The sequence below is a fragment of the Ovis canadensis genome, chromosome 15 (genome assembly GCF_042477335.2).
Source record: "Ovis canadensis isolate MfBH-ARS-UI-01 breed Bighorn chromosome 15, ARS-UI_OviCan_v2, whole genome shotgun sequence".
In the NCBI taxonomy this organism is placed as follows: domain Eukaryota; kingdom Metazoa; phylum Chordata; class Mammalia; order Artiodactyla; family Bovidae; genus Ovis; species Ovis canadensis.
In genome coordinates, this window is record NC_091259.1 from 85918061 (window position 1) to 85990149 (window position 72089).

The window sequence follows — 72089 nt, forward strand, 5'->3', positions numbered from 1 at the left end:
TCTTCAAGAAACTTAGAGATACCAAGGGAACATCTCATGCAAAGATGGGTTCGATAAAGGACAGAAATGGTATGGACTTAACAGAAGCAGAAGATATTAAAAGGAGGTGGCAAGAATACAGAGAAGAAATGTACAAAAAAGATCTTCACGACCTGGATAATCACGATGGTGTGATCACTCATCTAGAGCCAGACATCCTGGAATGTGAAGTCAAGTGAGCCTTAGAAAGCATCACTATGAACAAAGCTAGTGGAATTGATGAAATTCCAGTGGAGTTATTTCAAATCCTGAAAGATGATGCTGTGAAAGTGTTGCACTCAATACGACAGCAAATTTGGAAAACTCAGCAGTGGCCACAGGACTGGAAAAGTCAGTTTTCATTCCAATTCCAAAGAAAGGCAATGCCAAAGAATGCTCAAACTACCACACAATTGCACTCATCTCACATGCTAGTAAAGTAATGCTCAAAATTCTCCAAGCCAGGCTTCAGCAATATGTGAACTGTGAACTCCCTGACGTTCAAGCTGGTTTTAGAAAAGGTAGAGGAACCAGAGATCAAATTGACAACATCCGCTGGATCATGGAAAAAGCAAGAGAGTTCCAGAAAAACATCTATTTCTGCTTTATTGACTATGCGAAAGGCTTTGACTGTGTGGATCACAATAAACTGTGGAAAATTTTGAGAGAGATAGGAATACTAGACCACCGAACCTGACTCTTGAGAAATCTGTATGCAGGTCATGAAGCAACAGTTAGAACTGGACATGGAACAACAGACTGGTTCCAAATAGTAAAAGGAGTACGTCAAGACTGTATATTGTCACCCTGCTTATTTAACTTCTATGCAGAGTACATCATGAGAAATGCTGGACTGGAAGAAACACAAGCTGGAATCAAGATTGCTGGAAGAATTATCAATCACCTCAGATATGCAGATGACACCACCCTTATGGCAGAAAGTGAAGAGGAGCTAAAAAGCCTCTTGATGAAAGTGAAAGAGGAGAGTGAAAAAGTTGGCTTAAAGCTCAACATTCAGAAAACGAAGATCATGGCATCTGGTCCCTTCAGTTCATGGGAAACAGATGGGGAAACAGTAGAAACAGTGTTAGACTTTATTTTTGGGGGCTCCAAAATCACTGCAGATGGTGACTGCAGCCATGAAATTAAAAGACGCTTACTCCTTGGAAGAAAGTTATGACCAATCTAGACAGTATATTCAAAAGCAGAGACATTACTTTGCCGACTAAGGTCCGTCTAGTCTAGGCTATGGGTTTTCTGTGGTCATGTATGGATGTGAGAGTTGGTCTGTGAAGAAGGCTGAGCGCTGAAGAATTGATGCTTTTGAACTGTGGTGTTGGAGAAGACTCTTGAGAGTCCTTGGACCGCAAGAAGATCCAACCAGTCCATTCTGAAGAAGATCAACCCTGGGATTTCTTTGGAAGGAATAATGCTAAATCTGAAGCTCCAGTACTTTGGCCACCTCATGCGAAGAGTTGACTCATTGGAAAAGACTCTGATGCTCAGAGGGATTGGGGGCAGGAGGAGAAGGGGACGACCCCGGATGAGATGGCTGGATGGAATCACGGACTCGATGGATGTGAATCTGAGAGCACTCCGGGAGATGGTGATGGACAGGGAGGTCTGGTGCACTGTGATTCATGGGGTCGCAAAGAGTCGGACATGACTGAGGGACTGAATTGAACTGAACTGAAGGCAATAATACAAAACAAAAATACAATATTGTACAAATAGGAATATTTTCTCTTCAGGATCTTAACATTTTTCATACAGAGTATATAATTTATTTAATGATAGATTATATTAGGCAGATATTTATTTTGCAAACTCTACAGTTACAGCTAAAAGTTAATAAGGAGCATTGGATTTAAAAAAATGGTTCAGTTCAGTTCAGTTGCTCAGTCATGTCTGACCCTTTGCAACCCCATGGACTGCAGCATGTCAGGCTTACTTGTCCAACACCAACTCCCATAGCTTACTCAGACTCATGTCCCAGTGATACGTGAGGTGACCAATTTATTGGAATTCAGCTTTAGCACCAGTCTTTCCAATGAATATTCAGGGTTGATTTCTTTCAGGATTAACCAGTTTGACCTCCTTGAAGTATAGGGGACCCTCAAAAGTTTTCTCCAACACCACAGTTTGAAAGCATCAATTCGTTGGTGCTCAGCCTTCTTTATTTTCTAACTCTCATACCCATACTTGACTACTGGAAAAACCATAGCTTTGTCAGCAAACTGATGTCTCTGATTTTTAATACATTCTCTAGGTTAGTCATAGCTTTTCTTCCAAGGGACAAACACCTTTTAATTTCATGGCTGCTCACCACTCACATCGACTTTGGTGCCCAAGAAAATATAATAGAGCTTGGTGACTATAGTTAAATAAATTTGTATATTTGAAAGTTGCTAAGAGAAATTTTAAAAAATTCACATCACAAGAAAAAAAATGCATAAATTTGGGTGGTGGTGGATATTAACTAGACATTGTGATGATTATTTAAAATATATTTATGTTGAACAGCAGAAGTTAATATAATGCTATAAGTCAAGTATACCTCAAATAATCACTTTGAATTTTAAAGGTCTTGCTTTGGGTTATGCAGATTATGCCTCAATACTATTGCTAATTTAAGCATCAAAGCCTAATGGAAATAATAATAACATTGTGTTGTTAGGCTCAAATATATCTATAAAACAAATTAATATGCATAAATATGTTCCATAAATGCTTATCCCATTATGTGTCATGCTAAGTCTTCAGTCTAAAGGTATACATGTTGCAGCATGCTATAATACCCCTTTTTCTGGTGACCAAAAGTGAGGACTGTGGCAGAGTCTGGCTTTATGCTCTTCAAATACATCTGTTTTATTGACATACAGTGAACTTCATTCCCTAACCTTCTCAGAACTACATTGGATCAGGTGATTAGTTTCTACAATGGCATATGGGTAGAAGTGATGTGTTTATTATGCATGGAGGCTCTGAATAGTGTATTTGTTTCCTTCTGTTCTGTCTGTCTTGGCGTCTCAGGTTTCTGCGTGCTGAAGATCCAGTAGGAAACTACAGAGCAGAAGTAGGAACAGCGGGACTCCTAGATGGAAACAACCAGGGTTTCTTCATCACTGACTGCAAACGTGTGCTGTAATATGATTGCAAGATGTTTCTTTATTTTGTTACACTGATATATTTGAGATATTGTCTCAAACTGTAGATTTGTTTTCAGGTGATGGTGATATTAAATTGAACAGAGAAATATTCATGTCACTATCCTAATGATAGAATTAGGGATTAGATCAGTTTACTCACATGGGTGACGGACATTCGATTTGTTCCATTCTGTAAGTAAAACTTAGTTGAAACACATCATGAGTGCAATTCTCATTTGTAAATAAGCATGACATTAAATGACATGGATAATCAATGGAACAAAATAGAAAGCCCAGAGATAAATCCACACACATATGGACACCTTATCTTTGACAAAGGAGGCAAGAATATACAATGGAGTAAAGACAATCTCTTTAACAAGTGGTGCTGGGAAAACTGGTCAACCACTTGTAAAAGAATGAAACTAGATCACTTTCTAACACCGCACACAAAAATAAACTCAAAATGGATTAAAGATCTAAATGTAAGATCAGAAACTATAAAACTCCTAGAGGAGAACATAGGCAAAACACTCTCAGACATAAATCACAGCAGGATCCTCTAGGATCCACCTCCCAGAATGCTGGAAATAAAAGCAAAAATAAACAAATGGGATCTAATTAAAATTAAAAGCTTCTGCACAACAAAGGAAAATATAAGCAAGGTGAAAAGACAGCCATCTGAATGGGAGAAAATAATAGCAAATGAAGCAACTGACAAACAACTAATCTCAAAAATATACAAGCAACTTATGCAGCTCAATTCCAGAAAAATAAACGACCCAATCAAAAAATGGGCCAAAGAACTAAATAGACATTTCTCCAAAGAAGACATACGGATGGCTAACAAACACATGAAAAGATGCTCAACATCACTCATTATTAGAGAAATGCAAATCAAAACCGCAATGAGGTACCACTTCACACCAGTCAGAATGGCTGCGATCCAAAAATCTGCAAGCAATAAATGCTGGAGAGGGTGTGGAGAAAAGGGAACCCTCCTACACTGTTGGTGGGAATGCAAACTAGTACAGCCACTATGGAGAACAGTGTGGAGATTCCTTAAAAAATTGCAAATAGAACTACCTTATGACCCAGCAATCCCACTTCTGGGCATACACACCGAGGAAACCAGAATTGAAAGAGACACATGTACCCCAATGTTCATTGCAGCACTGTTTATAATAGCCAGGACATGGAAACAACCTAGATGTCCATCAGCAGATGAATGGATAAGAAAGCTGTGGTACATATACACAATGGAGTATTACTCAGCCGTTAAAAAGAATTCATTTGAATCAGTTCTGATGAGATGGATGAAACTGGAGCCGATTATACAGAGTGAAGTAAGCCAGAAAGAAAAACACCAATACAGTATACTAACACATATATATGGAATTTAGGAAGATGGCAATGACGACCCTGTATGCAAGACAGGGAAAGAGACACAGATGTGTATAACGGACTTTTGGACTCAGAGGGAGAGGGAGAGGGTGGGATGATTTGGGAGAATGACATTCTAACATGTATACTATCATGTGAATTGAATCGCCAGTCTATGTCTGACGCAGGATGCAGCATGCTTGGGGCTGGTGCATGGGGATGACCCAGAAAGATGTTCTGGGGAGGGAGGTGGGAGGGGGGTTCATGTTTGGGAATGCATGTAAGAATTAAAGATTTTAAAATTTAAAAAATAAAAAACTAAAAATTAAAAAAAAAAATAATAAATGACATGGATACCATGTCAATCCTAAAAAACAGTACCTAGACCCACCCAATTTATTAGGAACATGCTGTAACAAAGATAAGCAAATTTAAAATACAAAAAATGATGCAGTTTTAGAAACACTGATAGTGTTTTCAAATTGTCAAAGAATCTCTAAACAGAAAGAAAAAAATGCGCTTATAAGCGGAAGTGGATATTGGCCTTGTAACCTCATTCCTGACAATTTTACCTACATACCTGCCTGGAAGCAGCTGAAATAGAAAAAACATTTTGACAGGAAAGGTTTCTTTTTGTTTTTCTGTCTTAAATAATTGTGTTTAAATGTTTATTTTTTTTAATTTAATAATTGGAGGGTAATTGCTTTACAGGATTGTGTTGGTGCTGCCGTACAACAAAGTAAATCAGTCATAAGCCTACATGTATCCCGTCTGTCTAGCCTCCCTCCCCCTCCCCACCCCCTGCAGGTTGTCACAGAGCATCAGGCTGAGCTCCCTGTGATTTATATATGTAGCAACTTCCCACTAGCTATCTGTTTTACATGTGGCAGTTTATGTCTCAATGTTAATCTCTCAGTTCGCCCCACCCTCTCCTTCCCTCGCTGTCTCCACAGGTCTGTTCTCCCTGTCTGCATCTATATTCCTGCCTTGCAAATAGGTTTTTCTGTATCAGTTTTCTCGAGCACATGTGTGTGTGTGTGTGTGTGTGTGTGTGTGTGTTAATATATGATATTTGTCTTTCTCTTTCTGACTTACTTCACTCTGCATAACAGGCTCTAGGCTATTTTTAAGGTGCCTTTCATTTTGAATCTGCTAGATACCTATGCTGATGACCGACTAGCTATCCTAACATGAATAAACCTACCTAGATTTTTGTCAGCAGATACAAAGTACTTTAATTTCACCAAAGTTAATCTAGGAACAGAGTGTTCCACTTCTGAAAAGGGATCTAACCTTCCCTGCAATGGATTGGAAGGAACAAACACACCACATTTGTGTATTAGTAAGTGACACATTTTTCTAAAGATGTGAAAGATGAGATCTGGATGAATTATGGGAATAAAATTAATGAAGGCAAATTTACAGCCATTACTAATGGTCTGAAATGCAATAAATTGAAAGTTTTAAATTAAGTGTCATTTCTCTGCTAAGTTTCTACCCCCACGGGGGGAACCTTTAAGCCAAGAAGAAGCTGCAGAAGACAAGTCATATACAGAAAAAGTAGTTTTAAAACATAAACCCAGATGATCAGCAAACAGGAGCAGTCTTCTAGAAATTAAACTGATACTCAAGAGAAAATATCCCCCAGGGTGAGCATGACTACTTCCTATTTCAGAGCAGCTGATCTTTGAAGACTACTCCAGAATGACAATGACTTCCTGACTCTAAAGATTTATCAAAGTTTACAGGGTAAAAACATCTATATTCTCATAGATAACTTCATGTAAATCCATGAGGTAAGATGATAGATGGTTTTATTTAAAATAGTTCTGAATTTGAGGTTTAAGATACAAAGGATAAAACAGAAAAATATGAAATTCTGAGACCTTTATCTGAAAATTAGTTAATATATTAACCAATGAATTTCTTAATTTTTTAATGATAAAATAAAAGTAGATATAAGTGAAATAACAATAATAATAATATTTATAATAAAATTTTCACTTAAGATAATTTTGAAACTTAATTCTAGTGGAAATAGAGAAATATGAGAGAATATTTGTTGACTCAGTTTTATTTATCAAACTATTAATGCAAAAAAACAATAGTTTGTGGGGCTGGAAGATGGGAACAGATATAGTAGATTTAATGAAATATGAAAACACACTTAGGGAACAAACATTAATGAACTGTTATGAGAATTGTCAAAGTGTTGAGTGCCTGATATGTGATTACATGAACCACAAATGAAGCAAGATAATGGGCCTGTGTGTGTGTGTGTGTGTGTGTGTGTGTTAGTCCCATTCATATGCTTTTGCTACTTGAATTCCTAAAGTAAATAATCATAGGGTTTAAGAGAAAGTTACATTTATTTGATAAAATTACAATGGAATTATATAGGACATATTTTATGCACTTGTAAGATAAGTAGATGACAATGGATCAGAGAATCACATATGTTAAGAAGAAACTATATTAAAATATCATGAAAATGAAAGTCACTCAGTCGTGTCCAACTCTTTGTGACCCCATGGCCTATACAGTCCATAGAATTCTTCAGGCTAGAATACTGGAGTGGGTAGCCTTTCCCTTCTCCAGGTGATCTTCCCAACCTGGGGATCAAACCCAGGTCTCCCACTTTGCAGGCAGATTCTTTACCAGCTGAGTCACAAGAGAAGCCCTGGAATACTGGAGTGGGCAGCTTATCCCTTCTCCAGTGGATCTTCCTGACCCGGGAATCAAACCAGGGTCTCCCGCATTGCAAGTAGATTCTTTACCAACTGAGCTAATGGGGAACCCCAAATATCATGAGGAATGGGTCATATTTATGGACTGAGTTAAAGATTAATTGATATTTGCAATGCAATGTACAATGGGTGTTAACAGGGAACGTTATTGGACCCCATGATGTAACTAATGCTTTCCATGTGTAGCATAACTGATGGATGAGGTACACAGAAGAGAACAATACAGTTACACATATTTGTTCCCCCAGTAACAAGGGATACGTTTAAGAAAGTCAGCTCTCGTTGAAGTAGAAATGGGAAGGCTTAAAATGTTTTGAGTAAGAATTAGGCAAATTTTTAAGTGAAAATCTTTGAATTGAAAGGAGATGGAATAAGTCAATAGGTACAGAAAAAGATATTGATGAACCCAAAGGAAAACAATTTCAAGCCTGTGTCATATATAATTTCACCCTTAAAACGGGTAAAATAATTTAATACTATTGCTGCACAATAAGCTCTAAATAAAAATGAGTATATCTTATTGTTTCTAGTATCATTACTGCTGCTGCCCAGTCACTTCTGTCATGTCTGACTCTTTGTAATCCCATGGGCCATAGTCGACCAGGCTTCTCTGTCCATGGAATTCTCTAGGCAAGAATATTGGAGTGGGTTGCCATGCCCTCCTCCAAGGGATCTTCCTTACCCATGGATCAAGCCCATATATCCTGTATCCCCTGTATGCCAAGCAAATTCTTTTACTGCTGAAATACCAGGGAAACCCTCTGGTATCACTACATCCAAGTATAAAAGATGAGGATTTTATTTCTCTAATTGATTTTAACTGCACATCAGTTCATTGCTGAGGTTTCAAATCTCATTTCTTAGAAACTGAGGAAGGCAAAGGCAGCAGTAATTGAAGGGATTATGTAAATAAGTTCATGAAACTAATTCAGTTAACAGAAGGGAAATGTTGGTCAAAAGCATTAATGAATTAACCATCTTGAATTTACCATATCTACAGATGGAGCACAAATTAAGAACAGAAAAATCAAACATCACTACAATGATGGAATATATCCTCTTGGGGTTTTCTGATATTCCCAATTTCCAGTGGATTCTTTTTGGGATATTTTTAGTCCTCTACCTGACCATCCTGTTGTGCAATAGTGTCATTGTACTGATAACAAGAATTGACCCTACTCTCCAGACCCCCATGTACTTTTTCCTCAACCACTTTTCCATTTTAGAAATCTGTTATGTAACTGTCACTATCCCAAGAATGCTCACGGACCTCCTGAACCAGAAAGGACACATTTCTTTCATTGCCTGTGCTACACAAATGTGTTTGGTCCTTCTGTTTGGAGGTTTAGAGTGTCTCCTCCTGGCCGTGATGGCCTACGACCGCTCCGTGGCCATTTGTAACCCTCTTCACTATTGTCTAATCATGAGCCCCCAGGTCTGTGTCCAGAGGGTCACTGCCTCCTGGGTCAGTGGAGTTCCTGTTGTAATTGGGCAAACACGGCAGGTTTTCTCTCTGCCCTTTTGTGGGTCTACCACAATTAATCATTTTTTCTGTGACCTCCGCCCAGTGTTCAAGCTTGCTTGTGGGGACACATTTGTGAACGAGATAGCAGTCTATGTAGTTGCAGTTGTGTTCATCGTGGTCCCATTTCTGTTGATTGTTGTCTCCTGTGGCAAAATCATCTCCAACGTTCTGCAATCGCGATCTGCCAGAGGGAGGGCTAAAGCCTTCTCCACTTGCTCCTCTCACCTCACAGTGGTGGTCTTATTCTACGGCACAGCCTCTACCACCTATTTACAGCCCAAACCAAATCAATCTGAAGAAACTGGGAAGCTGGTCTCGCTTTTCTACACAGTTTTGATCCCAACGTTGAATCCCAAAGATGTCACCGTAGCACTGAGAAAACTGCTAAGTAAGTTATCAACTTGACTCGAAGGCTGGAAATTATGGAAGCAATTTGTTTCTGTTCCTCATGTAAATACATCAGAAAATGTCATCTAGTATTACTTATATCTTCCTATGAAGAAGTGAAGTCTCTCAGTCATGTCCAACTCTTTGTGACCCCGTGGACTGTAGCCCACCAAGCTCCTCTCTGTCCATGGGATTCTCCAGGCAAGAGTACTGGAGAGGGTTGCCATTTACTTCTCCAGGGGATCATCCTGACCCAGGGATTGAACCCAGGTCTCCCGCATTGCAGGTAGATGCTTTAACCTCTGAGCTGATAGTTAATATCATCTCTGCCATCTCACATTATGTGAAAGGACCTTAGTGTCAAAGAGTTAAGGGTTTCTGGGTTATCAAAGTATGCATTATCTCCATGGCAATGATCTATTCTGAAGACCTATCTTTCCTTTCACTAGGAAAGGGTGAGTTGAGAGATTTCCTGAGCAATAAAATGATAGTTAACTGCTATATAACTAATGATCAGGGTCATGCCCTGTAAGAAATTTGCTTGAAACTTCCCATTCCTTCAGAAATATTCCCTGTCCTTTTCTGTACTTAGGATTGGATTTAGACGATGAGCAAACAACAACCACAACCAAGTTGGTGGGAGTAGCAGAATCTTAGTATTTTCTGGCATTTTTTCCCTTCTTTCTCTGTTTCGCAACTGTCCATATCCCTTTCAGAGTACAAACCCTGAAAGGATCCTTTGTTACCTCAATGCTGACTCTTCTCTGGTGACTCCATTTCCTCCTGCTGGTAGCTTCATGTTTTGCTTTTGTGGTGTCTCCTTAGTATTAGGAATATTGGGAATTTAAACTATAAACGGCATTGGGTTAAATGTTGATCCCTGTAAATATGTGTCAGATTATAACCTGCAAACCTGAACTTATTAGGAAAATAAAAGCCTTTGCAGATGTAATTCAGTTAAAGACTTTCAAATAAGATTATCTTAATTTAAGGGAAGGGCACTATGTCCTATGATCAGTGTTCTTAGTTTTTATAAGCGGGGAAGAGAGATTAAGTGAAGACTAGAGGTGCAGCGACACTTAGAAGAATATCACGTGAAGATGGAGGAAGCAGCCGGGAGCGGCACATGACAAAGCCAGGAAGCAAAGGAGGTCGGGGACCACCGGAAGCTGGAAGGAGGACTGTCCCTTCAGAGGAGTGACTGTCCCTTCAGAGCCTGTGGAGGGAAACCTTGCCAGCGCTGTGATTTGGGACACTGGCTTTTAAAGATGTGAGAAAGTCAACTTTTGTTACTTAAACCACCCAATTTGTGATAATTTGTTCAATAGATCTGCAAACGATCTGTGTGCAAGTGCACTGTGGAAGCAGTCATTTTAATAAGGTGTTTTTATTCTAATCATCTGGAATGAATTCTGTATCACTTAAGAACAGTGATTTTTTTTAATGTAGGATTATTTTTAACTTTAAAAACTATATCAATGAAACCTCATAAAAATATTTGCCCAAGAATGATGGCTACCTGTGCTTTTCCAAGATGTTTGTTAAAAGCTTTTTCAGTACTGCAAAAGAGAACACTAGCAAAGCAAAAGGAAGCTGATCTCATTTGGAACACAGGAGACACGGGTGCCCGTTCTGATGTGATGCTGCAGTCTCTCACGACAATGTTTTAGAGCCACACCAGTGAGAAAATCCCAAGCTTTTCAAGCATGTAAGTACATGAATACATGTATAAAACATAACTCTATTTTTGTAAAACAAAGGGAGATAGCATCCATGTATTCATATAACATTTCACATGGGCATCTTTGTAGTAGGTGTGTATACATGTCAGCAGTATCTGGATGTGTATTAGAAGAGAGAATGGGCTTCTTCACAGTGAAGGGAGTTCAGATAATGTCTGACTTATATATTTATACTTATGGAGTATGGTTTTATTACAAAGAGAATAATGTGCACGTCACAAAAATCATAAATTTTATTCAGAAAAAAAATACATATGGAAGAAAATCACTGCATATCTGCTTTTCTTATTGCCTCCTAACATTTTACAGAATATTTAGTATCTAACAGGGTAACTTTAATATCAGCCAAATAATCTTTGATATTTGAAATAAATAACACATTTTTTGTGAACTAAACAGAATCAGAATATACAATATTTGATCATTTCTTTTAAAAAAAGGACTAAGATAACTAATAGTTACACATAGAGATAAATTTAAGATTATGAAATGGTTATATATGTACATAGGCACTTTTTAATATGGATAATATATTTTTTATATTGTATAATGTATATATTTCAATATTCATTGGAAGGACTGAGCTTCAGCTGAAGCTGAAGTTCCAATACTTTGGCCACCTGATTCAAACAACCAACTCATTAGAAAAGACCCTGATGTTTGGAAAGATTGCAGGTAGAAGGAGAAGAGGGCATCAGAAGATGAGATGGCTGGATGGCATCATGGATTCTGTGGACATAAACTCAGGCGAACTCCAGAAGATGGTGAGAGACAGGGCGGCCTGGAGTAATGCAGTCCATGGGATGTGAAGAGCTGGACACAGCTGGAAGACTGAGCAACCACAACAAATACATATTTAGATAAAGCTTGAGATCAACCCCAGATTTCTTTGGAAGAAATGATGCTAAAGCTGAAGCTCCAGTACTTTGGCCACCTCATGTGAAGAGTTGACTCACTGGAAAAGACTGTGATGCTGGGAGGGACTGGGGGCAGGAGGAGAAGGGGACGACCGAGGATGAAATGGCTGGATGGCATCACCGACTCGATGGACGGGAGTCTGAGTGAACTCTGGGAGCTGGTGATGGACAGGGAGGCCTGGTGTGCTGCGATTCACGGGGTCGCAAACAGTCAGACACGACTGAGCAACTGAACTGAACTGAACTGATGCAAAAGTAGAAAAATGACTGATTTCACGCTCTGCACAGAGAGAACAGGAAACACACACACAACCCAGAAGTGTATCTCACTTCAGCGATAGCATTAGTCCTCTGTGGATTTTTCTGTATTCCCAGTGTCTGAATGTTTCTTTTTGTGACATTTTCTTTTTTATGTGATTATCCTGGTGAGAAGCAACATCAATATTCCCATAATCAGAGTTGACCAGGCTCTCAAATTCCCATGTGTATTTTCCTCAGTTAACTTTTCCTTCCTGGAAATCTGTTATGTATCTGTCTCTCTTTCTAGAATATCCATAAACCTTCAATCAGAATGTATATATATATATATATATATATATATATATATATGCATATATACCGCATGCACTACAAAGTTATCTTTTATTTCTGTTCCTGGCCACATAGAATGCTTGGTCTTGACAGTTATGACCCGTGACTGCCATGTGGCCAACTGTAACTTTCACAACTTCCTCTAGTTATAAACCAGGAGCTCTGGATTCCACTAGTGACTCTTGCTCTTGAATCAGTGGTGTTGCCGTCAGGATAAGGCAGACTTGCCAGCTTTTCCCTCTGTCCTGTTTTGGATCGCCCTACGAGCTGGGCTGTGGCGATGCGTTTCTGAATGAGGTGTCACTGCCTATGGTTGTGCCATTAGGATACTGTTGGTCATGATCCCTCTTCAGCTGATACCTGGTTCCTACAGCAAAATCACTTCTCCATCCCATGTTTGCCATCAGCAATGGAATGAGCCAACGTTTTCTCCACCTGTTCACCTCACAACATACGTGTGTGCTAAGTTGCTTCGGTATTGTCTGACTCTCTGCAACTTTGTAGACCATAGCCCACCAGGCTCCTCTGTCCATGGGATTCTCCAGGCAAGAACCCTGGAATGGGTTGCTGTGCCCTTCTCCCAGGGATCTTCCCTACGCAGGGGTCGAACCTGCGTCTCTTATGTCTCCTGCCTTGGCAGGTAGGTTCTTTACCATTGGCGCCACCTGGGAAGCCCCATAGTTGTGCCTTTATTTTGTAAACCCAGAACCATTACATATTCATGACATGATTCCAAATATTTTTACAGGAAAGATCTTTCCTCTCTTCTTTCTAAACCATGTTACCCTGATGTTTAATCCCATTATATATACTCTGAGGAATAAGGCTGTCATGGTAGCCTTGAGAAAATGACTGCCTTAATGTTTAAAGTCTTAGCCACTGCTTTGAGCTAGTGATCTTTTCCCCCACTTAGTTCTGCTGTTGTCTTAATCAGACATTATATGGAATTTTGCTTCCTGCATTAGTATAAATTGATTGTCCTCGTGATCCTGCCATTTTATGCTTGACTTTGTGATATCAGGATTATCTCCCTAGTGTTTGTATTTATAAGAAATAAATTTTTTTCCTGATCTCACATTTAATGGACTAGTCTCTGTCAGGAAAAATTCACTGCTTATTTGATTTGTTGTTGTTCAGTCGGTAATTCATGTCCGACTCTTTGTGTCTTCATGGACCATATAGCATGTCAGGCTCCTCAGTCCTCCACTATGTCTTGGAATTTGCTCAGATTCATGTCCACTGAGTCAGCGACACTATTAATATCCAACCATCTCATCCTCTGCTGTCTCCTTCTCCTTTTTGCCTTCATCTTTACTAACATCAGGGTCTTTTACATTGAGTTGGCTCTGTGCATCAGGTGGCAAAAGTACAAGAACAATATAGTATATTTTATCTCGCAGTTGGCCTCCCAATATTTTTATCCAAAATTCATAATGTATATCCTAGGTTTTCTCCCTCTATATTGTTATAATTTACTTAAAACCAAAAGATTTCAGCTAGCAAAGATTACTGCATATGGAAAGCTTTAGAGAATACTTGTTGATTGACTATAGAACATGGGCACACTTAAATAAGCAAAAGTTCATACAGCAGAAAATGTGGAAAAGAAAGCTGTGGTACATATACACAATGGAGTATTACTCAGCCGTTAAAAAGAATTCATTTGAATCAGTTCTGATGAGATGGATGAAACTGGAGCTGATTATACAGAGTGAAGTAAGCCAGAAATAAAAACACCAATAAAGTATATTAACACATATATATGGAATTTAGAAAGATGGCAATGACGACGCTGTATGCAAGACAGCAAAAAAGACGCAGATGTGTATAACGGACTTTTGGACTCAGAGGGAGAGGGAGAGGGTGGGATGATTTGGGAGAATGGCATTCTAACATGTATACTATCATGTAAGAATCGAATTGCCAGTCTATGTCTGACGCAGGATACAGCATGCTTGGGGCTGGTGCATGGGGATGACCCAGAGAGGTGTTCTGGGGAGGGAGGTGGGAGGGGGGTTCATGTTTGGGAACGCATGTAAGAATTAAAGATTTTAAAATTAAAAAAAATAAAAATAAAAAAATTATATGAATTAAATATATATATATAGGTACAAAAAAGAGAGCTTGACCCACACTTCACAAAGTTTATTTTAAAATATAATCTCAGATAATTTGTAAACATAAGTAAAAATGCATAACAAGTCTTTTTCAAGATAATGTTTATTAACTTCATGATGTTGGTGCAAGAAAAGTGATTTTGACAAAATTATTAGTCATAATGTAAACATTAATTGGTTGAATTTCCTGGACTAAGTAATGCTGCTTGGGGAGGGAGGATGGAGGAGGGTTCAGGATGGGAAACACATGTATCCCTGTGGTGGATTCATGTTGCTGTATGGCAAAACCAATACAATCTTATAAAGTAATTAGCCTCCAATTAAAATAAATAAATTTATATTTAAAAAAATAAGAAATGCTGCTATTCAGAGTAAAATTTTTTAATATAAAATGTTTAAATACACTATCGTTAAAGTGAAAGTGAAGTCGCTCAGTCATGTCCTACTCTTTGCGACCCGTGGACTCTAGCCCACCAAGCTCCCACCAAGCTCCTCTGTCCATGAGATTCTCCAGGCAAGAACACTGGAGTGGGTTGCCATTTCCTTCTCCAGGGGATCTTCCCGACCCAGGGATCGAACCCAGGTCTCCCACATTGCAGGCAGATGCTTTAACCTCTGCACCACCAGGGAAGCCCTTAAATACAAGAATACAGTCTCTCAGAAAACCTCCTATCGAGACACAGAACTTCAGATCCAAGTACTAACATCAAAGATTTCAAGGGAGGAAAGGAAGCCAGGTTGAAAGAAGGGGGCAAGTGGGGTGGCCTTACAGAGGTCTCCAGCCACCTACAGATACTCAGGCATTATGGTACTTTTCCCTGGGCCTCCAGGGAAGGGAGGACTGGAACTCAGCCCTACCAGAAGTCAAACCAGACCAGAACCAGAATTTGAGTTCTCTGCCAAGAGGAGGTGATCATTCTCCGATTCTCAGCTCAGGATGAGGGCCCTTTGACCAGATTCCTGCGTCCAGGACCAGGGGACTAGAAAAACTGGGAAGGATAGGAAGGGTTAAGAAGAAGAAAGAGAGAGGGAATGGGAGAGAGGTCAATAAAGTCTCTTGTTCCTTACCGGTCGGGGCACTCTGGCCAGTTGTCCGCATCAGGAGGAGACCAGGGACAAAAGGGTCCCAGTTGCAGCCCCTGGGCCGGGTCTATTGACAGGCAAGCTGGCCCCTGAGTACCCCAAGAGGTCAGGATGTCAGTCTCAGCAAAGAAGAGTCCCTCCTGAGTCGCCATTTGTTGCAGGAAGGCGGACCCCTTCCAGGGCCCAAAACTGGGCTCTTGTCTAACACTCGGAAATGAATTGTCCGAGGAGCCACATGTGCTGACAAAGCAAGAGATTTGATTGGGAAAGCAGGCTGTGGGCATCCGGGTGGAGAGCAGTAGGGTAAGGAAACCCAGGAGAACTGCTCTTATCATTAAAGGAGTGCTCTAAATCAAAGGCATAGAAAATTCAGGAGAAAAATTGACAACAGACTTAAAGATGCATTTCAAAAGAGAATAATCTAAATGCCCAGAAAAATAAGCAAATAACTCATTAGTAACTGGTAAATGCAAATTAAAACCAGATTAAAACCAAATGAAATCTATGACACATTCATTACAAGGATGAAATAAAACAAACAAAAAGACTCACTCTATCACATATGTAAAGGGTGTGGAGGAATGAAAGCTCTCCCCTGATGCTGCTGTATGAATTGTACACTATATTAGCACACAGCTTGCCTTCATCAAGAAAATCTTACCCTTAGCCATGTTCCAGAGGAAATGTGTGCACACGTGTGCCAAGGGACATATCTGAGAATGTTCATTTCCCATCATTCATAATGTCAAATTTTTGTCAAACTAGAATTGTATGTAATTATGATAATTTCACACAGAGGAAAACCAAGAAGTTATAGAAATGAATAAAATGTAATTACATGCAACATGTATTAAGCATATTTTTAAGCAAACCAAATCATAATCAAACTGTACATATCCCTTTTGTTAAGCTAAAAAGCCATATTTAGAACACCATGTATCATATGTATATACATAATTCCCTCTATTTCTTAAATTTTACTTAATGAGCACATTCTATCATGGAAAAAAGCATAATACTCTTTCTTATTTTCGGCTATGCTTCTATTTTTTTCTGAGACTAATTCAAAAAAATGAATTAGCTTTTATCATAAAAAAGTAGTAATCAAGCACCAAAAATATGTTTCAAGACTGATGATGCCACTGAATTGCTTTGAAAAATAAATCAACATCTTTATAAAAGGACATACTTAAAGCCAAGTTTAATTTTCCAATCTCTAAAACAACAACACCGAAAAATAACTTTCATTTGTGGTTAAGAGGCACTGGGTCACAACAAGCCAGTCTAGTTTCAAGCACTAGAAATTTTTGATAAATAATTGAATATATTTTGAAGGTCTCATATAACCATGGGAGAAAAAAGAATAGATGACAATATCAAAATCAAGGCTCATTAAATCATAAAATATTCACACATTTTCAAGCCACAAATTTGTTGCAGTGTTACTACATATCTTAGTATGTGCGCATGCTTACTGATTAATTCAAAGGGTGAGCAGAATTGTGATATTAGTTGATTGGATATTCCTCTCCACACATACACAGTGCATAGGAAAATGTCTCAGATTTTTTAATACCTTATCATTGTTCAGATTACAATTTTTTTCTTTTTTTACAAATGGAGCTGTTGTCTGTATGTTGAAAGAATAATTTTCTTCTGTGAATTGGTAGTTCATCTGTTTTACTCATTTTTTTAGTTTATACTTTGGACTTTTCCTCTGTATTAAAGAAGGAGCCAAGATCACTTTATTTGAAATCAGTTGTAGCAAGCTTTTCTGTTATATTAATTATATTTGATATTTAATGGAGCTTGCTTCTTTTTAGCATCTAGAATCATCTATTTTTACACAGTGTGTGTGTGTGTGTGTGTGTGTCCTGCATTCTAAATTTTAATGAGTTAAACTTTCCTTACTCCAAAATTATAAAACCCATTTCTTAGAATACTTCAATCATTTCACTCTAAAATGTATCATTTGGAGTTTATTCTCCTGTGGGATAGTTATCAAAAATACATATACTGGTTTTTTTTTTCTTTCTTTTTCTTTCTTCCCCTCTATGGGTGCCCAGTTGTCTGAATGACAGTTATTTTAAAAGTCCATTCCTTACCAATTTGGTAGGCTATTTTTAGTCAATGGCAACTTTTCATGTATATTTGAGCCTTTTCTGGAATTTCTATTCTATTCCAGCAGAAGGCTTCTTTATTTATGCATGATACTGCACTGAGCTGTGCTCAGTTGCTCAGCTGTGTTGGACTCTTTGTGACCCCATGGACGATAGCCCTCCGGGCTCCCCTGACCTCTCCTCACTGGGTAGGCAGATTCTTCGCCACTGAGCCATCCTGGAAGCCCATGCATAATACTGCACTCTGCTGATCAACAGATAACTCCTTTCCAGCACTTGCTATTTCTTGGATGAGTCCCGGCAGGAGCTCAGGCCTGGCTGGCCTCTCCCTTTCTGTCCTTTATCACATCTGGTCCCCATGTAAAGCCTGCCCCACCACCCACTACTCATGATCTTTGCCACAAGGCTCCTGATACTTTTTAATTAACTTTCCAAATCACTCCCACTGTCACATTATTCTATGTGCTCCCTCTCTTGTAAATATTTTCTCTTCCTAATCATAGACCTTGAGAAATCACTATTTACTAGGGAACAATATCCAATTTGGGGGGGTCATGAGAAACTGACTGTAAGCCAAGATTTTTAAACAATCTTTATGTTGGAGAAATTTCTCCACATTTGAAACGTATAACTCACAAAATTTTTGCTTAGCATCTTTCCCATAATCTCAGCTGGACTTATTCCAGATTGTCTTTTTATTGTAACTAGAGGCTGAAAGTATTCACATCTTGAAGATGTAAAATAAATTTGGGGAAAATTGGTGGTAGGCTGCAAAAGAGAGGAAGAATTTTCTCCTACAACAATTAACCTTGGGTTAAATTTTTAAATTTTGATGTATGTTTAATACATTCATCAGCTAAATCTCAGGTTGCTTAAGAAGTCAATAACACACTAATTTTGCACATAAAAATATTTGCCATCAGAATATGTATTAAAACTACTAACCAGATCTGTCCTCTAACTGGGAACCAAGGAATATATCATACAGAGGCTCTGCATAATGCATTCATAACAGTTAAGGTAAGAATTGGACCCGTGTCTATTTGATCGACCCAAATAATATTTGTGTGTGTGTGTGTGTGTGTGTTTGTGTGTATGTGTGTGTGTTCAGCTGTATCTGACTCTGTAGCCCACCAGACTCCTCTGTCCATGTAATTCTCCAGGCAAGGATTCTAGAGTGGGTTGCTATTTCCTACTCCACGTGAGTTTCATGAGCCAGGGATCAAACCTGTGTCTCTTGTATCTCCTGCATTGGCCTCTTTGCATTGGCCTCTTGTATCTCTTGCATTGACAGGCCAATTGTTTACTAACCCTACTGCCTGGGAAGCCCACAAATAATAATACTTAGCACCCTGTTCACATCTGAGAAATAAAATGCACTGTGTCCTCTACTCCCTAGAGAAGCTGAAGAAAAAAATATTCTGAGTAGAGTGAGAGCTTTCTGGGGAAAATTTTTTTTTAAAAATACAACAAATCAGAGAATTCAAAAAGTGATGATTTTAATTAGAAATTTAAATGTCCCAGGTGGCAGTGATCCCTTGGGTAGAGATAACTACTTTTATTTAAGAGTACTTTATCTTTAGAAAGAACAGAATATTTAAAGGCCAGTTGAATACTTTGATGAAACAAGTAATTCCACTTCCAGTAAATATTTTCTCTAGTGAGGAAAATCAGCAATATTTCAAGTAAGAAAGGTAAATATGAAAATGATAGTAAGGCTTACTTCTTATTTTAAATTTAAAATGGATCATGTACACAGGTTTTTAATGTGTAAATTATTAATTTTACACATGGTAGCAAATGTTTTTGTTCATTAAAGCAACTTCTATATATTTCTTATTCTATTAAATACAATTTACAATCAAATAATTATAATAAATAATGGTATTAAGTCACTTCGAAATGCCAAAAAATGTAATAGCTTAAGTCTAGGTATAGATATTATTAAAGAAAACTTCATTTGAACCCACATATTGTAACAAAAAAGGTTACATATGTCTATTCAGTTTGATATTATAATAAGAGATTTAAAATAAAGTAATACATAAAGTTTTAACCATTGGAAGTCAAAGAACAATTATTTTGAAAAAAATTATAGAATTCAGAACTTATAAAATAATAAAGATAGCTTTAGTTTCAACAGTGTTTTAAAATTATTTTCAAGGATTGAGTTACCAATTTTTATCAAATATACAAACATCCTTGAAGTATATCTTGTTTTACTCCTGAGAAATTCAAACTCAAATCTTACCTATTTCATGTTATACAAGATTTCATCACCAAAATGTCACATCTGTACAATTAGAAATTATATTTTATAGAGCACTGGAAATAAGTTTATGCAGGTAATGAGTGAAATGCTAAATGCTTTTGTTCATAAAAATGATAAAGATTGCAATTCTATTCTTTTGTGTATTAATTTTTCCTCTCTTTTAAGTTGACAATTTTAAATTAAAAGTGTCTCTTCCTTCACTCAATTTCAGAATCAAATTATAAACAATATATTAAGTAAACAAGCATTTTCTAAGATCTATATTGCTTCTAAGCAGGAAAACTAGAGCTACTTTCCTAGTTCTCAGTCCTTAGATCCTAGATCATGAAACAGTGGGAAAGAAAAGCGGTGTATGAAAGGAATGAGCCAAATTGCTACACTACGTGCTACAAAGTCATGTGTGCTCTGCTTATTAGATCTACAGAGTGGAGGTGATAATATTAAATTACTGGCAGAAAATCCATGGAGAATTCACATCTAAAAGTCTGGGGTTTTTATAACACTGTGATGATTGCTTTAATATCTTATTTCATTCCCACATTAACTGTGTGATGCCAAGCCAAGGTAAATTAGAGAGCAGTTTTCCATACTGTTAAAGCAGAGAGTGAAATTTAGAAGAATAAAATTTAGCTTTTAATAAAAACAATAATAGCTAGCTTTCAAATAGACTTTCTATGAATGCCAAAACAACTTCAAGTTGCTTTATTGTATCCAATGAATTAATTCATGTAGCAATCCTAACTGTTGGCACAACTGTTAACTCAGTTTTGCAACCAAGTGAACTACGGCACAGGAAGTTTAAGCAATCCGCATTGTCACCCAGCTGGCAGGTGAAGCCATAACTCAATTGCAGACCATCTTGTCAGGACTGTATTTTTTGTCCATGACACTATATTTAGATTATGCTTGCAGGGAAAAACTTGAAACATAAAGGGTTGGGAAATGAGAAGCAGGGCTGGGACTCATGTTGAGTCAAGTGATGCCTGGAGTGTAATATTTAAGGAGGCAGTGATTTTAACAATGGTGCAATGCAGAATCAGTCCTGAAACTGAGTGTGTGCTCTTAGATTCTGTACTAGAGGAGTCTGATTCCTTGTTTAGGTAAGACCGTACCCTACTCTGATGAAAGGAAAAAGTGGGAAAAAGTAATCATCAATGAGTAACTCAATAACTCTACCAAAAACAGTTTTTCTAAGGAGTGTGGTACAACCCTGGCAACTAAAGATCTAAGAACATTATACCATATTAATAATTATAATTATAGGACCATGACTTATACATATTAAAAGTGGTGGGTAATTTTATCAATAACATCATATTTAATTATTTCAAATAAGAAAGCAAACAGAAAATTTAAACAATTACTTAATATAACAGATGATAAATAATGGAGTTAGGATTCAGACTTAAGTATGATTTAAAAAATAGGCACTGATTTGCAATCACAAAATCAATGTGCAAATGAGCAATGTATCCATCATTGCTAAATCTCAATATGCTAGCTCAAGAAAAGTGAGTTTAGAAACTGTTATCTGAATTATTATTATTATTGTTATTTGAGGAACAACAAAGATATCAGAGATACACACAGAACATGGGGTAAAGCATAACAAAAATTACCTTACACAGCTAGTGAACACATTCCAGGTGACCCCTCTTTTCCCAAAGTGATCCTCTTAATTGCTTCTCTCTATGTCTATTCCCACACAACTTTTCCAGAATAAAACCCTCTGATAGCCCCCACATATCATCTTACTGAAATATATGTATTTTATTCCCCTATGCACAATACAATAAAATATTCTCTCATATTTTTTGTAAACTGTCTAAAAATGTGAATTGTATATAAGAACAAGTATGATCAAGATCCTCAAGTGATGGGAGGGAAATAAAGAGTTGAAATATGTAGCTGAAAATATATAAGCAAGATAATTTCTGTTATATTAATAGTTCTACTGAAGTATGTAAAGTCATAGAGAAATACAATAAAATTGTCAAAAAATGTAAATATTTGAGGGAATTCCCTAGCAGTCCAATGATTAGGACTCTGTACTTTCACTGCTGTGAGTCTGAGGTTCAATCTCTGGTTGGGGTATTAAGATCCCACAAACTGTGAAACATGGCCGCAAAATAATGTAAGTATTTCAGACTGAGATCACATCGCAACACTGTGGGTCTATCTTCAATAACTATCAGTTTGTCCAGTGTCTGTGCTGATCAGGGCATTTGGGCTTCCCTGGTGGCTCAGATGATAAAGAATCCTCCTGCAATGTGGGAGACCTGGGTTTGATCCCTAGGTTGGGAGGATCCTCTGGAGAAGGGAATGACAACCCACTCCGGTATTCTTGCCTAGGAAATCTCATGGACAGAGGAGTTTGATGGGCTACAATCCATGGGATCAGAGAGTCAGACACGACTGAACAACTAACCCTCTTAAATTTTTTGACTTTGGACTGTATTCGGAAAGAATGCCTTAAAAGATATTTCAACGGAGAGTGTACGGTGATAACACATGGATTATAAACTGAGAAAGGGGAAAGAAGAAATAATACAATTCTTAAATTAGAAACAATTGCACTGATCATGAAAATCAACCTGGATATCCTGATACAATTTATAAAACAGGCACTGATCCCTGATGGTAAAAATAAAAAACAGGTAATACATTTACCCTTTCTCACAGATGGAACACCAAGAAAAAGGACCAGAAGGTAATCTCACTAAACTGATGGAGTTTGTTCTCCTGGACTTTGCTGATGTTCCTCATCTCCAGGGGTTTTTATTTGGACTGTTCTTACTCATCTATATAATTATCTTGATGGGCAATGGCATCATATTTCTGATAACAAAACTAGACTCTGGTCTCCAGACCCCCATGTATTTTTTCCTTGGCAATTTTTCCCTTTTGGAAATCTGCTATGTGTCTGTTACACTCCCCAGAATGCTCACGAGTCTTTGGACACAAAGAAGAAAGATTTCTCTAGTTGCTTGTGCCACACAAATGTGCTTCATTCTTATACTTGGGGCCACTGAGTGCTTCCTTCTGGCCGTGATGGCCTATGATCGCTATGTGGCCATCTGTAGCCCTCTGCACTATCCTCTAGTCATGAACTACAAGGTGTGTATCCAGCTAGTGGCTGGCTCCTGGATCAGTGGAATCCCAGTCCAAATAGGCCAGACAGGCCAGATTTTCTCTCTGCCCTTCTGTGGTTCTAACCTCATCAATCACTTCTTCTGTGACATCCCTCCCATACTCAAGCTGGCCTGTGGGGACACTTCTCTGAATGAAATGTTGGTCTTCACAGTTGCTGCGCTGTTTGTTTTGGCTCCATGTCTGTTGATACTTGTCTCTTATGGCAAAATCATCTCCACAATCCTTAAGTTGCCATCAGCCACAAGTCGGGGCAAAGCCTTTTCCACCTGCTCCTCTCATCTTATGGTTGCGGCATTGTTCTTCGGATCAGGCCTTGTCACATATTTAAGACCCAAGACCCAAGGCTCAGCAGGAACTGACAAAGTGCTTTCTCTCTTCTACACGATTGTGACGCCTGTGTTTAACCCCATGATATACAGTCTAAGGAACAAGGATGTCATGATGGCACTGAGAAAATGGCCATGCAAATACCTTAGTTCCTTGAAAAAGTGACCTGTATTTCAGAACTTGATTTCTTATATATGTGTTATAAATTTTCAATAGATATCTATCTTAAACTCAATTTATCTGTCTATAAAGTGGTAGTTATTACCAAAATAAAAATTACTTGTGACACAGAAACCTTTCTGTCTCCAGTTATACAGTTGTGTATGGGTCAACAAATAGCAAATCATTTGCTTGGGAATTCTCTAACCTTATTGTGAAATGTTCTCTTGTAGTAAGAACTTTAGACAAGAATTGCTACAATAGGCCCAGTTGTAATACAGACTCAGTTATATCACTTATTGGAAAGCATAGTATTCAGTTCCATAGAGTTGTTACACAAATTTTTTAAACCAAGTTAGTAATGGGCATTAATTAAAATATCACGTATAGTTTGGCCTAGCAGCTATTCTACAGAGAAATAATGTCTTCGAGTGAAAAGTACCTCTCTTTTGGAATGTAGTTTAATAAATGATGTTTTACAATGATATTAGCAATTATTAGGCATCATTTATGTGTATATCAGCTTAAATTCATAATGTGATTTGTTGAGTGGGTAAAACAAAATATATTATTGAAATCTTTACATTGAATAATGAGCTTGGAAAAAGTGATGGGAATATTCATAAGTCATGGGTTTTTAATATATTTTCCTAGAGATTATAATGGAGATAGGAAAGTTAGGGGAAAAGGGAAAGGATTTAAATTTTTATAAAAGTAAGTATCTACTATAAAAGCACAAGTATTGTACACATTAAACCTTGCAAATATACACATGTTAGAAACTGTCAATACTAAAGTAATCATCGTTGTTAATTATGGAAATCACAGAGTAAATCATTCTATTTTTCCCTTTGTTTTATTGAAATTCTGCACTGTATTACATGCTGCTGCTGCTGCTGCTGCTGCTGCTAAGTCACTTCAGTCATGTTCGACTCTGTGCGACCCCATAGAAGGCAGCCCACTAGGCTCCTCAGTCTCTGGGATTCTCCAGGCAAGAACACTGGAGTGAGTTGCCATTTCCTTCCCCAATGCATGAAAGTGAAAAGTGAAAGTGAAGTCGCTCAGTCATGTCGACTCTTAGCGACCCCGTGGACTGCAGCCTACCAGGCTCCTCCATCCATGGGATTTACAATAAGCTTGTGCTATTCAGGTAATCAAAATAACAAACAATATATTTGCATTCATTCTGGACAAGGAAAATCACAATTATTAGTTGTGTGTGCTATTTCTGTATTTACATATTTTTCAAACTTCCATGTATATGTAATAGTCCTTTATACAGACAAGCAACAGATCACAGAAATATGACCTGTCACCATTACTCAAAGTTAAAAAATATGATGAAGCTTGAATCATTGCTTTTAAAGTTTATTCTCATAAAAATAAATGTCAGTTTTGTCACACTTATATGGAGCTGGCTATTTCCAGATGGACAGGGAGGTGCAGTACCACATTCTCCTTGGGAGAAAACAACTAGATGACGTGTGACCAATTCTGATAATAAAGTGAAGAAGGAAAAACCAACTGTTATTGAGAACCAAGCAAACAATGAATCACCAAGATTCTCAGATAATTACAGCCGTCATAACCTAGTAAAATCTAATGGAAACAATTGAATCCAGGGGAGGTTAAAAGAAAGAGAACTATAATAACAGCAACAACAAAATTCCAGGAAAATTCCTAGGCAGAATTTGGATAAATCCTGAAACTATCATATGTTGAAAAGATTGAGACAGAAATTAAGAAATCCTCTCTTTTTTCTCTCCCTCCTGCCTAATTAAAAAAAAAAATTTTTTTGGAGAGAAGAGATAACTAATGGAGGGGCAACATTTAAAAATATTGATATATTGAGCAGATATGACTGGATCTCTCTCCTTTGTAGAGAAAGGGCAATAAGAGTGATATCTTGGGGCATTTGACTTGTTTGGGTAGATACTGAAGTTTCACAAGCTAAAAATGTCAGTGGACAGCTTCAAAAATTATCTTCACTTTGGCTTGGCAACTAACAAACCATATCTAAACTAGTTACCACATTCAGTGGTAATAAGTTGCCAAAAATCTGTATCTTTATCACTTGTTTTTCAAACAAAATGAATGTGTGCAAATACCACCAGTGCTTTGTAAATTATAAATATCTTTATCAGCACAATAATCTTTCATTACTACTTTGCATCGTACTATTCCCAGAACAAGTCACTTATAATTCTGAGAAACTAAGCACACACAATTTTATTATTTAGAAACACTAAAACAGATACTCATTTATGTAAGTATGCATGCTTGTCTGTGTGTGTCTGTGTGTGTACCTTAGGAGAATATTGCTCTTGTGGACTGAAGTCAACTGACAAGGAAGAGTGGGAAGGTCAATAATATGTGCAAAGTCTTTCCGAGATTAATAGCCTGATTCGGGGAAAGTGAAAAGTGAATATGCCTCATTGTGCATCTGGATTGTATTAATAGCTTGGATTCTCTGCTGGAAAAGAATATTCAGGAAACAATGGAAAACATCTTCTCTTTCTTTCCTTCTTTTAAAGGTATCTGTGTATTTATATTTATATAGGTATCATATGTATAATTGCTCCTTGGAATACTGTTTTGCTATATGTAACCTTTATATCGATAAACTATTTCTTTAGCTGTGACATGAAAGCATGTAAGCTTAGTTCACTATCATATAATTAGTACAGAGAACATATATGGAAATAGAATAATAGAATGCGAAGATAAAGAGAAGTGAACATATGGTCTAAGGGAAAAGTTGGAAAAAAATATAAATTATGAAACAAACTTCTAGAGAGATGTTGAAATTTCAAAAAGGAAGATGATTGAGCTTTACCATAATAAGCTTTACACACAAAAGATATACATATTTATGTCTGTGCATTTATATTTTGTGTTTAAAGCATTTAGATAGATGATAGATACACAGATAAAAAGAGCTTGTGTATGTGCATGCAATAACACAGATGCAAAGGTTTCTAGGTGGATTCATTGAACTAATTATAGTCATCATGCTTAAGTTTGTCATATACGGCCTTCCCCAGTGGCTGACTGAAGAATCTGACTGAACTGCAGGAGCTGCAGGAGACGTGGGTTGATCCCTGGATTGGGAAGATATCTTGGAGAAGGGCATGGCAACCCATTCCAGTATTCTTGCCAGGAAAATCCCACAGATAGAGGGGCCTGGCTATGTACAGTACATAGGGTGGCACAACCAGACACAACTGAAGTGACTTAGCATGCACACACAAGATTGTTATTTATTTATTTATATATTTTTGTTGTTGTTGTTGTTGTTGCTATTCAGTCGCTCAGTTGTGCCCGACTTTTTGTGAGTCTACAGACTGCAGCACGCCAGGTTTCCCTGTCTTTCACCGTCTCCTGGAGCTTGTTCAAACTCATGTCCATAGAATCGGTGATGCCATCCAACCATCTCATCCTCTGTCGTACCCTTGTCGCCCTGCCTTCAATCTTTCCCAGCATCGGCTCTTCGCATCAGGTGGCCAAAGTATTGGAGCTTTAGCTTCAGCATCAGTCCCTCCAATGAATATTCAGGACTGATTTCCTTTAGGATTGACTGGTTTGATCTTCTTGCAGTCCAAGGGACTCTCAAGAGTCTTCTCCAACACCCCAGTTTAAAAGCATCAATTCTTTGGCACTCAGCCTTCCTTATAAAATGTGTCTTTGAGGGTCATTATTCTGTGACAGCCAACATACTTGACAAAACAGAGAATCAATTAATAACTGCCTCATATATTGGATTTCCATACTGAAAGTATATGTAAACATTAGCAAACCACTGAATATTTAGAAGAAATGGAGTAGCCATCATAGTCAACAAAAGAGTCCGAAATCCAGTACTTGGATGCAATCTCAAAAATGACAGAATGATCTCTGTTCATTTCCAAGGCAAACCATTCAATATCATGGTAATCCAAGTCTATGCCCTGAACAATAATGCCGAAGAAGCTGAATTTGAACGGTTCTAAGAAGAACTACAAGACCTTCTAGAACTAACACCCAAAAAAGATGCCCTTTTCATTATGCAGGACTGGAATGCAAAAGTAGGAAGTCAAGAAACACCTGGAGTAACAGGCAAATTTGGCCTTGGAGTACAGAATGAAGCAAGGCAAAGGCTAATAGAGTTTTGCCAAGAGAATGCACTGGTCATAGCCAACACCCTCTTCCAACAACACAGGAGAAAACTCTACATATGGACATCACCAGATGGTCAACACTGAAATCAGATTGATTATATTCTTTGCAGCCAAAGATGGAGAAGCTCTATACAGTCAGCAAAAACAAGACTGGGAGATGACTGTGGCTCAGATCATGAGCTCCTTATTGCCAAATTCAGACTTAAACTGAAGAAAGTAGGGAAAACCACTAGACCATTCAGGTATGACCTAAATCAAATCCCTTATGACTATACAGTGGAAGTGAGAAATAGATTTAAGGGACTAGATCTGACAGAGTGCCTGATGAACTACGGATGGAGGTTCGTGACATTGTACAGGAGACAGGAATCAAGACCATCCCCAAGAAAAAGAAATGCAAAAAAGCAAAATGGCTGTCTGGGGAGACCTTACAAATAGCTGTGAAAAGAAGAGAAGTGAAAAGCAAAGGAGAAATGGAAAGATATACCCATTTGAATGCAGAATTCCAAAGAATAGCAAGGAGAGATAAGAATGGGGAACACGTGTACACCCATGTCAGATTCATGCTGATGTATGGCAAAACCAACACAATACTGTAAAGTAATTAGCCTCCAATTAAAATAAATTTAAATTAAAACTAAAGGAAGACTTCCTCAGTGATCAATGCAAAGAAATAGAGGAAAACAATAGAATGGGAAAGACTAGAGATCTCTTCAAGAAAATTAGAGATATATTTTCTTAAAAATATATTTAATATTAATGAAGAATACACTTCACTACACTTTCACAGGTCTTATTAGTAATAGGTTTTGTTTCTTTAGGGAACTGGAAAAATAAGAGGACATGAAATCCTGTTTATACATAAGGAAACAAATTCAAAAAGTGAAATAATGGTACTTCAGATTGAATCATTCCCACAGATGAGATATGAAGAGATGGAAGCAGAAGACAGCACATGCACAGTCATACAATTTGTTCTCCTGGGGTCTTCTGACCTTCCAAACCTCCAAGGGTTACCCCTTGGAGTGTTCTCCATAATTTACATCACTATTTTAGCTGGAAATAGTCTCTTAATAATAACTTGGCTTGACCCAGTTCTGCAGAAACCCATGTATTTTTTTCTTGGCAAATTTTTCCTCCCTGGAAATGTGTTACATGTCTGTCCCCCTTCCTAGGATTCTGGTGAACCTTTGGACTCAGGACAGAAGCATTTCTATGCTGGCCTGTCTGCCCAAATGTGCTTCTTCCTTAGCCTCAGAACCACTGAGTGCCTCCTCCTGGCGGTGATGGCCTATGACCGCTGTGTGGCCATCTGTGACCCTCTGCACTATCCCCTGGTCATGACCCCAAAGACGTGCCTCCAGCTGGCTGTGGGCTCCTGGGTCAGTGGAATCCCAGTGCAGATAGGGCAAACGTGCTGGATTTTCACTCTGCATTTCTGTCGTTCGAGCCAGATTAACCACTTCTGTGACGCACCCCGCATTGTGAAGCTGGCCTGCGGAGACACTTTTGCACACGAGCTGTCAGTCTAGGCAGTGGTTCTGCTGGTTGCTATGGTGCCTTTCATGTTAATACTTGCCTCTTGCAGTAGCATCATCTGCACTATTCTGAGGCTGCCAACAGCCACAAGAGCCAAAGCCTTCTCCACACGCTCTTATCACTTGTTTGTTGTGCTTTCTTCTGTCTGTGCCACTACCTGCTTAAGGCCCAAATCCAGTCACTCTGCAGGAACTGACCGACGCTCTCCTTGTTCTACACCATAGTGACTCCGGTGTTATAAATAAATATATGTGACTTTAATGTGAAGAAAATGTTAGCAGTTTCAGAATTACACAAAGCTTTCACAGTTGCATCTACATTAGTGTGCATTGCCTCATCCTCTATATTTTTAGCCTTCTCTAAGTGGTGTAATTTTTAAACCCTTGAACTGATATTCATCAGGAAAATGAGCATCTGTCAATAGAATCATTAACAGGTATCCTCCCAATTCCATTCAGATGTTGCAGTAGTAAAAAATCTGCCTGCCAAAGCAGGAGACGCAAGAGACATGAGTTCGATCCCTGGGTTAGGAAGTTCCCCTGGAATAGGAAAGAGCAACTCACTCCAGTCTTCTTGCTTATAGAATTCCATGAACAGAGGAGCTTAGAAGGCTACAGTCTAGAGTGTCACAAAGAGTCAGATACAGCTGAGCACACACACGCACATGAGCACAATCAGCAACTCATTTGGAGAATACGTCCGCTGGCAATTCTTTCGACAATTATGCTCTGTTGTTGTTTTAGTTATAATTGTACACACGTATAAGGCGATGATAGCTCCTGTTTTGAAGCTAGTTATGCTTCACTTCTCAGTCCATTTGCTTCCTTTACCATCTAGGTAGTAAATATGATCTACTCAGTTTAGTTACTTATGCATTTTATCATAGTGTCTATATGTATACATTCCTTCTAATTAAATGTTTAGTATGTTTATTCACTTTTATGTATAGTCTGTAATGTAATCTAAGACGATGATTATAATAGAGATGACAAAGATGACAATCTAGATGGAGAAAGTAGTAGTTTTGTTTTTGAAATTTAAGAAAGCAGGAATCACAGCACCATGGAAATAGTGATGTCCCCTAAGTTCACATTTCATGTGTAAAATAAGTGATTCAATTATACAAATACATGTACCTTTTCTGTTTCAGACAATTCCCCATTTACATTGTTGCATAACATTGAGCAGCACTCCCTCTGCAACAGGCAGGTCCTTCTTGGACACCCATTTGAAATACCGCAGTGTGCACATCTCACTTTTTTTTTTTCAGATTCTGCAAGTAAATGATATAATATGATATTTCTCTTTCTATGTCTGACCACACTCAGTATGACAATATCTAGGTCCATCCATGTTCTTGCAAATGGAATCATTTCACTCTTTTTAACAGCTGAATAATAAACTGGGGAAAATTCTGAAAGAGATGGGAATACCAGACCACCTAACCTGCCTCTTGAGAACTCTGTATGCAGGTCAGGAAGCAACAGTTAGGACTGGACATGGAACCACAGACTGGTTCCAAATAGGAAAAGGAGTACGTCAAGGCTGTATATTGTCACCCTGCTTTTTTAACTTATATGCAGAGTTCATCATGAGAAACGCTGGGCTGGAAGAAACACAAGCTGGAATCAAGATTGCCAGGAGAAATATCAATAACCTCAGATATGCAGATGACACCACCCTTATGGCAGAAAGTGAAGAGGAACTCAAAGGCCTCTTGATGAAAGTGAAAGAGGAGAGTGAAAAAGTCGGCTTAAAGCTCAGCACTCAGAAGAAACGAAGATCATGGCATCTGGTCTCATCACTTCATGGCAAATAGATGGGGAAACAGTGGAAACAGTGTCAGACTTTATTTTTCTGGGCTCTGAAATCACTGCAGATGTTGATTGCAGCCGTGAAATTAAAAGATGCTTACTCCTTGGAAGAAAAGTTATGAGCAACCTAGATAGCATATTCAAAAGCAGAGACATTACTTTGCCAACAAAGGTCCATCTCGTCAAAGCTATGGTTTTTCCTGTGGTCATGTATGGATGTGAGAGTTGGACTGTGAAGAAAGCTGAACACCGAAGAATTGATGCTTTTGAACTGTGGTGTTGGAGAAGACTCTTGAGAGTCCCTTGGACTGCAAGGAGATCCAACCAGTCCATTCTGAAGGAGATCAGTCCTGGGATTTCTTTGGAAGGAATGATGCTAAAGGTGAAGCTCCAGTACTTTGGCCACCTCATGCAAAGAGTTGACTCATTGGAAAAGACTCTGATGCTGGGAGGAACGAGGGGCAGGAAGAGAAGGGGATGACAGAGGATGAGATGGCTGGGTGGCATCACGGACTCGATGGATGTGAGTTTGAGTGAACTCCAGGAGTTGGTGATGGACAGGGAGGCCTGGTGTGCTGCAATTCATGGAGTCGCAAAGAGTAGGACATGACTGAGCCACTGAACTGAACTGATGGTTAATTTTTTCATTCAAATATTATTTCTATTGCATTAAGATTTATTGTATATTTACTGAGAGACCTTTGACTATTTAGATCCCTTATATTATATGATACACATTACCTTTTCTATATTAATGAGTATAAGCTAGAGCTAATAGCAAGCATTAATTAACTGCACAGTCAAGTAACTCATAAGAAGCCTCAAAATGACTCTGAAATAAAAATTTAGGACTATAAATCCAGCGGAGGCAAGACTATCAAAAGAGAAAAGGCAGTCTCTTCAATAAGTGGTGCTGGGAAAAGTGTACAGCCCATGTAAATGAACAAAAGTAGAATATTCTCTAACACTGTACACAAAAATAAATGCAAAGTGGATTAAAGACATAAATATAAGGTGAGGTAATACCAAACTCTTAGAGGAAAACATAGGCATAACAGTCTTTGACATTCATTGCAGCAGTATTTTTTATTTGTATCCACCTCCTAAGGCAACAGAAATAAAAACAAAAATAAACCAATGGACCTAATTAAACTAAAACAACAGCAAAAACTTCTGTACAACAAAGGATACCATAAACACAATGACAGAACAACCCATAGAATGGGAGACAATATTTGTAAACGATGTGAGCAACTAGGCATTAATTCCAAAATGTATAAACAGCTCATGTAGTTCAGTATACAAAACAAACAACCCAAACAAAAACTTCCACAGAAGATTTGAATAGACATTTCTCCAAACAAAACATATAGGTGGCCAAGAGGCACAAGAAAAGATTCTCAACATATGAATCATTAAAGAAAAGCAAACTAAAACCACAAAGGGATATTATTTCACACTGGTTAAAATGGCCATCATCAAAAAGCCTACAAACAATAAATGCTGGAGGTGTGTCAGTTCAGTTCAGTTCATTTCATTCGGTCAGTCATGTCTGACTCTTTGTGACCCCATGGACTACAGCACGCCAGGCATCCCTGTCTATCCCCAATTCCCGGAGCTTTCTCAAACTCATGTCCATTGAGTCTGTGATGCCATCCAACCATCTTATCCTCTGTTGTCCCCTTCTCCTCCTGCCCGCAATCCCTCCCAGCATCAGGGTCTTGTCAAATGAGTTGGCTCTTCGCATCAGGTGGCCAAAGTATTGGAGTTTCAGCTTCAACATCGTCCTTCCAATGAATATTCAGGACTCATTTCCTTTAGGATGGACTGGTTGGATATCCTTGCAGTCTAAGGGACTCTCAAGATTGTTCTCTAATACCATAGTTCAAAAGCATAAATTCTTCAGTGCTCAGCTTTCTTTCTAGTCCAACTCTAAATCCATACATGACTATTGGAAAAACCATAGCCTTGCCTAGATGGACCTTTGCTGGCAAAGTAATGTCTCTGCTTTTCAATATGCTATCAAGGTTGCTCATAACTTTTCTTCCAAGGAGTAAGCGTCTTTTAATTTCACAGCTGCAGTCACCATCTGCAGTGATTTTGGAGCCTAAAAAAATAAAGTTTGCCACTGTTTCCACTGTATCCCCATCTATTTCCCATGAAGTGATGGGACCGGATACCATGATCTTTGTTTCCTGAATGTTGAGCTTTAAGCCAACTTTTTCACTCTCCTCTTTCACTTTCCTCAACAAGCTTTTTAGTTCTTCTTCCCTTTCTGCCATAAGTGTGGTGTCATCTACATATCTGAGGTTATTGTTATTTTTCCCGTCAATCTTGATTCCAACTTATGCTTCATCCAGCCTAGCATTTTGCATGATGTATTCTGCATTTAAGTTAATTAAGCAGGGTGACAATATACAGCCTTGGCGTGCTCTTTTCCTATTTGTAACCCGTCTGTTGTTCCATGTCCAGTTCTAACTGTTGCTTCCTGACCCGCATACAGATCTCTCAAGAGGCAGGTCAGGAGAGGGTGTGGAGAATAGAAAAACCTCCTACACTGTTGGGGGGAATGTACATTGGCACAGCCACTATGGGGAACAATACGAAGGCCCTTTAAAAACTTGAAAATGGAGCTAGCACATGACCCAACCATCCCAAGCCAGGGCATATATTCTGAGAAAACTGTAGTTTGAAAAGATATGTGTACCCCAATGTTCACTGAAGGGCTGTTTACAATAGCCAAGACATAGAAGTAACCTAAATGTCTGTTAACAGATGAATGGATAAAGAAGATGCAGTACATATTTATAATGAAGGATTTGTTGTTGTTAAGTCACTTAGTCGTGTCCAACCCTTTGTGACCCCATGGACTGGCCTCCCTATCCTTCATCATCTCCCAGAGCTTGCTCAAACTCATGTCCAGTGGGACGCCATCCAACCATCTCATCCTCTGTCATCCCCTTCTCATCCTGCATTCAACCTTTCCTGGCATCAGGGTCTTTTCTAAAAAGTTAGTTCTTTGCATCAGGTGACCAAAGTATTGGAGTTTCAACTTCAGCATCAGCCCTTTCAATGAATATTCAGGACTGATTTCCTTTAGGATTGACTGCTTTGCTCTCATTGCAGTCCAAGAAACTTCATACTCAAAGTTTGCTCTAACATCTTCGTATCTGGTATAATTGGGCTACTTCCAAAGATACCAGGACTATGACTCATTGGAAAATGAGTGTCCAATTACTATGATTGTCATTGGAAAAGACCCTGATGCTGGGAATGACTGAAAGCCAGAGGAGAAGGGGATGACAGAGAATGAGATGGTTGGATGGCATCACCAAATCAGTTCAATTCAGTTCAGATGCTTAGTCATGTCCAACTCTTTGCAAACCCATGGACTGTAGGATGCCAGGCTTCCCTGCCCATCACAAACTCCCAGAGCTTATTCAAACTCATGTCCATTGAGTAGATGATGTCATCTGGTCCCATCACTTCATGGCAAATAGATGGAGAATCAATGGAAACAGTGACATACTTTATTTTCTTGGGCACCAAAGTCACTGACTCAATGGACATGAGTTTGAGCAAGCTCCCAGAGTTGGTGATGGACAGGGAAGTCTGGCATGCTGCAGTCCATGGGGTAGCATAGAGTCAGACATGACTGAGCCACTGAACTGACTGACTGAAACAGTTCCATTACTGTCTAGAAGGGAGAATTTGGGGGGATGTAATATTGAGACTCAATGGATGTGAGTCTGAGTGAACTCCAGGAGTTGGTGATGGACAGGGAGGCCTGGCGTGCTGCGATTCATGAGGTCCCAAAGAGCCGGACATGACTGAGCGACTGAACTGAACTGAATATTGAGACTTCTGTCTCATATAATGAATGTGGATAGTAGCAAATAAATAACTATTTTCTTAAGTCATATATGCTTCCATTTCCTTTTGTAAAATATAAGAGTGCTTGTTTTGAAACTGATGTTTTATTTAGTGGTCAAAATTAATGTACCAATATGTTAACACAATGTCTTCCATGCAATAAATGTGATATCCATGAAAAAAAAATGAACTCTGTTTATTCAGAAAAATCATTTGTGTAAAAATTTTTAAATGAGTCATCTTTGCATATATGAGCTTTATCAGCAGAAAATTCTGAACACAGTTACATTCTTACTTTTTGTTCCTCAGCCTCCACTTTAATAGACAGAAATATTAGTACTATAGTTAGTAGTAAATAAATATTTAGATAGTATTACTTTTCAAATTATTGCACTAAAAATTTTAGGAAATAAATAAAAAAAAGAATTATTTATTTTATTCCTGAAGTCTTAAATGTAATATAAATATTCTTGTATACATGAAATGCAATTAAGAAAGAAAAGAAGGCTGAGCGCCGAAGAATTGATGCTTTTGAACTGTGGTGTTGGAGAAGACTCTTGAGGGTCCCTTGGACTGCAAGGAGTTCCAACCAGTCCATTCTGTAAGAGATCAACCCTGGTATTTCTTTGGAAGGAATGATGCTAAAGCTGAAGCTCCAGTATTTTGGCCACCTCATGCGAAGGGTTGACTCATTGGTAAAGACTCTGATGCTGGGAGGGATTGGGGGCAGGAGAAGAAGGGGACGACCGAGGATGACATGGCTGGATGGCATCATGGACTCGACGGACGTGAGTCTGAGTGAACTCCGGGAGATGGTGATGGACAGGGAGACCTGGCGTGCTGCGATTCATGGGGTTGCAAAGAGTCGGACACGACTGAGCGACTGAACTGAACTGAACTGAACTGAAGAAAGAAAAAAGTACATTATTTAGGAAATGTGAGGAAGTCATAAAGTCAATGAAATGCCTGTAAGAAATGCGGTAGGATGAGAATAAGACAATGCGTGGTGATGAAAGCTGTCTTGAAAGTCAGCATTGTTACTAATGTTATTGCATCATTATTCATAATAGATAAAAAGTAGAAAAAACCTGATAGTCATTTAACTGAAGAGTGGATCTAGAAAGTGTACTGTATCTTTAAGATGAAATATTATTGTCCCAAAATGAGGAACCAAAATACTGATAAGCAGAGCAACATGGATGCAACTCGAAAACATTATCTTCAAGGAAAGAAGCCTGATAAGAAAATAAAATAAACCAATGAACAAAGCATATTAGAAAAGGAAAAAAAAAAGGTATCACATGATTCTGTTTGTATGAGAAGAGATCTCTAGTCTTTCCCATTCTGTTGTTTTCCTCTATTTCTTTGCACTGATTGCTGAAGAAGGCTTTCTTATCTCTTCTTGCTATTCTTTGGAACCCTGCATTCAGATGCTTATATCTTTCCTTTTCTCCTTTGCTTTTCACCTCTCTTCTTTTCACAGCTATTTGAAAGGCCTCCCCAGACAGCCATTTTGCTTTTTTGCATTTCTTCCACTGTAAGGAGTTCATGATCTGAGCCACAGTCAGCTCCTGGTCTTGTTTTTGTTGACTGTATAGAGCTTCTCCTTATTGCCAAATTCAGATTTAAATTGAAGAAAGTAGGGAAAACCGCTAGACCATTCAGGTATGACCTAAATCAAATCCCTTATGAATATACAGTGGAAGTGAGAAATAGATTTAAGGGTCTAGATCTGATAGATAGAGTGCCTGATGAACTATGGAATGAGGTTCGTGACATTGTACAGGAGACAGGGCTCAAGACCATCCCCATGGAAAAGAAATCAGGTTTTTTCTACTTTTAATAATAATAATTAAATTAATTAAATAAAAATAATTAAATTAATATTAATAGTGTCGCTGACTCAATGGACATGAATCTGAGCAAATTCCAAGACATAGTGGAGGACTGAGGAGCCTGACATGCTATATGGTCCATGAAGTCACAAAGAGTCGGACATGAATTACCAACTGAACAACAACAAATCAAATAAGCAGTGAATTTTTCCTGACAGAGACTAGTCCTTTAAATATGAGATCAGCAAAAAAATTTATTTCTTATAAATACAAACACTAGGGAGATAATCCTGATATCAGAAAGTCAAGCATAAAATGGCAGGATCACGAGGACAATCAATTTATACTAATGCAGGAAGCAAAATTCCATATAATGTCTGATTAAGACAACAGCAGAACTAAGTAGGGGAGAAGATCACTAGCTCAAAGCAGTGGCTAAGACTTTAAACATTAAGGCAGTCATTTTCTCAAGGCTGCTGTGACAGCCTTATTCCTGAGTATATATAATGGGATTAAACATCAGGGTAACATGGTTTAGAAAGAAGAGAGGAAAAACCTTTCCTGTAAAAATATTTGGAATCATGTCATGAATATGTAACGGTTCTGGGTTCACAAATAAAGGCACAACTATGGGGCTTCCCAGGTGGCGCTAATGGTAAAGAACCTACCTGCCAAGGCAGGAGACATAAGAGACTCAGGTTCGACCCCTGCGTAGGGAAGATCCCCGGGAGAAGGGCACAGCAACCCATTCCAGGGTTCTTGCCTGGAGTATCCCATGGACAGAGGAGCCTGGTGGGCTACGGTCTACAAAGTTGCAGACAGTCAGACAATACCAAAGCAACTTAGCACACACGTATGTTGTGAGGTGAACAGGTGGAGAAAACGTTGGCTCATTCCGTTGCTGATGGCAAACATGGGATGGAGAAGTGATTTTATTGTAGGAGCCAGGTATCAGCTGAAGAGGGATCATGACCAACAGTATCCTAATGGCACAACCATAGAGAGTGACACCTCATTCAGAAAGGCATCGCCACAGCCCAGCTGGTAGGGCGATCCAAAACAGGACAGAGGGAAAAGCTGGCAAGTCTGCCTTATCCTGACGGCAACACCACTGATTCAAGAGCCAAGAGTCACTAGTGGAATCCAGAGCTCCTGGTTTATAACTAGAGGAAGTTGTGAAAGTTATAGTTGGCCACATGGCAGTCACGGGTCATAACTGTCAAGACCAAGCATTCTATGTGGCCAGGAACAGAAATAAAAGATAACTTTGTAGTGCATGCTGTATATATGCATATACATATACATTCTGATTGAAGGTTTATGGATATTCTAGAAAGAGAGACATACATAACAGATTTCCAGGAAGGAAAAGTTAACTGAGGAAAATACACATGGGAATTTGAGAGCCTGGTCAACTCTGATTATGGGAATATTGATGTTGCTTCTCACCAGGATAATCACATAAAAAAGAAAATGTCACAAAAAGAAACATTCAGACACTGGGAATACAGAAAAATCCACAGACGACTAATGCTATCGCTGAAGTGAGATACACTTCTGGGTTGTGTGTGTGTTTCCTGTTCTCTCTGTGCAGAGCGTGAAATCAGTCATTTTTCTACTTTTGCATCAGTTCAGTTCAGTTCAGTTGCTCAGTCGTGTCTGACTCTTTGCGACCCCATGAATCGCAGCACGCCAGGCCTCCCTGTCCATCACCAGCTCCCGGAGTTCACTCAGACTCACGTCCATCGAGTCGGTGATGCCATCCAGCCATTTCATCCTCGGTCGTCCCCTTCTCCTCCTGCCCCCAATCCCTCCCAGCATCAGAGTCTTTTCCAGCGGGTCAACTCTTCACATGAGGTGGCCAAAGTACTGGAGCTTCAGCTTTAGCATCATTCCTTCCAAAGAAATCCTGGGGTTGATCTCAAGCTTTATCTAAATATGTATTTGTTGTGGTTGCTCAGTCTTCCAGCTGTGTCCAGCTCTTCACATCCCTGTGGACTGCATCACTCCAGGCCACCCTGTCTCTCACCATCTTCTGGAGTTCGCCTAAGTTTATGTCCACTGAATCCATGATGCCATCCAGCCATCTCATCTTCTGATGCCCTCTTCTCCTTCTACTTGCAATCTTTCCAAACATCAGGGTCTTTTCTAATGAGTTGGTTGTTTGAATCAGGTGGCCAAAGTATTGGAACTTCAGCTTCAGCTGAAGCTCAGTCCTTCCAATGAATATTGAAATATATACATTTATATAATATAAAAAATATATTATACATATTAAAAAGTGCCTATGTACATATATATCCATTTCATAATCTTAAATTTATCTCTATTTGTAACTATTAGTTATCTTAGTCCTTTTTTTAAAAGAAATGATCAAATATTGTATATTCTGATTCTGTTTAGTTCACAAAAAATGTGTTATTTATTTCAAATATCAAAGATTATTTGGCTGATATTAAAGTTACCCTGTTAGATACTAAATATTCTGTAAAATGTTAGGAGGCAATAAGAAAAGCAGATATGCAGTGATTTACTTCCATATGCATTTTTTTCTGAATAAAATTTATGATTTTTGTGATGTGCACATTATTCTCTTTGTAATAAAACCATACTCCAAAAAGTATAAATATATAAGTCAGACATTATCTGAATTCCCTTCACTGTGAAGAAGCCCATTCTCTCTTCTAATACACATCCAGATACTGCTGACATGTATACACACCTACTACAAAGATGCCCATGTGAAATGTTATATGAATACATGGATGCTATCTCCCTTTGTTTTACAAAAATAGAGTTATGTTTTATACATGTATTCATGTACTTACATGCTTGAAAAGCTTGGGATAAACATTGTCTTGAGAGACTGCAGCATCACATCGGGACGGGCGCCTGTGTCTACTGTGTTCCAAGTGAGATCAGCTTCCTTTTGCTTTGCTAGTGTTCTCTTTTGCAGTACTGAAAAAGCTTTTAACAAACATCTTGGAAAAGCACAGGTAGCCATCATTCTTGGGCAAATATTGTTAGGAGGTTTCATTGATATAGTTTTTAAAGTTAAAAGTAATCCTACTTAAAAAAAAATCACTGTTCTTAAGTGATACAGAATTCATTCCAGATGATTAGAACAAAAACACCTTAATAAAATGACTGCTTCCACAGTGCACTTGCACACAGATCGTTTGCAGATCTATTGAACAAATTATCACAAATTGGGTGGTTTAAGTAACAAAAGTTGACTTTCTCACATCTTTAAGAGCCAGTGTCCCAAATCACAGCGCTGGCAAGGTTTCCCTCCACAGGCTCTGAAGGGACAGTCACTCCTCTGAAGGGACAGTCCTCCTTCCAGCTTCCGGTGGTCCCCGACCTCCTTTGCTTCCTGGCTTTGTCATGTGCCGCTCCCGGCTGCTTCCTCCATCTTCACGTGATATTCTTCTAGGTGTTGCTGCATCTCTAGTCTTCACTTAATCTTTCTTCCCTGCTTATAAAAACTAAGAACACTGATCATAGGATATAGTGTCCTTCCCTTAAATTAAGATAATCTTATTTGAAAGTCTTTAACTGAATTACATCTGCAAAGGCTTTTATTTTCCTAATAAGTTCAGGTTTGCAGGTTATAATCTGACACATATTTACAGGGATCAACATTCAACCCAATGCCATTTATAGTTTAAATTCCCAATATTCCTAATACTAAGGAGACACCACAAAAGCAAAACATGAAGCTACCAGCAGGAGGAAATGGGGTCACCAGAGAAGAGTCAGCATTGAGGCAACAAAGGATCCTTTCAGGGTTTGTACTCTGAAAGGGATATGGCCAGTTGCAAAACAGAGAAAGAAGGGAAAAAATGCCAGAAAATACTAAGATTCCGCTACTCCCACCAACTTGGTTGTGGTTGTTGTTTGCTCATCGTCTAAATCCAATCCTAAGTACAGAAAAGGACAGGGAATATTTCTGAAGGAATGGGAAGTTTCAAGCAAATTTCTTACAGGGCATGACCCTGATCATTAGTTATATAGCAGTTAACTATCATTTTATTGCTCAGGAAATCTCTCAACTCACCCTTTCCTAGTGAAAGGAAAGATAGGTCTTCAGAATAGATCATTGCCATGGAGATAATGCATACTTTGATAGCCCAGAAACCCTTAACTCTTTGACACTAAGGTCCTTTCACATAATGTGAGATGGCAGCGATGATATTAACTATCAGCTCAGAGGTTAAAGCATCTACCTGCAATGCGGGAGACCTGGGTTCAATCCCTGGGTCAGGATGATCCCCTGGAGAAGTAAATGGCAACCCTCTCCAGTACTCTTGCCTGGAGAATCCCATGGACAGAGAGGAGCTTGGTGGGCTACAGTCCACGGGGTCACAAAGAGTTGGACATGACTGAGAGACTTCACTTCTTCATAGGAAGATATAAGTAATACTAGATGACATTTTCTGATGTATTTACATGAGGAACAGAAACAAATTGCTTCCATAATTTCCAGCCTTCGAGTCAAGTTGATAACTTACTTAGCAGTTTTCTCAGTGCTACGGTGACATCTTTGGGATTCAACGCTGGGATCAAAACTGTGTAGAAAAGCGAGACCAGCTTCCCAGTTTCTTCAGATTGATTTGGTTTGGGCTGTAAATAGGTGGTAGAGGCTGTGCCGTAGAATAAGACCACCACTGTGAGGTGAGACGAGCAAGTGGAGAAGGCCTTAGCCCTCCCTCTGGCAGATCGCGATTGCAGAATGTTGGAGATGATTTGCCACAGGAGACAACAATCAACAGAAATGGGACCATGATGAACACAACTGCAACTACATAGACTGCTATCTCGTTCACAAATGTGTCCCCACAAGCAAGCTTGAACACTGGGGGGAGGTCACAGAAAAATGATTAATTGTGGTAGACCCACAAAAGGGCAGAGAGAAAACCTGCCGTGTTTGCCCAATTACAACAGGAACTCCACTGACCCAGGAGGCAGTGACCCTCTGGACACAGACCTGGGGGCTCATGATCAGACAACAGTGAAGAGGGTTACAAATGGCCACGTAGCGGTCCTAGGCCATCACGGCCAGGAGGAGACACTCTAAACCTCCAAACAGAAGGACCAAACACATTTGTGTAGCACAGGCAATGAAAGAAATGTGTCCTTTCTGGTTCAGGAGGTCCGTGAGCATTCTTGGGATAGTGACAGTTACATAACATTTCTAAAATGGAAAAGTGGTTGAGGAAAAAGTACATGGGGGTCTGGAGAGTAGGGTCAATTCTTGTTATCAGTACAATGACACTATTGCACAACAGGATGGTCAGGTAGAGGACTAAAAATATCCCAAAAAGAATCCACTGGAAATTGGGACTATCAGAAAACCCCAAGAGGATAAATTCCATCATTGTAGTGATGTTTGATTTTTCTGTTCTTAATTTGTGCTCCATCTGTAGATATGGTAAATTCAAGATGGTTAATTCATTAATGCTTTTGACCAACATTTCCCTTCTGTTAACTGAATTAGTTTCATGAACTTATTTACATAATCCCTTCAATTACTGCTGCCTTTGCCTTACTCAGTTTCTAAGAAATGAGATTTGAAACCTCAGCAATGAACTGATGTGCAGTTAAAATCAATTAGAGAAATAAAATCTTCATCTTTTATACTTGGATGTAGTGATACCAGAGGGCTTCCCTGGTATTTCAGCAGTAAAAGAATTTGCCTGAAATACAGGGGATACAGGAGATATGGGCTTGATCCATGGGTAAGGAAGATCCCTTGGAGGAGGGCATGGCAACCCACTCCAACATTCTTGCCTAGAGAATTCCATGGACAGAGAAGCCTGGTCGACTATGGCCCATGGGATTACAAAGAGTCAGACATGACGGAAGTGACTGGGCAGCAGCAGTAATGATACCAGAAACAATAAGATATACTCATTTTTATTTAGAGCTTATTGTGCAGCAATAGTATTAAATTATTTCACCCCTTTTAAGGGTGAAATTATATATGACACAGGCTTGAAATTGTTTTCCTTTGGGTTCATCAATATCTTTTTCTGTACCTATTGACTTATTCCATCTCCTTTCAATTCAAAGATTTTCACTTAAAAATTTGCCTAATTCTTACTCAAAACATTTTAAGCCTTCCCATTTCTACTTCAACGAGAGCTGACTTTCTTAAACGTATCCCTTGTTACTGGGGGAACAAATATGTGTAACTGTATTGTTCTCTTCTGTGTACCTCATCCATCAGTTATGCTACACATGGAAAGCATTAGTTACATCATGGGGTCCAATAACGTTCCCTGTTAACACCCATTGTACATTGCATTGCAAATATCAATTAATCTTTAACTCAGTCCATAAATATGACCCATTCCTCATGATATTTGGGGTTCCCCATTAGCTCAGTTGGTAAAGAATCTACTTGCAATGCAGGAGACCCTGGTTTGATTCCCGGGTCAGGAAGATCCACTGGAGAAGGGATAAGCTGCCCACTCCAGTGTTCCAGGGCTTCTCTTGTGACTCAGCTGGTAAAGAATCTGCCTGCAAAGTGGGAGACCTGGGTTTGATCCCCAGGTTGGGAAGATCACCTGGAGAAGGGAAAGGCTACCCACTCCAGTATTCTAGCCTGAAGAATTCTATGGACTGTATAGGCCATGGGGTCACAAAGAGTTGGACACGACTGAGTGACTTTCATTTTCATGATATTTTAATATAGTTTCTTCTTAACATATGTGATTCTCTGATCCATTGTCATCTACTTCTCTTACAAGTGCATAAAATATGTCCTATATAATTCCATTGTAATTTTATCAAATAAATGTAACTTTCTCTTAAACCCTATGATTATTTACTTTAGGAATTCAAGTAGCAAAAGCATATGAATGGGACTAACACACACACACACACAGAGGCCCATTATCTTGCTTCATTTCTGGTTCATGTAATCACATATCAGGCACTCAACACTTTGACAATTCTCATAACAGTTCATTAATGTTTGTTCCCTAACTGTGTTTTCATATTTCAATAAATCTACTATATCTGTTCCCATCTTCCAGCCCCACAAACTATTGTTTTTTTGCATTAATAGTTTGATAAATAAAACTGAGTCAACAAATATTCTCTCATATTTCTCTATTTCCACTAGAATTAAGTTTCAAAATTACCTTAAGTGAAAATTTTATTATAAATATTATTATTATTGTTATTTCACTTATATCTACTTTTATTTTATCATTAAAAAATTAAGAAATTCATTGGTTAATATATTAACTAATTTTCAGATAAAGGTCTCAGAATTTCATATTTTTCTGTTTTATCCTTTGTATCTTAAACTTCAAATTCAGAACTATTTTAAATAAAACCATCTATCATCTTACCTCATGGATTTACATGAAGTTATCTATGAGAATATAGATGTTTTTACCCTGTAAACTTTGATAAATCTTTAGAGTCAGGAAGTCATTGTCATTCTGGAGTAGTCTTCAAAGATCAGCTGCTCTGAAATAGGAAGTAGTCATGCTCACCCTGGGGGACATTTTCTCTTGCGTATCAGTTTATTTTTTTATTATTTTTTTTTTGAATAGCTAAATAATATTCCATTTTCTTTTTTTTTCTTTTTTTTTCTTTTTTTATTTTTAGTTTTTTATTTTTTACATTTTAAAATCTTTAATTCTTACATGCATTCCCAAACATGAACCCCCCTCCCACCTCCCTCCCCATAACATCTTTCTGGGTCATCCCCATGCACCAGCCCCAAGCATGCTGCATCCTGCGTCAGACATAGACTGGCGATTCAATTCACATGATAGTATACATGTTAGAATGTCATTCTCCCAAATCATCCCACCCTCTCCCTCTCCCTCTGAGTCCAAAAGTCCAGGACATGGAAACAACCTAGATGTCCATCAGCAGATGAATGGATAAGAAAGCTGTGGTACATATACACAATGGAGTATTACTCAGCGGTTAAAAAGAATTCATTTGAATCAGTTCTGATGAGATGGATGAAACTGGAGCCGATTATACAGAGTGAAGTAAGCCAGAAAGAAAAACACCAATACAGTATACTAACACATATATATGGAATTTAGGAAGATGGCAATGACGACCCTGTATGCAAGACAGGGAAAGAGACACAGATGTGTATAACGGACTTTTGGACTCATATCAGTTTAATTTTTAGAAGACTGCTCCTGTTTGCTGATCATCTGGGTTTATGTTTTAAAACTACTTTTTCTGTATATGACTTGTCTTTTGCAGCTCCTTCTTGGCTTAAAGGTTCCCCTCTGTGGGGGTAGAAACTTAGCAGAGAAATGACACTTAATTTAAAACTTTCAATTTATTGCATTTCAGACCATTAGTAATGGCTGTAAATTTGCCTTCATTAATTTCATTCCCATAATTCATCCAGATCTCATCTTTCACATCTTTAGAAAAATGTGTCACTTACTAATACACAAATGTGGTGTGTTTGTTCCTTCCAATCCACTGCAGGGAAGGTTAGATCCCTTTTCAGAAGTGGAACACTCTGTTCCTAGATTAACTTTGGTGAAATTAAAGTACTTTGTATCTGCTGACAAAAATCTAGGTAGGTTTATTCATGTTAGGATAGCTAGTCGGTCATCAGCATAGGTATCTAGCAGATTCAAAATGAAAGGCACCTTAAAAATAGCCTAGAGCCTGTTATGCAGAGTGAAGTAAGTCAGAAAGAGAAAGACAAATATCATATATTAACACACACACACACACACACACACATGTGCTGGAGAAAACTGATACAGAAAAACCTATTTGCAAGGCAGGAATATAGATGCAGACAGGGAGAACAGACCTGTGGAGACAGCGAGGGAAGGAGAGGGTGGGGTGAACTGAGAGATTAACATTGAGACATAAACTGCCACATGTAAAACAGATAGCTAGTGGGAAGTCGCTACATATATAAATCACAGGGAGCTCAGCCTGATGCTCTGTGACAACCTGCAGGGGGTGGGGAGGGGGAGGGAGGCTAGACAGACGGGATACATGTAGGCTTATGACTGATTTACTTTGTTGTACGGCAGCACCAACACAATCCTGTAAAGCAATTACCCTCCAATTATTAAATTAAAAAAAATAAACATTTAAACACAATTTTTTAAGACAGGAAGACAAAAAGAAACCTCTCCTGTCAAAATGTTTTTTCTATTTCAGCTGCTTCCAGGCAGGTATGTAGGTAAAATTGTCAGGAATGAGGTTACAAGGCCAATATCCACTTCCGCTTATAAGCACATTTTTTTCTTTCTGTTTAGAGATTCTTTGACAATTTGAAAACACTATCAGTGTTTCTAAAATTGCATTTCATTTTTGTATTTTAAATTTGCTTATCTTTATTACAGCATGTTCCTCATAAATTGGGCCTAGGTACTCTTTTTTAGGATTGACATGGTATCCATGTCATTTAATGTCATGCTTATTTACAAATGAGAATTGCACTCATGATTTATTTCAACTAAGTTTTACTTACAGAATGGAACAAATTGAATGCCCATCCCCAGTGTGAGTAAACTGATCTAATCCCTAATTCTATCATTAGGATAGTGACATGAATATTTCTCTGTTCAATTTAATATCACCATCACCTGAAAACAAATCTACAGTTTGAGACAATATCTCAAATATATCAGTGTAACAAAATAAAGAAACATCTTGCAATCATATTACAGCACACGTTTGCAGTCAGTGTTGAAGAAACCCTGGTTGTTTCCATCTAGGAGTCCCGCTGTTCCTACCTCTGCTCTGTAGTTTCCTACTGGATCTTCAGCACGCAGAAACCTGAGACGCCAAGACAGACAGAACAGAAGGAAACAAATACACTATTCAGAGCCTCCATGCATAATAAACACATCACTTCTACCCATATGCCATTGTAGAAACTAATCGCCTGATCCAATGTAGTTCTGAGAAGGTTAGGGAATGATGTTCACTGTATGTCAATAAAACAGATGTATTTGAAGAGCATAAAGCCAGACTCTGCCACAGTCCTCACTTTTGGTCACCAAAAAACAGGGGCATTATAGCATGCTGCAACATGTATACCTTTAGACTGAAGACTTAGCATGACACATAATGGGATAAGTATTTATGGTACATAGTTATGCATATTAATTTGTTTTATAGATATATTTGAGCCTAACAACACAATGTTATTATTATTTCCATTAGGCTTTGATGCTTAAATTAGCAATAGTATTGAGGCATAATCTGCATAACCCAAAGCAAGACCTTTAAAATTCAAAGTGATTATTTGAGATATACTTGACTTATAGCATTATATCAACTTCTGCTGTTCAACATAAATATATTTTAAATAATCATCACAATGTCTAGTTAATATCCACCACCACCCAAATTTATGCATTTTTTTTTCTTGTGATGTGAATTTTTAAAAATTTCTCTTAGCAGCTTTCAAACATACAAAATTATTTAACTATAGTCACCAAGCTCTATTATATTTTCTTGGGCACCAACGTCGATGTGGATGGTGAGCAGCCATGAAATTAAAACTGTTTGTCCCTTGGAAGAAAAGCTATGACTAACCTAGAGAATGTATTAAAAATCAGAGACATCAGGTTGCTGACAAAGCTATGGTTTTTCCAGTAGTCAAGTATGGGTATGAGAGTTAGAAAATAAAGAAGGCTGAGCACCAAAGAATTGATGCTTTCAAACTGTGGTGTTGGAGAAGACTTTTGAGGGTTCCCTATACTTCAAGGAGGTCAAACTGGTTAATCCTAAAAGAAATCAACCCTGAATATTCATTGGAAAGATTGGTCCTAAAGCTGAATTCCAATAAATTGGTCACCTCACGCATCACTGGGACATGAGTCTGAGTAAGCTAGGGAGTTGGTGTTGGACAGGTAAGCCTGACATGCTGCAGTCCATGGGGTTGCAAAGAGTCAGACATTACTGAGCAACTGAACTGAACTGAACCATTTTTTTTAATCCAATGCTCCTTATTAACTTTTAGCTGTAACTGTAGAGTTTGCAAAATAAATATCTGCCTAATATAGTCTATCATTAAATAAATTATATACTTTATATGAAAAATGTTAAGATCCCGAAGAGGAAATATTCCTATTTGTACAATCTTGTATTTTGTTTTGTATTATTGCCTTCAGTTCAGTTCAGTTCAGTCCCTCAGTCATGTCCAACTCTTTGCGACCCCATGAATCGCAGTGCACCAGACCTCCCTGTCCATCACCATCTCCCGGAGTGCTCTCAGATTCACATCCATCGAGTCCATGATTCCATCCAGCCATCTCATCCTGGGTCGTCCCCTTCTCCTCCTGCCCCCAATCCCTCTGAGCATCAGAGTCTTTTCCAATGAGTCAACTCTTCGCATGAGGTAGCCAAAGTACTGGAGCTTCAGATTTAGCATTATTCCTTCCAAAGAAATCCCAGGGTTAATCTTCTTCAGAATGGACTGGTTGGATCTTCTTGCAGTACAAGGACTCTCAAGAGTCTTCGCCAACACCACGGTTCAAAACCATCAATTCTTCGGCACTCAGCCTTCTTCACAGTCCAACTCTCACATCCATACATGACCACAGAAAACCCATAGCCTAGACTAGACGGACCTTAGTTGGCAAAGTAATGTCTCTGCTTTTGAATATACTGTCTAGATTGGTCATAACTTTCTTCCAAGGAGTAAGCGTCTTTTAATTTCATGGCTGCAGTCACCATCTGCAGTGATTTTGGAGCCCCCAAAAATATAGTCTGACACTGTTTCTAAGTTTCCCCATCTATTTCCCATGAAGTGATGGGACCAGATGCCATGATCTTCGTTTTCACTCTCCACTTTCACTTTCATCAAGAGGCTTTTTAGCTCCTCTTCACTTTCTGCCATAAGGGTGGTGTCATCTGCATATCTGAGGTGATTGATATTTCTCCCGGCAATCTTGATTCCAGCTTGTGCTTCTTCCAGCCCAGCGTTTCTCATGATGTACTCTGCATAGAAGTTAAATAAGCAGGGTGACAATATACAGTCTTGACGTACTCCTTTCCCTATTTGGAATCAGTCTGTTGTTCCATGTCCAGTTCTAACTGTTGCTTCCTGACCTGCATACAGATTTCTCAAGAGGCAGGTTAGGTGGTTAGGTGGTCTGGTATTTCCATCTCTTTCAGAATTTTCCACAGTTTATTGTGATCTGCACAGTCAAAGCCTTTGGCATAGTCAATAAAGCAGAAATAGATGTTTTTCTGGAACTCTCTTGCTTTTTCCATGATCCAGAGGATGTTGGCAATTTGATCTCTGGTTCCTCTGCCTTTTCTAAAACCAGCTTGAACATAAGGGAGTTCACAGTTCACATATTGCTGAAGCCTGGCTTAGAGACTTTTGAGCATTACTTTACTAGCATGTGAGATGAGTGCAATTGTGCGGTAGTTTGAGCATTCTTTGGCATTGCCTTTCTTTGGAATTGGAATGAAAACTGACCTTTTCCAGTCCTGTGGCCACTCCTGAGTTTACCAAATTTGCTGGCATATTGAGTGCAGCACTTTCACAGAATCATCTTTCAGGATTTGAAACAGCTCCACTGGAATGCCATCACCTCCACTAGCTTTGTTCATAATGATGCTTTCTAAGGCCCACTTGACTTCACATTCCAAGATGTCTGGCTCTAGATTAGTGATTACATCATCGTGATTATCTTTTCGTGAAGATCTTTTTTGTACAGTTCTTCCATGTATTCTTGCCACCTCTTCTTAATATCTTCTGCTTCTGTTAGGTCCATACCATTTCTGTTCTTTATCGAGCCCATCTTTGCATGAAATATTCCCTTGGTATCTCTAATTTTCTTGAAGAGATCTCTAGTCTTTCCCATTCTGTTGTTTTCCTCTATTTCTTTACATTGATCACTGAAGAAGGCATTCTTATCTCTTCTTGCTATTCTTTGGAACTCTGCATTCAGATGCTTATATCTTTCCTTTTCTCCTTTGCTTTTCTCCTCTCTTCTTTTCACGGCTATTTGTAAGGCCTCCCCAGACAGCCATTTTGCTTTTTTGCATTTCTTTTCCATGGCGATGGTCTTGATCCCTGTCTCCTGTACAATGTCACGAACCTCATTCCATAGGTCATCAGGCACTCTATCTATGATATCTAGGCCCTTAAATCTATTTCTTGCTTCCACTGTATAATCGTAAGGGATTTGATTTAGGTCATACCTGAATGGTCTAGCGGTTTTCCCTACTTTCTTCAATTCAAAAGTCTGAATTTGGCAATAAGGAGTTCATGATCTGAGCCACAGTCAGCTCCTGGTCTTGTTTTTGTTGACTGCATAGAGCTGCTCCATCTTTGGCTGCAAAGAATATAATCAATCTGATTTTGGTGTTGACCATCTGGTGATGTCCATATGTAGAGTCTTCTCTTGTGTTGTTGGAAGAGGGTGTTTGCTAGGACCAGTGCATTTTCTTGGCAAAACTCTATTAGTGTTTGCCTTACTTCTTTCCACATTCCAAGGCCAAATTTGCCTGTTAATGCAGGTGTTTCTTGACTTCCTACTTTTGCATTCCAGTCCCCTATAATGAAAAGGACATCTTTTGGGGGTGTTACTTCAAAAGATCTTGTAGGTCTTCATAAAACCGTCCAATTTCAGCTTCTTCAGCATTACTGGATAGGGCATAGACTTGGATAACTGTGATATTGAATGATTTGCCTTGGAGATGAACAGAGATCATTCTGTCATTTTTGAGATGGCATCCAAGTACTGCATTTCGGACTCTTTTGTTGACCATGATGGCTACTCCATTTCTTCTGAGGGATTCCTGCCTGCAGTAGTAGATATAATGGTCATCTGAGTTAAATTCACCCATTCCAGTCCATTTTAGTTCGCTGACTCCTAGTATGTCGACGTTCACCCTTGCCATCTCTTGTTCGACCACTTCCAATATGCCTTGATTCATGGACTTGACATTCCAGGTTCCTATGCAATATTGCTCTTTACAGCATCGGATCTTCCTTCTATCACCAGTCACATCCACAGCTAGGTACTATTTTTGCTTTGGCTCCATCCCTTCATTCTTTCTGTAGTTACTTCTCCACTGATCTACAGTAGCATATTGGGCACCTAATGACCTGGGGAGTTCCTCTTTTGGTATCCTATCATATTGACTTTTCATACTGTTCATGGGGTTCTCAAGGCAAGACTACTGAAGTGGCTTGCCATTCCCTTCTCCAGTGGACCACATTCTATCAGACCTCTCCACCATGACCCGCCCGTCTTGGGTTGCCCCACGGGCATGGCTTGATTTCATTGAGTTAGACAAGGTTGTGGTCCTAGTGTGATTAGATTGACTAGTTTTCTATGAGTATGGTTTCAGTGTGTCTGCCCTCTGATACCCTCTTGCAACACCTACCATCTTACTTGGGTTTCTCTTACCTTGGGCATGGGGTATCTCTTCACAGCTGCTCCAGCAAAGCACAGCTGCTGCTCCTTACCTTGGATGAGGGGTATCTCCTTACCGCCACCGTTCCTGACCTTCAATGTGGGATAGCTCCTCTAGGCCCTCCTGTGCCTGCGCAGCCAACACTCCTTGGGTTGCTCCTCCCAGCTGCCGGCCCTGGCCCCAGGCTCGAGGTGGCTCCTCAAGGTCACCGCCCCTGGCCTCGGGCGCAAGGTGACTTCTCCCGGACGCCCCTGACCTAGGACGCGGGGTGTCTCCTCCTGGCCGCCGCCCCTGACCTCGGACTCGGCGTAGCTCCTCCCAGCAGCTCAGTAAGCACACTTACTCTTTTTAAATTAATTTTTATTGGAATACAGTTGATTCACAATGTTATTTAGCTTCCACCGTACAGCGAAGTGAATCAGTGATACATATACACACTTCGACTCTTTTTAAGATTGTATTTCCATATGGATTATTGCAGAGTTCTGAGTAGAGTTCCTGTGCTATACAGTAGGTTCTTACTAGCTATCTATTTAAACAGGTTAGTATGTGTATTTCAATCCCAATCTCTCAGTTTACCCCTCCCCTTCCACCTTTCCCTCTTGGTAACCTTAAGTTTGTTTGCAACATGTGTGATTCTGTTTCTGCTTTGTAAAGAGATTTATTTGTACCAGTTTCATAGATCCCATGTATACATGATATGTATGAGGCTAGCTTCCCTCATAGCTCAGTTGGTAAAGAATCTGCCTGCAATGCAGGAGACCTGGCTTCGATTTCTGGGTCGGAAAGCCCCTGGAGAAGGAACTGGCAACCCACTCCAGTATTCTTGCCTAGAGAATCCCAATGGACAGAGGAGGCTGGCAGGCTACAGTCCACCAGGTTGCAAGAGTTGGACACGACTTAGCGACTAAACCACCACCACACATGATGTGATATGACACTTTTTTTCTCTGTCACTTCACTCAGTTTAACAATCTCTAGGTCCATCCATGTCACTGCAAACGGCATTATTTCTTTGTTATGACCAAGTATTATTCATATATATATACATATAAGTAGCACATTTATTCTTTAATTTATAAACACCATGATACTTGTTTGTTTTCAACTGCTATTTATTATTTGATGGACATTTTAAAATTGAAAAATGTTAATATTGGCCATCTTATTTTCCGTTTTATGATCCGTTCATTCTTTTGTGTTGATCCAAATTATTTTAATCTGCATTATTTTCTTCCACTTGAAGAGCTTCCTTTTACATTCTCATATGCAAATATGCTTGTGATATTTTTTTCCCTTTAGTTTGTATGTTGATGTTTTTATTCTTAAAGTTCACTTTCTGTTTTGTGGGATAATTTTGTTAGAAAAATCATTCTAGTTTGACACTTGTTTTATCCAGTTCTTTAAAGATGTAATCTGTCCTTCTATCCAGTTTCCAAATTGAAATCTGCATCAATCAAATCTGTCCCATTGCTATGATATGTATTTAACTCTGGTTATGTTGCCTCACCAAAAGATGAAAGGTTGTTGTTGAATCACGACACCGGGATTCTTGGCCCCCGGAGGAGAAAAATTCAATCCGGGGCCAGAGACAAGGCTTGATCACTCAGAGCTTTTGTGTAATAAGTTTTATTAAAGTATAAAGGAGATAGAGAAAGCTTCTGACATAAGCATCAGAAGGGGGCAGAAAGAGTGCCGCCCTGCTAGTCTTCAGCTGGATGTTGAGTCAGTAGCAGTCTGTTAATGAAAGAAAAGAATGTCTTAAAACTCAGAATGGCACCAGGCCTCTCACCCATAAGATGCATTTTGTAATAATCTTGGCACCAAATGGTTCATTTTGGGCCATAAAATGATTAACTTGAATCTTGAAGAAGGGCAGATCACCATACAAATAGTTTCATTTACATAGACTAAAGGAACAATATCTGAGTATTCAGTTCAGTTCAGTTCAGTTCAGTTCAGTCGCTCAGTCATGGCCGGCTCTTTGCGACCCCATGAATTGCAGTGTGCCAGGCCTCCCTGTCCATCACCATCTCCCGGAGTTCACTCAGATTCATGTCCATTGAGTCCGTGATGCCATCCAGCCATCTCATACTGGGTCGCCCCCTTCTCCTCTTGCCCCCAATCCCTCCCAGCATCAGAGTCTTTTCCAATGAGTCAACTCTTTGCATGAGGTGGCCAAAGAACTGGAGCTTCAGCTTTAGCATCCTTCCTTCCAAAGAAATCCCAGGGCTGATCTCCTTCAGAATGGACTGGTTGGATCTCCTTGCAGTCCAAGGGACTCTCACATACTGGTTTGTCAAGTAGGTTCTGAGCCAAAAGGCAGAAGGGACTTGAAGACAGAGTTTGGGGTAAATGCATAGTACATTAGCATAGCTTAAGATAAACATTTCCATAAGAAAAAGGCATTGGTTGACTCTAGGTTTGAGAATAGTTAACTTCAGGTGAAACCAGGTGTCATTATGGCAACACAGTATTTTAAGAGAAACCTCCTTTTAAATTTGTATAGAGAAGGAAAAAATATTGCTAGTTTGTTTCCTCCTGCCACTTAAGAGAGATAAAATGTCTGACACTTGCAGGCTATTTCCTCTGTTTGGAGACCCCTGGCCTTCCTGCCTGTTACCCTCTCAGTTACTTCTATCTTTATCTTTTTTTTTTTTTTAGATGTGTGTGCGTGAAGGAGATATTTGTTGGGCTCTCTATCACATATCACTGATGTCTTTATCAATCACTGTGTGAATTCTACACTGTTTTGAAAAGGCATGCTGTCCAGTAAAGGAAACCCTCTCACTTTACTGCTCTTCTGGAGTGCCTTGGCAATAATTGCTTGTCTTTATATACACAATTTAGAATCAGCCGAGTCACACACACATTCCCCATATACCACCTCACTCACCCATACACCAAAGGAATTTTACCCTACTTTATGGAATTTCTGTATCATTGAATTGAATTATATCAGGGAAAATTGACATCTTTTAAACATTGAGTTTTCCAGTACATAAAAATGTTATAGCAATACATTTAGTTCCTTATCTGAAATTTCTCTCAAATTATTTTCTAGTTTACTAAATAAACTTCCTGCAGGTTTTTCATTTCCATTACTTAAAAATTTTCATATCTTTGTTCCTATTTGAATATTATTTTCAATGTCTACTTAATTTTTGCTTTGCAATGTGGAAATAAGGGCTTCCTAGGTGGTACTAGTGGTAAAGAACCTGTCTGCCAATGCAGGAGACATAAGAGATGCGGGTTTGATCCCTAGATCAGGAGGATTCCTTGGAGGAGGGCATGACAACCAACCCCAGTATTATTGCCTGTAGAATTCCATGGACCAAGGAGTCAGGCAGGGCACAGTCCATAGGGTCGCAGAGAGTCAAACACGACTGAAGCAACTTAGCATGCACGCACATATGGAAATAATTTGACTTGTGTTTGTTGATTCTGTATCCAGTACACATGTTAAATTCATTTATTATGTCTAATAATCTCATTGTAGGTTATTCAATATTTTCCACATATTCATATATAACATCTTCCAACTATTAGGTTAATAAAACCCTGGAGCCTCAGATGGTAAAGAATCTGCCTGCAATGTGGGAGACCCAGGCTTGATCCCTGGGTTTGGAAGATCCTCTGGAGGAGGAAATGGCTACCCACTCCAGTATTCTTGCCTGGAGAATTCCATGGACAGAGGAGCCTGGCAGGCTACAGTCCACTGCGTCGCAAAGAGTCGGACATGACTGAGTGACTAACACTTTACAACGCTCACATATACATTTTATTCTCTTTCCCTCTCTCTCTTTTTTTTTCACTGTATAGGCTAGTATCTCTAGTAAAATGTTGGGGAAAAAATGTAAGAGAAAAAAATCCCTTTCCTTGGTTCAAATTACAGAAAGACATGTTTCAATACTTTTTAGTTTAATTGTGTTTGTTAGCCCTATTGTTGAGATTAAAAAAAAAATTACTTTAGTGTCATCCTTTACTGAAAGCATTCAACTTTTTATCTCCCAAATTTAAGCACCATTCTAATATTACAAGTTCAATGTGGATGATTTTACTGTATCATTTATATTATGCTTTTATGCTAAATTACTTTATTATTTATCTAGTAACAGTTTGTTCCCCTAGAGTATGAAATTTAAGTGAAAACTGAATTTTTCTTCTCTGTAATGCATCATTGTAACTGCATGATATAGCTATGTGAAGCTTTTTTAGATATGAAAACCTAATCAGTCACCAGATGAATTCTCTTTAGTGATGACAGTCAATGCTATATGGAAGAGAACAACCATGCAGCTGATCCCTGCCTCAGTACTGGACAATGTACGGGATACAATCAAATGATATTATTCTAAATTGTAAATTCTGGACATAATTTGCTGTGCAGTAACACAGTATTGAAACAGAGGACTTTAAAATGGCTACAAAACCAACTTTCAAATTTTACTTCCTTCATTCCTTTCAATGGGTAAGATGTAACACCCACAGTAGTCATCTGTGACTGCCATCTGCACATTGTCTCCTCTGAAATGATGCTGTCATTTTTGTGTGCTTTTTAGATGTCTTTTTGGATGACATGATACCTACTCAAAGGAGAGAACTAGCTGATGGATGAATTATGGTCTTATGAAAAATAATTTAAACACATAGTATAATAAGAGAAAGACAGATTTAAAAAGAAAATATAAAAGAAAAAACCTTCCTCAGATTGCAACATTTCCCAATTATTTTCACTGAAAATGTTCCAGCGTACTGTCTGTTGTTCAACTCTTTCCATTTGAAGAAACACAAGATTTTTTTAAATTTTTAATTTTATTTTTAAAATATAAATTTATTTATTTTAATTGGAGGTTAATTACTTTATAGATTTTTTTTGGTTTAATATAATGATTCTGTGTTATCAAGTACCATCCTTTACAACCAGGAAAACTTGGGAATATAATATAACAAATGTTTACGTACTTTTATTTTAATTTCAGTTTATACTTCACCAAAAGAATTAAAAAAAAAAAGAGTTCTTAGAGAGTGGATAACATTATATGGACACAAAATGGCTGAATCCTGTACATCTTATATCTCTGAACAGCAAACATGCATTAATATGTTTTTTGCATTAGTAAAAATTAAGGTAACAAATTATCGAGATGCTAGTAGCATGCTTTGGCTACATAAACAAAGCATATCTACAAAGAAATATTCAGAGAGAAGCAGAAGGTAAAAATTTAGTGCCACACTACAAAATTCAAGGGTCATTATGCAGAGTTTTGTTTTTAATGTTCCAGAAGGATCAAATTGAAGTCATTGAAAGGTAAAATGTCTAAAGTTAAAAACACATAGCTATTTAACAATTGTTCTCCAAACTTTTGCCATCTGTACCATCTAAAAACATCATGAAAAGAAAAAGAAGTGCATGATAGTTATATGAACAGGAAAGTACAATAATATCTATGGTTTTAGGGGAAAAGGTAGGTAAGTGATACTACATTTTCTCATAATATTGCAAATCACCAGTAAATTTGTGGACTGAATATAAGATTGCCTAAATACATAGTTTCTTATCAGCAACACACCGTAATGTAATTCTGATACTAGAAAATCCAGCATAAAACAATAAGGCCAGGAATGAATAACATAATAAATCTATTAATCATGTGGAAAAAGCAAACTATTGCTGATTTTACAATGACAAAATTTAATAGGAAAACAGAAAATGAATTTGAATCAAGCCTCTAATGCTCTATGTGAGGGTATCAGTTTTCTCAAGGCTGTCAAGACATCCTTATTTCTCAGAGTGTATATCAGGGGGTTAAGCATCGGGGTGACAACAGTATAGAAAAGTGAGAGAAATTTGTCTGTTCTGGAAGAATTTTTGGATTTGGGTCGTAAATATGTAACGATTGCAGATCCAAAGAATAAAGTCACAACCATGACATGAGATGAGCAGGTGGAGAAAGCCTTTGCTCTTCCCGTTGCCGATGGCAGCTTGAGGATGGTGGAGGTGATTCTACTGTAGGAGCCAAGTATCAGCAGAAAAGGGACCATGACAAAAAGCACAGCAACTGTAAAGACCAGCGTCTCGTTCAGAAACGTGTCCCCACAGGCCAGCTTCAGCACTGGGGGGATGTCACAGAAGTAGTGATTAATTTGTTTGGATCTACAAAAGGGCAGAGAGAAAATCTGGCTTGTCTGCCCTATCTCAATTGGAACTCCAGTGACCCAGCAGGCAGCCACCAGCTGGACACAGATCTTGTGGTTCATGACCAGAGGATAGTGCAGGGGGCTACAGATGGCCACGTAGCGGTCATAGGCCATCACTGTAAGAAGCAGGCACTCTATGTTTCCAAATATTAGGACAAAACTCATCTGTGTTGCACAAGCAAACAAAGAAATATGTCTTTTCTGGGTCCAAAGGTTTATGAGCATTCTAGGAAGAGTGGCAGACACATAACAGATTTCCAAGAAGGAAAGATTACCGAGGAAAAAGTACATGGGAGTCTGGAGAGTCTGGTCTGTCCCAGTTATGAGAATAATGATACCATTTCCCATCAGAGTTATCACATAGGTAAACAGAAAAATCACAAAAAGAAACATTTGGAGATTGGGAATGTCAGAAAATCCCAAAAGAACAAATTCCATCATTGAAGTGAGATTCACATTCACTAGATTTTTTTGAGGTTCCATCTGTGAAAATAGCACAATTAGACATTTATCTTTTTTGTTTTGTAATTTATATAAATTAAAGGGATTTAGGGGAATCATTAATAGTACATAAGGTTTCTATTCTCTATCAATGTCTAGTATTTTACATCCTGGACTCAACATAACTGAAGGTTAATGGAGAATATGTATGCTAAACTCTAAATATAAAAGCATAAGTTACAATTCAAGGTTTCACTTTAAATAAAAGTGATATGTTTAAGAATTTGCACTTTCATTTTGAATCTGTTTGTGTGCAGAGCAAAATCTATCCATTTTACTTTTATTAAAAGGGCAAAATTCTGAAGCAGAAATATTTGCATCCCACTTTCTCAGTGGTAGCGCATCACCAAATTCTGTAATGCATTTTTCAGGAATTTCCCAACTCTTCCATTAGAACTTTTTCAAGAATAAAGCATGTTTTTCCTTCCATATTCTGCAATGATAGCTATTACTTATTGTGTGTGCACCTTATTTGAGACCATTCTGACTGCCTTTATCTAATAAGCAACATAGCCATCAGGCACTATAAAGCAGGAACATTTATTTATCTTTTACAAGGATACAGCTTATGTTTGACAGTATTCTTATCAGTTATTTAATTAATAATGACAATCTTGAAGGAATTACATTGATGATATGATTTCTGAAACTTTGCCTGGTAAGTCTATTCTAAAATCTCTTACGATGTGCCAGAGGTCACTTTTATCTAAAAATTATCATGCTAATAATATATATATGAGATGCAGCATACAAAAATTAAAACTGAAAACTATGAATTATTTAAAATATGGCTACTACACAGTTGTCAAAAATATCAAAAGCAAAGAATATATATTTTACCTAGTAGTATAGTATGGTTTAGTGAGTAATCGATGGACAGGGAGGCCTGGCGTGCTGCGATACATGGGGTCGCAAAGAGTCAGACACGACTGAGCGACTGAACTGAACTGAACAGACACTCAAAGTTCTCCTATATTGAGATATACTTGGAAAATGTAAGAATTTTAAAAGAAAGGTGATTAGTAAACTGTAGCTTTAAATAATATCTAGGAAATTGGAAAACACAAATTACCTTGTCCTACTTTTGTGTTAGTAAGCTACTTGCTGTAACATATTATTAAAGTGTGCTAATGTCATGCTATATTGATATTATAGATGAAGAAACTAGGTCTCAAAGGTTTTCATGATTAAACTAAGATTAAAAAAAAAAAAAAGATGCTGTCTTTGACTTCCAGGATTCATGAGCATTGTGAGAAGGGTAACAGATCCATAGCTATTTCCAGAAGGAAACAATTGCCAGGGAAAGAATACACAGAAATGTAGGGGTCAAGACCTACTTTTGTTATTAGAATTATGGTTCTATTGCCCATCAAAATAATGATATACCTAACTAAAAACAACCCAAATAGAAGCTACTGGAGATGGTGAACATTAGCAAAGACCCAGAGAAGAAATTCCTTCAGTTTAGTTAGATTTTATTCTGGAATATTTCCTTTCTTTTCTTTTTTTTTTTTGTTTTTCCTTGCTGTTCTTTTTTTGTTCTCTTCTCTTTTTTTGTGTTTTCTCTATAGAAGAAGATTTAGCATTTGCTTCAACTACTTCATCCCCAACATTTCTTGTTCTTCAGTGCTAAATAAATTATAATTTCTAATTGTACAAGTCCAGCATTTTTGTAGTTAAATTTTCAGCATATGCCATGAACAAGATTCATGGTAAGACAAAATTTTTGCATGTTATTCTCAATAGTGAGCAATTTAGAAAAAAACTATGACTCTGTGTGCTGTCTCTAAATTATCTACACTATACCTCTTTCTTGTAAATGTTTAAGTGTTTATTATTAAGGCAAGTAGATATTAATGCTCTAATACTGCTATTTTGGAACTCAAGTCTCCATTACTTTGAAAAATTCAAATTATTAAGAAGATGTATGATGGTATTCCATATCAGTTTGCTATTGGTCATATCACCATCTCTACCCTATCTACTTCCGTTAGGTCTGTATATTTAATATTAATTAGCAGGTTAAATCATGTAAGTAATTTAAACACGGTATTGAGCTCAAAATTATTTCATTATATTAATTTAAAAGCATTTATTTTTTTCTTAAAATAGATGTTCCTTGAATTCCCCAGAACTTGCACCTGTATGAATTAGATTGTTCTATATTCGTTTCAGTTCAGTCACTTAGTTGTGTCCAACTTTTTGCGACTCCATGGACAGCAGCACCCCAGGGTTCCCTGTTCATCATCAATTTCTGGAGCTTGCTCAAATTCATGTCCATTGAGTCAGTGATGCCATCCAACCACCTCATCCTCTGTGCTCCCCTTCTCCTCCTGCCTTCAATCTTTCCCAGCATCGGGGTCTTTTTTAAAAAATATAAATATATTTATTTTAATTGGAGGTTAATTACTTTACAATATTGTATTGGTTTTGCCATACGTCAAGTCAGTTCTTCACATCTGGTGGCCAAAGTATACGAGCTTCAGCTTCAGCATCAGTCTTTGTTTTACATTAAATCTCTTCTTAAAATATCATCAGGATTCTAATTAATTTAAAAATGTCCATTAAAATATATTGGCTCAAAATAAAGTTTATCTCTCCACGTTACATAAAATATATCAGTTATTTAAGTCTTTATCATTTCAAATAATTTAATATTATTATTAAATATTTTTTAACTGTAAACTATATTTGACCTAGTCAGAAATACATGGAAGTTCCTTTAACATATCACTCTTGCTACTATAAAGTAAGCATTAAATTTTAAAATAAAAGTTATAAACTAAAGCTTACAAGAATATAAACTAGTTCATATTTGTCATTCTTATATAAGATGATACTGATTTTATCTCTCTGTAGAGGATATAAATAATTATATTAGTTCATATGAAATCACAATTTAATTAGACATTCAACTTACCTTTAAAATATTCCATTCTTTCCAAAATAAAGGGCTCTTTAATAAAGTTTCTCTACCCCATGAGATCTCTTTGACCAATCATGTTACATTTCCAGTTAAAAGCATCCTTTGGCACACTATGATCTCTTTTATTTTTCCCAGGTAGTTCTCACTCCACCCAGAATACTTTCTGCTCAGCCTCTCCATGGACCAGAGTGCACGGCAGATTTTTTATTTCTTAAAGATGAATAAGGTGCTGAGCAGTATAACTGGAGACCATCTAAAACTGACACACACCCAGTTCAAAGGCTGTCACGAACACTATTGTGAGCCTCTTTCTATTAACACTGAGCTTGCAGCACAGTTTCCCGAACATGTTTTTCTTATATCCTCCCATATTATATTCTTAATTGATATTTAGGGTCCTGCACATTTAATTGGCCAGATGATAAATACTATTTTAATCTTATATGTTACTGATTCTTCCCCAGGCACCAGGGGGACCAAAGAGATAGATGCTGTATTATTATTCCTCAGTTCAGTTCAGTCCAGTCACTCAGTCGTGTCCAACTCTTTAGGACCCCATGAATCGCAGCATGCCAGGCCTCCCTGTCCATCACCAAATCCTGGAGTTCACTCAGACTCACATCCATCGAGTCAGTGATCCCATCCAGCCATCTTGTCCTGTGTCGTCCCCTTTTCCTCCTGCCCATAATGCCTCCCAGCATCAAAGTCATTTCCAATGAGTCAACTCTTCGCATGAGGTGGCCAAAGTATTGGAGTTTCAGCTTTAGCATCATTGCTTCCAAAGAAATCCCAGGACTGATCTCCTTCAGAATGGACTGGGTGGATCTCCTTGCAGTCCAAGGGACTCTCAAGAGTCTTCTCCAACACCACAGTTCAAAAACATCAATTCTTTGGCACTCAGCCTTCTTCACAGTCCAACTCTCACATCCATACATGACTACTGGAAAAACCATAGCCTTGACTAGACAGACCTTAGTTGGCAAAGTAATGTTTCTGCTTTTGAATATGCTATCTAGGTTGGTCATAAATTTTCTTCCAAGGAGTAAGCTTCTTTTAATGTCATGGCTGCAGTCACCATCTGCAGTGATTTTGGAGCCCCCCAAAATAAAGTCTGATACTGATTCTACTGTTTCCCCATCTATTTCCCATGAACTGATGGGACCAGATGCCATGATCTTGGTTTTCTGAATGTTGAGCTTTAAGGCAAAATTTTCCCTCTCCTCTTTCACTTTCATCAAGAGGCTTTTTAGTTCCTCTTCACTTTCTGTCATAAGGGTGGTGTCATCTGCATATCTGAGCTTATTGATATTTCTCCCGGCAATCTTGATTTCAGCTTGTGTTTCTTCCAGTTCAGCGTTTCTCATGATGTACTCTGCACATAAGTTAAATAAGCAAGGTGACAATATACAGCCTCGATGTACTCCTTTTCCTATTTGGAACCAGTCTGTTGTTCCATGTCCAGTTCTAACTGTTGCTTCCTGACCTGCACACAGATTTCTCAAGAGGCAGGTTAGGTGGTCTAGTATTCCTATCTCTCTCAGAATTTCCCACAGTTTATTGTGATCCACACAGTCAAAGGCTTTGGCATAGTCAATAAAGCAGAAATAGATATTTTTCTGGAACTCTCTTGCTTTTTCCATGATCCAGCAGATGTTGGCAATTTGATCTCTGGTTCCTCTGCCTTTTCTAAAACCAGCTTGAACATCAGGGAGTTCACGGTTCACGTATTGCTGAAGCCTGGCTTGGAGAATTTTGAGTATTACTTTACTAGCATGTGAGATGAGTGCAATTGTGTGGTAGTTTGAGCATTCTTTGGCATTGCCTTTCTTTGGAATTGGAATGAAAACTGACTTTTCCAGTCCTGTGGCCACTGCTGAGTTTTCCAAATTTGCTGTCATATTGAGTGCAACACTTTCACAGCATCATCTTTCAGGATTTGAAATAGCTCCACTGGAATTTCATCAATTCCACTAGCTTTGTTCATAGTGATGCTTTCTAAGGCTCACTTGACTTCACATTCCAGGATGTCTGGCTCTAGATGAGTGATCACACCATCGTGATTATTCAGGTCATGAAGATCTTTTTTGTACAGTTCATCTCTGTATTCTTGCCACCTCCTTTTAATATCTTCTGCTTCTGTTAAGTCCATACCATTTCTGTCCTTTATCGAACCCATCTTTGCATGAGATGTTCCCTTGGTATCTCTAATTTTCTTGAAGAGATCTCTAGTCTTTCCCATTCTGTTGTTTTCCTCTATTTCTTTGCATTGATCGCCGAAGAAGGCTTTCTTATCTCTTCTTGCTATTCTTTGGAACTCTGCATTCAGATGCTTATATTTTTCCTTTGCTCCTTTGCTTTTCACCTTTCTTCTTTTCACAGCTCTTTGTAAGGCCTCCCCAGACAGCCATTTTGCTTTTTTGCATTTCTTTTCCATGGGGATGGTCTTGATCCCTGTCTCCTGTACAATGTCACGAACCTCATTCCATACTTCATCAGGCACTCTATCTATCAGATCTAGGCCCTTAAATCTATCTCTCACTTCCACTGTATAATCATAAGGGATTTGATTTAGGTCCTACCTGAATGTTCTAGCGGTTTTCCCTACTTTCTTCAATTTAAGTCTGAATTTGGCAATAAGGGGTTCATGATCTGAGCCGCAGTCAGTTCCTGGTCTTGTTTTTGTTGACTGTTATAGAGCTTCTCCATCTTTGGCTGCATAGAATATAATCAATCTGATTTTGGTGTTGACCATTTGGTGATGTCCATGTGTAGAGTCTTCTCTTGTGTTGTTGGAAGAAGGTGTTTGCTATGACCAGTGCATTTTCTTGGCAAAACTCTATTAGTGTCTGCCTTGCTTCATTCCACATTCCAAGGCCAAATTTGCCTGTTACTCCAGCTGTTTCTTGACTTCCTACCTTTGCATTCCAGTCACCTAAAATGAAAAGGAGATCATAGTTCTGAACAGGTCTTGTAGGTCTTCATAGAACCATTCTATTTCAGCTTCTTCAGCCTTACTGGCTGGGGCATAGACTTGGATTACTGTGATATTGAATCATTTGCCTTGCAAATGAACAGAGACCATTATGTCATTTTTGAGATCGCATCCAAATACTGCATTTCGGACTCCTTTGTTGACCATGATGGCTACTCCATTTCTTCTGAGGTATTCCTGCCCACAGTAGTAGATATAATGGTCATCTGAGTTAAATTCACCCATTCCAGTCCATTTTAGTTTGCTGATTCCTAGAATGTCATGGTTCACTCTTGCCATCTCTTGATTGACCACTTCCAATTTGCCTTGATTCATGGACCTGACATTCCAGGTTCGTATGCAGTATTGCTCTTTATAGCGTTGGACCTTGCTTCTATCACCAGTCACATCCACTGCTGGGTATTGTTTTTGCTTTGGCTCCATCCCTTCATTCTTTCTAGAGTTAATTCTCCACTGATCATCAGTAGCATATTGGACAAGTACTGACCTGGGGAGTTCCTCTTTCAGTATCCTATCATTTTGCCTTTTCATACTGTTCATAGGGTTCTCAATGCAAGAATACTGACGTGGTTAGCCATTCCCTTCGTAGAAAAACATTTAGAACCACTGATAGTAGAGGTTTTATTTTCTCAGTTTCAAATTCCTAGTGTGAATGCAGTTGTAAGAGAAAATAATTACAAAACTTTGTAGAGGATAAAATAACTTGAATTCTCCAACTGAGATAGTGTGGAAAAGATACGACCTGTGTCTTCTGGACCTCAGTTCTGGGAAAGAACAGTTATTCCCAACACCTATATTGTTTTAATAATGTTGATTTGTTCCCAGTCATGTTACTTTTTAGTAAACAGTGGCTTCTAAGGATTTATGCTTACAAAAATAAAATATTTCCCTGAGAGTGAGCTCTGATGGTAGTGTTATCACAGAGTGAATATGAAGGTAATAACACAGACAGTATCAGGGATCAGGTGGAAGACATCACGGAAGGTGACTGAGGAGTGGGTGATGTGAGAAGCCAGCCAGGTCTGAGCTACTGCAGGTGCATAACCAGAAGCAACTGTGCTGGAAGGAGTTCTAAAGTCTCATAATTAGCACAGTGCAGTATTATGCATGGATAGAGGAAATTTCTAATGCCATAGAAAATAAAATTCAGAAAAAGACACAAATTTATTGTCCAATACCAAAATACCATAACGTATTTGCAAAATATAGACTTTTAAATTAACTTTATTGGAAGAGCATGGTAGCTTTAAAATAGGATAGCTTTACATGATGCATAGGTTTAAAATAGTGTAGAAAGTAAGTGAAACAATGAAAGCATTCTAAATTAAAATTTGTATAATCTTGAGGTAAGAAAACTTTGACTTTGGCTCCAAATTAGAATTCAGGATACAAAGCATGAAAAAAGTTAACTACATAAAAGTAGGTAATTCTACCTGATGGAAATGAGCATGCACCAGAAGTAAAGTTAAGCTAGTATGGGTAAGGTTTTGGAAAAAATATGTCATATTTCAGATAGATTTTTATTTTCCATTACAAAATGATATGTTTCAGTTATCAAGGAAAAGTCTAAAATGAAATTAGGAAATGATACTAATAGTTTAAGGAACACTTCACAGAAAACTGAGGGAAACAATTGTTTAAAAATGGGAAGATACTCAACTTGTTAATGAACAAGGAGTAAAATTTAACTGTACAGAGATTTAGTTGTTAAAAATAATCTGATATTTTTCTATGTAGTTTTCTGGGAAAACACATTAATACACTAAGTATATTGAGAAAAACTCTGATAGAAATTAAAATTTATCCTATAATAAAAATAGCATTCTAAATTGGCAAAATAAGAGTATTAAAAAAAAAACCTGCTATTGGACTACTGAGAAAACTTTGAGAAAGAAATATGGATTTTTATTAATACAGTATAATAGAGTAGGAAAATCTTCTAAGGGTTTACACATTTATATATTTTGAAAGTGAAATAAAGAAAGAGTTATAGTACATGTTTCTATACTTTTAAAGCAAAGAAAGTTTTTCTCGATTGACTCAGAATTAGAACGCAGAACACAAAACCCGAAAAATCTACACAAAAATAAACAATTCTACTTGGTACAACCTTACACTAAGAGTAAAATTTAAAATGTTTTGATAAAGATAACAAAACATAATACCTCACCTAAAGTGCTATTTGCTTTTATTAATAACCTCCACTTAAATATCAGGAAGTCAAAATTTTAAAAAAAGTAGAAAAATGAACCAACTAGTTGAAGTAACAGTTCACAGAAAAAGGAGGAAAATCATCATTTAGAAATAGAGACGAAATCTCAATTGCACTCAAGAAAAAGGAATGAAAAACGTATGTTGTGTAGATTTAGTACATAAAACAGTCTAAGACATTTCCCCAATCAATCTCTTGGGAAAATATACTTTTTACACTCATGAGAACGCCAATGCCCAAACCTGTGGAGAAGAACTGGGCACCTTCAATTACTCTTTGAATCAATAAACATGCATAAGTATGATTTATGCCCTTCCGCATTTTTCAGCATTGTTTGTAAAAGATGATCATTCACTCAATTGAAAATGATCAGGTGGACTGTCTCTCTTTGACTTAATGAGCCTTCATTTTGATATTGTCATTGATTTTACTTTTTTCCATAGCTATCTGTTTCCTTCAAAATAGGAGTTTTGTAATTTTTTATCCAAATTTGTCTAGTGTTTTCAGTAGGAAGAATGTCTTGCTGTGACCCTATACATCACAACCAGAAATGAAAGTTACATCTTCATTGTTTAAATGTTCCTAATTATATTCAACTTGATATTACTACATAAAATATTGTTTTTGTGTACTTTATAATCCCTCCTTCAATAATCTTATTCATTTATTAATATATCTCCTCTATAAACTGCCAGTGGACTTTATGTTGGGGGTAGCACTTTAAAATTTAACTATCTACAATAATCTTTATTTAATGATAATGAAGTCTATTATAGGTATTTTCATATCATTTCATTATGTAAACATTTACAAAATTTTGAGAGTAGGAGCAAGTTATGTTCTCAAGTAGAGGAAATTGGATTTCAGAGTAATAAAATCATCTACCCAACGGCATAGCTGTTAAACATCAGAGCTTGTTGCATGTCCTACATCATTAGACGCCATTCCAGTTCTGTGCATATTCTTCTTCCACTGAGAGATCATTTTACACCAGAGGCCAGAGTGCATTGACATAATCATTTAACTTTGCTGTTCATTGCTCCAGAATCAAGCTTTTTTTTTTATCACTAAGAAGAGGAAAAAAAAAATCTTGTTACTTTTCTATCCCAGAAGAGAATTAGTGATTTTGTCCCTGAGATATCCCTAAAGATTTCAAGAGCCAGAGAGTCTGGTATGAGAGTTCAGATGCTCAACACTCACAGCATCTGTTAACTGAGCGCGCAGTTCATTTTCATAGGTCATATGAAAGGATTTTCATTGACTACAATATATTTTAGAAGTGATAACCTTAAATCTTGTACTAGATTCTATGCCTTAATATTTTACTCTTAGATAAATTTTTCTTCTAGTTGATTCAGAACTGAATTAAGGATTGAGTGAGGAAATTTATGAGAACATAGTAGGGGAAATAAGAAAGACTCCCGAATTTTTAGCCCAAAGTAGCTATAAATTAGAGAATTGTTTTAATTTCCTAGATGGAAGACAGCAGTCAGAATTAGGATATAAATAAATGGCCATATTTTTTCAGAATGATGATATTTTGTCGATAATCTGGGATCCATCTTCCTAGACTCTTTCTCTCAAAGTGAAATCAGCTAGATGCAAAAAGAATTAGTTCTAATTTCCTTAATTAGTGGACAGAATCGCCTGTTTGAAGAGAACCCTGGATGAAGTAAATGACCCCATACTTTTTGTCTTTGTGTGCTCAGTCATGTCTGACTCTGCCACTCCGTGGACTGGCCCACTAGGCTCCTCTGACCATGGAATTTTCCAGGCAAGAGTACTGGATTAGATTGCCATTTCCCTCTCCAGGGTATCTTCGTGATCCAGGGATCAAACCCACATCTCCTGCATTGGCAGATGGATTCTTTACTACTGGCACCACCTGGGAAACTCGTTTCGTCTATCATTCCTAATTTTTCTACAATGGATAGGTAACTGCTGTAATGAAGCATGATTAAGAATAACATATGGCTTCACTCATAATCCACCTTTTGTACCTATGGCTGATTCATGTTGAAGTTTGATAGAAAACAACAAAATCTGCAAAGCAATTATCCTTCAATTAAAGAACAAATAAATTTTGAAAAGAAAAGAAAAAAAAATGGAGTGCAAAAAAAATAGATCAGAGATATAAAGGTTTATGAGAAAGATGTAAAGGACAAAATTATCGGGATATTTAAGTAAACATACTATTATTTTATTGATATGCCCCCCGCATCAGAATACAATGAAAGAAAAATTTTAAGGTGATTGATAGGATTAAATACTGGAATTCAGTTAGTTTAATTTCATGAGAATGATATTTTAAATTTACATTAAATGTCATGTAACACATAAGCTTAACTGAAAGAAGAGCTACTTAGATTTTGGAGTCCGTTTATGATCCAATGCTTTGACAAAAATTTGATTTCCTAGCTCCCTATTTATTTATAACTGCCCATCAAGTTAAAAATTTGAAGCAAATTATAGTCATATTTAATATGTATGCATCCTTCACATATCAATGACACTTTAATAAAACATTTTAATGCATTTCATAAATAAGAAATCTATCATACCATGTTCATGTAGTCAAACAAAATATGCACCAACATTTTGATCAATTTTATTCTTTCATTTGAAGGCTCAAGTTACTTTGGCTAAATCACATTAGGCGCTAAACCTGAGATTAATAGTAAGGTTCTAGAGTTAAATACAATATTTTTTATCGTCCACAATTGTGCTGTCTCAAACACATCAGTTAAATTAAATTTAGAATCAAAATAAAGTTAAAGTTTCCCTTGTGAAGGTTAGTGAACATGTATTTTAAGAATTTCTTTATTAGACAATTGATGTATTTTTCAAAGTTTGCCTGCATATTTTTTTATCTTTACTGTATTTCTGATCTGTTTAATTCCTATTTTGAAACTTATTCTTGTCAATCAATATTTTTGTGTGTAATATATGGATTCTTGAAGGAGAAAGATTGATAATAAAGAATTTTATAAACGACTATATTGTCGATACTCAATACATTAAGCACACTTAATACCTTTAATGTTAATAACCTTGATGGTTTTATAAGATATTTTATTAATATAACCATTCAAACTAAACTGGAATTTTTATAATACATTCGTGTGTATATATGTGCTTTCAAGAGTAATATGTGAGTTCTTTGAATTAACAAAGAGATAAACATTTGATTAAATTATATATTATATTTGTACCATATATATTTCTCTAAGGATTAAGTAAGATTTTCCTTTTTGATTTGACAACTCCGTAGGTGAAAAATTATTTATTATATGAATTAAGAAAAATTTTCACGTGAATGGTGGAACTATCTGGGAAAATGAAGACACAAGACTTTGTTTTACTTCTAAAAGTGGTTTTAAGATGATTTGCTCATTCTCTATTTGATGTATGCATGTCTCATTATAACAAAGATAGAGTACATTTCATGTTAGTAATATAAGCTATTGGTAGGTCACTGAATTCAGCTCGTTCCCACCCACAGCAGATTTTTCATTCTTTTAAATACATGTTGATCTGTATAGCACACTGAAGAAAAACAAGAGTCATGATACTGAAATCTTGGTCCTAAATACAGTAAATGAAATATCTAATTGCTTCAATACTGCAGACTTTAGGTACAGATACTGATGACCTTTTAGCGTTTTGCTTGTTTGTTATGCACTTTGCTTTCTTCATACTCCACTGAATAAGCAACAGTCTGACATCATGGGGAAGTATGAGCCATAATACCACACTACATTGTGGTTTATACAGTCATGTGCTTCTTTTAGCAATACCCTTTCTAAAGAGTTATTATCTGTCATCAGGAGATATTTACAATTAGTGCCATTTATATCCAAGCGTTCTACTTTCCCTGGATTCAATCAACTGTAGATCCAAAGTGCTGTGAAAATAATGATGTGCAGATCATTATTACTTCCAAAAGTAAAACAAACTTGCGGCACATAACAACTATTTTAAAAGCGTTTAAATGGTATTTACAGCCTTTTAGACAACATGCACATTGTATTAGGTTTTATAAGTAATCTATAGATGGGTTCAAGTATGTGAGAAGAGGTGTGTTGCTCACACTGTAAATATCTCCTCATTTTATATAAAGAACTTGTGCATCTTTCATTTTGGTATGGGGGAGGGCAATTCTGGAACTACATGGCCCCACCTAGGGATGACTGTATCTTATAGTAATTATAGAAAATTCAGGTACCAGAATGTCCAAGTAGTTAAGGCACTGGACTTAAGATCCAATGGATTTAGATCCTTGTGGGTTCGAATCTCACTTCTGGTACAAGTGGATCTGCTTGGACTTCCCTGGTGACTCAGATTATAAAGAGTCTGCCTGCAATGCAGGAAACCCAGGTTCGACCACTGGGTCAGGAAGATTCCCTGAAGGGAATGTCTACTACACACTCCAGTCTCCTTGCCTAGACTGAGGAGCCTGGTGGGCTGCAGTCCATGGGGTTGCAAAGAGTTGGACATGACTACGTGATATCACAATAATAGTAATAATAATAATCCTATTTCCTAGTAATCTGGGGACATGATAAAGTTAAGTAATTTTCACATCAGTTTTAACATTTAAATTTAACACTATCTTATGATGTTAATGTATTTGTTCACATTTTACAAATTGTAAACTTCATGCATGCGGTAGAAAATCTGGGATTAGCACTTAGATGTGTATTTTCTACCATAATAATTTTGGGATTAAAAACTCCTATGTTCATTTGTATTTGTGGATTTTAAGATGACATAATATGAAAGTGAGCAGTCACAAATTTAACAGAAAATAAATTGGAACTTAAAACATGTAAACTGGCATTATTTGTAACATGAAAATGTAATCAACAGCAGTTAATTTATTTTTACAGAGTAATGCATCCACTTGGACTCAACTTTTAATCACTGGACTGTTCCCTCACTGAAAAGGATTTCTGAGAAACAGACGTGAGGATATAATTGGTGGACTCCATTTTTGCCATATATTGCTTTTGGAACTTAAAAATGAAAACTGAGATGTCAGGGTTACCATCAGGTTTAGACTTATACAGGATTCAGATAAAAAATAGGACTGAGGTCACCATGTTTATACTGATGGGCTTTACAGATGATTCGGAGGTGCAAATCTTTCTCTTTTTACTATTTCTAGCAATCTCTCTTTTTACAATGATAGGAAATTTGGGGTTGGTTTTCTTGGTCATTATGGATTCCCGGCTCCACAACCCCATGTACTATTTTCTGACAGCATTACCATTCTTGGATGCTTGCTATTCTTCTGTTATCACCCCCCAAATGCTGATCAATTTCCTATCAGAGAATAAAACCATTTCCTTTCTTGGATATGCCACACAGATGTTTCTCTTTCTTACTTGTGGGACCACGAGTGCTTCATCTTGGCCGCAATGGCCTATGACCGCTATGTAGCCATCTGCAATCCTCTCCTGTATTTAGTTACAATGTCACCCAGAGTCTATGTGCCACTTATAATTTCCTGCTATGTTGTTGGTATCTTGCATGCTACTTTACACACAGTGGCTACTTTTACCCTATCCTTCTGTGCCTCCAATGAAATCAGACATGTCTTCTGTGACATCCCTCCCCTCCTTGCTATTTCTTGCTTTGATACTCGCATGAACCAGCTTCTAGTTTTCTATTTTGCAGGCTCTATTGAGATATCCACCATATTGATTGTCCTGATCTCCTATGGCTTCATCCTGCTGGCCATTCTGAGGATGCGTTCTGCTGAAGGGAGAAGGAAGGTCTTTTCTACCTGTGGCTCTCACCTAACTGGAGGGTCCATTTTTCATGGTACAGTTCTCTTCATGTACGTGAGACCCAGTTCCAGCTATGCCTTGGATCATGACATGATCGTGCCTGTATTTTACACCATCATAATTCCCATGCTGAATCCCATCATCTATAGTT

General features: G+C 37.9%; 3 protein-coding genes and 3 pseudogenes across 3 annotated transcripts; 4 read left to right on the forward strand and 2 right to left on the reverse strand.

The window, feature by feature from the left end:
* The first annotated feature begins 8312 nt into the window (after nucleotides 1-8312).
* On the forward strand, nucleotides 8313-9227 carry LOC138420696 (olfactory receptor 10AG1-like). The gene has a single exon (XM_069554060.1). The coding sequence runs from the start codon at nucleotides 8340-8342 to the stop codon at nucleotides 9225-9227; it is 888 nt and encodes a 295-aa protein (XP_069410161.1). The 5' UTR covers nucleotides 8313-8339.
* Nucleotides 9228-22727: 13500 nt separating this feature from the next.
* Nucleotides 22728-23696, forward strand: LOC138420604 (olfactory receptor 10AG1-like). The gene has a single exon (XM_069553913.1). It carries the CDS (start codon nucleotides 22734-22736, stop codon nucleotides 23694-23696), a length of 963 nt encoding a protein of 320 aa, XP_069410014.1. The 5' UTR covers nucleotides 22728-22733.
* Nucleotides 23697-28767: 5071 nt separating this feature from the next.
* On the forward strand, nucleotides 28768-29627 carry LOC138421245 (olfactory receptor 10AG1-like; annotated as a pseudogene).
* An 11778-nt stretch (nucleotides 29628-41405) lies between these two features.
* On the reverse strand, nucleotides 41406-42349 carry LOC138420697 (olfactory receptor 10AG1-like; annotated as a pseudogene).
* Nucleotides 42350-57038: 14689 nt separating this feature from the next.
* Nucleotides 57039-57998, reverse strand: LOC138420207 (olfactory receptor 10AG1-like). The gene has a single exon (XM_069553340.1). The coding sequence runs from the start codon at nucleotides 57996-57998 to the stop codon at nucleotides 57039-57041; it is 960 nt and encodes a 319-aa protein (XP_069409441.1).
* A 13182-nt stretch (nucleotides 57999-71180) lies between these two features.
* LOC138420208 (olfactory receptor 5T1-like) overlaps nucleotides 71181-72089 on the forward strand; it is a 992-nt pseudogene continuing 83 nt past the window's right edge.

Coding starts and splice junctions, on each gene's coding strand:
- LOC138420696 (XM_069554060.1), top strand. CDS start 8,340: ATGATGGAATATATCCTCTTGGGGTTTTCTGATATTCCCAATTTCCAG.
- LOC138420604 (XM_069553913.1), top strand. CDS start 22,734: ATGGAACACCAAGAAAAAGGACCAGAAGGTAATCTCACTAAACTGATG.
- LOC138420207 (XM_069553340.1), bottom strand. CDS start 57,998: ATGGAACCTCAAAAAAATCTAGTGAATGTGAATCTCACTTCAATGATG.